The 71545-nt window shown below is 46.9% G+C and overlaps 3 protein-coding genes across 8 annotated transcripts; 2 read left to right on the top strand and 1 right to left on the bottom strand.

The window, feature by feature from the left end:
- Positions 1-12500: 12500 nt before the first annotated feature.
- On the top strand, positions 12501-14388 carry LOC123125897 (uncharacterized). The gene is made up of 4 exons (XM_044546339.1): positions 12501-12938; positions 13049-13177; positions 13377-13481; positions 13591-14388. The coding sequence occupies exons 1-4, from the start codon at positions 12689-12691 to the stop codon at positions 14124-14126; spliced, it is 1020 nt and encodes a 339-aa protein (XP_044402274.1). The 5' UTR covers positions 12501-12688; the 3' UTR covers positions 14127-14388.
- Positions 14389-39552: 25164 nt separating this feature from the next.
- LOC123125896 (uncharacterized) lies at positions 39553-41154 on the top strand. The gene is made up of 4 exons (XM_044546338.1): positions 39553-39990; positions 40101-40229; positions 40429-40533; positions 40643-41154. The coding sequence occupies exons 1-4, from the start codon at positions 39741-39743 to the stop codon at positions 40936-40938; spliced, it is 780 nt and encodes a 259-aa protein (XP_044402273.1). The 5' UTR covers positions 39553-39740; the 3' UTR covers positions 40939-41154.
- Positions 41155-43042: 1888 nt separating this feature from the next.
- LOC123123388 (3-oxoacyl-[acyl-carrier-protein] reductase 4) lies at positions 43043-45663 on the bottom strand. Of its 6 annotated transcripts, none has more exons than XR_006460609.1 (12): positions 45472-45663; positions 45232-45377; positions 45031-45084; positions 44803-44883; positions 44661-44706; positions 44447-44541; positions 44331-44363; positions 44084-44218; positions 43885-43978; positions 43561-43643; positions 43360-43453; positions 43043-43268 (listed from the first exon to the last, which is right to left on the bottom strand). XR_006460609.1 is itself a non-coding variant. In XM_044543892.1 (11 exons), exons 1-11 carry the CDS (start codon positions 45584-45586, stop codon positions 43421-43423), a joined length of 915 nt encoding a protein of 304 aa, XP_044399827.1. In that variant the 5' UTR covers positions 45587-45663; the 3' UTR covers positions 43043-43420. The 6 variants fall into 6 exon arrangements, 3 of the variants coding, with proteins under 3 accessions (XP_044399827.1, XP_044399829.1, XP_044399828.1); XR_006460611.1 differs by having other exon boundaries at positions 43561-43629; XR_006460610.1 differs by having other exon boundaries at positions 43561-43625.
- Positions 45664-71545: the final 25882 nt, after the last annotated feature.

Genomic DNA, 71545 nt, shown 5'->3' with positions numbered 1-71545 from the left:
CCTTTGGTGTTGCCGGCCTTCTTGTCCGCTAAGTATTTGGGGCAGTTCCGCTTCCAGTGACCACTTCCCTTGCAATAAAAGCACTCAGTCTCAGGCTTGGGTCCATTCTTTGACTTCTTCCCGGCAACTGGCTTACCGGGCGCGGCAACTCCCTTGCCATCCTTCTTGAAGTTCTTCTTACCCTTGCCCTTCTTGAACTTAGTGGTTTTATTCACCATCAACACTTGATGTTCTTTTCTGATCTCCACCTCCGCTGATTTCAGCATCGAATATACCTCAGGAATGGTCTTTTCCATCCCCTGCATATTGAAGTTCATCACAAAGCTCTTGTAGCTTGGTGGAAGCGACTGAAGGATTCTGTCAATGACCGCGTCATCCGGGAGATTAACTCCCAGCTGAGACAAGCGGTTGTGTAACCCAGACATTCTGAGTATGTGCTCACTAACAGAACTATTCTCCTCCATTTTACAGCTGAAGAACTTGTCGGAGACTTCATATCTCTCGACCCGGGCATGAGCTTGGAAAACCATTTTCAGCTCTTCGAACATCTCATATGCTCCATGCTTCTCAAAACGCTTTTGGAGCCCCGGTTCTAAGCTGTAAAGCATGCCGCACTGAACGAGGGAGTAATCATCAGCACGTGATTGCCAAGCGTTCATAACGTCTTGGTTCTCTAGGATTGGTGCTTCACCTAGCGGTGCTTCTAGGACATAATCTTTCTTGGCTGCTATGAGGATGATCCTCAGGTTCCGGACCCAGTCCGTATAGTTGCTGCCATCATCTTTCAGCTTGGTTTTCTCTAGGAACGCGTTGAAGTTGAGGACAACGTGGGCCATTTGATCTACAAGACATATTGTAAAGATTTTAGACTAAGTTCATGATAATTAAGTTCATATAATCAAATTATTCAATGAACTCCCACTCAGATAGACATCCCTCTAGTCATCTAAGTGAAACATGATCCGAGTTAACTAGGCCGTGTCCGATCATCACGTGAGACGGACTAGTCAAGATCGGTGAACATCTCCATGTTGATCGTATCTTCTATACGACTCATGCTCGACCTTTCGGTCCTCCGTGTTCCGAGGCCATGTCTGTACATGCTAGGCTCGTCAAGTCAACCTAAGTGTATTGCGTGTGTTCCGAGGCCATGTCTGTACATGCTAGGCTCGTCAACACCCGTTGTATGCGAACGTTAGAATCTATCACACCCGATCATCACGTGGTGCTTCGAAACAACGAACCTTCGCAACGGTGCACAGTTAGGGTGAACACTTTCTTGAAATTATTATAAGGGATCATCTTACTTACTACCGTCGTTCTAGGCAAATAAGATGCAAAACATGATAAACATCACATGCAATCAAATAGTGACATGATATGGCCAATATCATTTTGCTCCTTTGATCTCCATCTTCGGGGCACCATGATCATCTTCGTCACCGGCATGACACCATGATCTCCATCATCATGATCTCCATCATTGTGTCTTCATGAAGTTGTCATGCCAACGATTACTTCTACTTCTACGGCTAACACGTTTAGCAATAAAGTAAAGTAATTTACATGGCGTTATTCAATGACACGCAGGTCATACAAAATAATAAAGACAACTCCTATGGCTCCTGCCGGTTGTCATACTCATCGACATGCACGTCGTGATTCCTATTACAAGAATATGATCAATCTCATACGTCACATATATCATTCATCACATCTTCTCGCCATATCACATCACATAGCACATGCTGCAAAAACAAGTTAGACGTCCTCTAATTGTTGTTGCAAGTTTTTACGTGGCTTGAATAGGTTTCTAGCAAGAACGTTTCTTACCTACATAAAACCACAACGTGATGTGCCAATTTCTATTTACCCTTCATAAGGACCCTTTTCATTGAATCCGTTCCGACTAAAGTGGGAGAGACAGACACCCGCTAGCCACCTTATGCAACTAGTGCATGTCAGTCGGTGGAACCTGTCTCACGTAGGCGTACGTGTAAGGTCGGTCCGGGCCGCTTCATCCCACAATATCGTCGAAACAAGATAAGACTAGTAGCGGCAAGAAGAATTGGCAACATCTACGCCCACAACTGCTTTGTGTTCTACTCATGCATAGTAACTACGCATAGGCCTGGCTCATGATGCCACTGTTGGGGATCGTAGCAGAATTTTAAAATTTTCCTACGCTCACCAAGATCCATCTATGGAGTATACTAGCAATGAGGGGAAAGGAGTGCATCTACATACCCTTGTAGATCGCGAGCGGAAGCGTTCCAATGAACGAGGTTGATGGAGTCGTACTCGCCGTGATCCAAATCACCGATGACCGAGTGCCGAACGGACGGCACCTCCGCGTTCAACACACGTACGGAGCAGCGACGTCTCCTCCTTCTTGATCCAGCAAGGGGGAAGGAGAGGTTGATGGAGATCCAGCAGCACGACGGCGTGGTGGTGGATGTAGCGGGATCTCGGCAGGGCTTCGCCGAGCTTCTGCGAGAGAGAGAGGTGTTGCAGGGGAGGAGGGAGGCGCCAAAGGCTGTACTACTGCTGCCCTCCCTCCCCCCCCTTTTATATAGGCCCCCTGGGAGGGGGGGGGCACCGGCCAAGACCCATCTACATGGGGGGGCGGCGGCCAGGGGGGAGACTTGCCCCCCAAGGCAAGTGGGGCGCCCCCCCACCCTAGGGTTTCCAACCCTAGGCGCAGGGGGAGGCCCATGGGGGGCGCCCCAGCCCACTAAGGGCTGGTTCCCTTCCCACTTCAGCCCATGGGGCCCTCCGGGATAGGTGGCCCCACCTGATGGACCCCCGGGACCCTTCCGGTGGTCCCGGTACAATACCGGTGACCCCCGAAACTTTCCCGGTGGCCGAAACTTGACTTCCTATATATAAGTCTTCACCTCCGGACCATTCCGGAACTCCTCGTGACGTCCGGGATCTCATCCGGGACTCCGAACAACTTTCGGGTTTCCGCATACTCATATCTCTACAACCCTAGCGTCACCGAACCTTAAGTGTGTAGACCCTACGGGTTCGGGAGACATGCAGACATGACCGAGACGCCTCTCCGGTCAATAACCAACAGCGGGCATCTGGATACCCATGTTGGATCCCACATGTTCCATGATGATCTCATCGGATGAACCACGATGTCGAGGATTCAATCAATCCCGTATACAATTCCCTTTGTCAATCGGTATGTTACTTGCCCGAGATTCGATCGTCGGTATCCCAATACCTTGTTCAATCTCGTTACCGGCAAGTCTCTTTACTCGTACCGCAATGCATGATCCCGTGACTAACTCCTTAGTCACATTGAGCTCATTATGATGATGCATTACCGAGTTGGGCCCAGAGATACCTCTCCGTCATACGGAGTGACAAATCCCAGTCTCGATCCGTGCCAACCCAACAGACACTTTCGGAGATACCCGTAGTGTACCTTTATAGTCACCCAGTTACGTTGTGACGTTTGGCACACCCAAAGTACTCCTACGGTATCCGGGAGTTGCACGATCTCATGGTCTAAGGAGAAGATACTTGACATTGGAAAAAGCTCTGCAAACGAACTACACGATCTTTGAGCTATGCTTAGGATTGGGTCTTGTCCATCACATCATTCTCCTAATGATGTGATCCCGTTATCAATGACATCCAATGTCCATAGTCAGGAAACCATGACTATCTGTTGATCAACGAGCTAGTCAACTAGAGGCTTACTAGGGACACGTTGTGATCTATGTATTCACACATGCATTATGATTTCCGGATAACACAATTATAGCATGAACAATAGACAATTACCATGAACAAAGAAATATAATAATAACCATTTATTATTGCCTCTAGGGCATATTTCCAGACTCCTCGTCATGTCCCCGATCTCATCCGGGACTCCGAAACTCCTTCGGTACATCAAAACTCATAAACTCATAATAAAACTGTCATCGTAACGTTAAGCGTGCGGACCCTACGGGTTCGAGAACTATGTAGGCATGACCGAGACACGTCTCCGGTCAATAACCAATAGCGGGACCTGGATGCCCATATTGGCTCCCACATATTCTACGAAGATCTTTATCGGTCAAACCGCATAACAACATACGTTGTTCCCTTTGTCATCGGTATGTTACTTTCCCGAGATTCGATCGTCGGTATCTTAATACCTAGTTCAATCTCGTTACCGGCAAGTCTCTTACTCGTTCCGTAATACATCATCTCGCAACAAACTCATTAGTTGCAATGCTTGCAAGGCTTAAGTGATGTGCATTACCGAGAGGGCCCAGAGATACCTCTCCGACAATCGGCAGTGACAAATCCCAATCTCGAAATACGCCAACCCAACAAGTACCTTCGGAGACACCTGTAGAGCACCTTTATAATCACCCAGTTACGTTGTGACGTTTGGTAGCACACAAAGTGTTCCTCCGGTAAACGGGAGTTGCATAATCTCATAGTCATAGGAACATGTATAAGTCATGAAGAAAGCAATAGCAACATACTAAACGATCGATGCTAAGCTAACGGAATGGGTCAAGTCAATCACATCATTCTCCTAATGATGTGATCCCGTTAATCAAATGACAACTCATGTCTATGGCTAGGAAACATAACCATCTTTGATCAACGAGCTAGTCAAGTAGAGGCATACTAGTGACACTCTGTTTGTCTATGTATTCACACATGTATCATGTTTCCGGTTAATACAATTCTAGCATGAATAATAAACATTATCATGATATAAGGAAATAAATAATAACTTTATTATTGCCTCTAGGCATATTTCCTTCAGAAAGAGCATCTGAATAAGCGGATACCTGCTGATCATAGCATCAACCGCAACATCATCAAGAGCCTTGGCTGCATCCCGATCAGCCTGGGAAGCAGCAGCAGCAGCAAGAACCGGCGGGGTAGGAGCCACTGGAGCAATAGGGCATGGCGGACAGGGGACCTCGACAGAGAGAACGCCCCACAGAAGAAGACCCCGCATATGGATGCGCATGAAACCCACAAACTCAGCATAGTTGGTGCCATCGAAGATCACCAGCACCGAGGAATAGCAATATAGCCCGAAGAATACATGAGGAGTCTCTGTTTTTTTTGGAGTCAACCGGAAGCAGAGACCCGATCTGGACTGGAACGATCCAGATCGAGCACACGCTCGCTCGGGCGCTCAGGAGCTCACGCGCCCGTAGAGGAGCGGCAGCAGGCCCGCACGCTCAGGGAGCCAGCCTGGACGAGGAGCGGCAGAGGTAGGCCGAGCAGGGGGCTGCGTCCCAGGCCGGGGCCGTGTCCAGGCGGGAGCGGCGTCCAGGCGGGGGCGGTCGGGCCGATGCCCAGGCAAGGAGCGGCAGCAGGCTCGCGCGCTCAGGAAGCCGGGCCGGGCGACAGCTAGGCGGGGACGGCAGAGACGGGCCGGACCGAGCTGGGACGGCGGCCACGCGGTGGCAGAGGATCCAGGCGGCGACGGATAGAGGAAGACCGGCAGCAGGCGGATCCGAGCTGAAGGCGGCTAGAGAGAGAGACAGCGGCCTAGGAGGAAGCGGACCTAGCAGCGGCGGCGGTGGCTGGGATGGACGTGCGCACAGAGTTGCATCGTGCGGGAGAGAGGCTAACCTGGCAACTGATACCATGTTGGATAATGAGCAACTAGTATTCACTGAGGGCCAAAGGCCAGTAGATATATATGTGTGGTAAGTGCAGAAAACCCCTTATACACTAGGGATATACATAAAAGGGGCTATACACATCTAACAGATAGACCCTAGAAGGGGACTCCGGTGCCTTGCGAGCAGGCTGACCTGAATCTTTTTGCGGCATGTACTACCATTTCTGTGGGTGATGGTCGAAACACAAGCTTTTAGAACCAAAGATGGTTGAAGAGACATGCCCCTAAGGAGATTCCTCCTGATTTGTTCAAGCTGGCCAGATCTAAGAAGCTGTCTGTTTGTGAAGCTTTGTCCAATGATGCTTGGATGAGAGGGTTGAGGAATATAAACACTCCGATGCTAATGGACTCCTTCATTAAACTTTGGTGGACTTTGCAAGGAACCTCGTTGCAACCTTGCCTGACTCAATTCGCTGGAAGCGTGGAACCTAACAGCAAATGGAGTGTACTCTGCAAAATCGGCCTATCACTTTCAGTTCCTAACTCGCATTCCACATCCTCATCTTCAGCGAGTTTGGAATATCAAAGCGGAGGGGAAGATCAATTCTTTTGCATGGACTCTGCTTCAGAACAGATTATGGACGGTTGACAGACTTCGGGCTCGTAATTGGGATCACAATGATGCTTGCTCGTACTGTGACCAAACCTTAGAATCTGCCATGCACCTGATCCTTGATTGCCCTTTTGCGAAAGAGGTTTGGCTCAAAGTTAGTGGCTCTTACCCTGCCGCTGCTCAAGCAGCCTTGGGTGCAACATCCATCCTGGACTGGTGGAGTAAAGTGAGAAGCCTGAGAAGAAAGGCAATGCTACTGATGAATGCACAGCGGTAGTGTATATTGCATGGCACCTCTGGATTGAGAGAAACAACAGAGTTTTCAAGGCCTCGTCGAGCTCTAATTCTACTTTGCTGCTTCTTGCAAGAGATGCGATCAGCCTCCTTAAGGAGGCAGGGGAGCAGTAGCCTGAGGGTGTCATGGCTGGATGCCTTTGGCTTCAGCCTTTTTTCCCTTTTTCTTCCTTGCTGTAATCATTTCCGGCTTCTGCTCCGGCAGTCTTGTACAGCCTTTCCCTCTAATATAATGAAAAGGCAGAGCTCCTACCGTTCCGGTCAAAGAAAAATAAAGCGCAGCCCTGTTATATTTTCATGCAGAATACCTAAAGTGTTGCGAATAATATCATGTGCTAGTGATTCTATAGTGGCCGCCTGCCTGCAAAGGGGTACCCTCGCTTAGTTGCTCTTGGGTGGAAACATCTTGGACTTTGGGCCTGCGCACACCCGGCCCACGCAGCCCAGGGCCCGCGAGCGGAAGAGAAGAGAAAACTTCGCTAGAAAGTTCCGTTTCCGCCTCTCCAACCACCGCGCCACGTGTTGGGAAATGAGCATGCATTTTCAAAAAAATTCCTACGATCACACGGTTGATGTAGTCGAACGTCTTCACGATCCAACCAATCTAGTACCGAACGTACGACACCTCCGAGTTCAGCACACGTTCAGCTCGATGACGTCCCTCGAACTCTTGATCCAGCAGAGGGTCGAGGGAGAGTTCCGTCAGCATGATGGCGTGGTGACGGTGATGGTGATGTGATCCACGCAGGGCTTCGCCTAAGCACTACGACGCCATGACCGAGGAGTAAACTGTGGAGGGGGCACCGCACACGGCTAAGAGAACAATTGATCTGCTATGGGGTGCCCCTGCCACCGTATATAAAGGAGGGGAGGAGGAGGCGGCCGGCCAGGAGGGGCGCGCCATGGGGGGAGTCCTACTAGGACTCCACTCCTAGTAGGATTCGCCCCCCCTTTTCCTTTCTTACCGGAGGGGAAAAGGAAGGAGAGGGAGAGGGAAAGGGGGGCGCCGCCCCCTCCCCTAGTCTAATTTCGGACCCCATTGGGGGGGCGCGGCCACCCCTTGCGGCCTCCCCTCTCTCTCCACTAAGGCCCATGTAGGCCCAATAATTCCCCGGAGGGTTCCGGTAACCCCTCGGTACTCCGGTAAAATACACCGAACCACTCGAAACCATTCCGATGTCCGAATACTACCTTCCAATATATGAATCTTTACTCTCGACCATTTTGAGACTCCTCGTCATGTTCCCTGATCTCATCCGGGACTCCAAACAAAATTCGGTCACCAAAACACATAACTCATAATACAAATCGTCATCGAATGTTAAGCGTGCGGACCCTACTGGTTCGAGAACTATGTAGACATGAACGAGACACATCTCAGGTCAATAACCAATAGCGGAACCTGGATGCTCATATTGGTTCCTATATATTCTACGAAGATCTTTATCGGTCAAACCGCAATAACAACATACGTTATTCCTTTTGTCATCGGTATGTTACTTGCCCAAGATTCGATCGTCGGTATCATCATACCTAGTTAAATCTCATTACTGGCAAGTCTCTTTACTCGTTTGTAATGCATTATCCCGTAACTAACTCATTAGTCACATTACCTGCAAGGCTTATAGTGATGTGCATTGCCGAGAGGGCCCAGAGATACCTCTCCGATACTCGGAGTGACAAATCCTAATCTTAATCTATGCCAACCGAACAAACACCTTCGGAGACACCTGTAGAGCATCTTTATAATCACTCAGTTACATTGTGACGTTTGATAGCACACAAGGTGTTCCTCCGGTATTCGGGAGTTGAATAATCTCATAGTCAGAGGAATATGTATAAGTCATGAAGAAAGCAACAACAATAAAACTTAACGATCATTATGCTAAGCTAACGGATGGGTCTTATCCATCACATCATTCTCTAATGATGTGATCCCGCTCATCAAATGACAACACATGTCTATGGTCAGGAAACTTAGCCATCTTTGATTAACGAGCTAGTCAAGTAGAGGCATACTAGGGACCCTCTGTTTTGTCTATGTATTCACACATGTACTAAGTTTCCGGTTAATACAATTCTAGCATGAATAATAAACATTTATCATGATATAAGGAAATATAAATAACAACTTTATTATTGCCTCTAGGGCATATTTCCTTCACCGCGCCGCAACGCCACCTCGCCTTCCCTTCCCACTTCTCTTCCTCCTCCTCGCCCGCCACCATTAGCCACCCCCAGTCGCCGCTGCCCCCACGCAACCCTAACACTAGCCCGCCCACCCCCGGTACCCTGGCCGGTGTTCAAACCCGCGCCGATGGAGCCCGAGCAGCCGACGGCCGGCCCCCGCCGTCGTCACCGCCGAGCCAGAGGAGGGGGACGAGGAGGAGGAGGAGACGGAGTCGACCGACATGGAGCAGGAGGCAGCGGAGGACGAGGAGGACGTTGCTCGACCGCGTGGAGGCCCTGATCTCGCGCGTCGTCGATCAGGAGGGCAACCCCAACCCCAGCCTCATCCACACCCTCGCCACCATATGCGAGGACCAGAAGGTCAGCTCTGTCACCCATCCTCCCCCTCCCCCTTTCCTTCCCACTTCTTCCTGCTCACGCGGTGGGAATTTGGGTCCGCCGCCGCCGCCCGCTTTGTTGGATTGATCGATCGATTGGTTCCTAGGGATTCCCCTCCCCGCACCTCTCCCATAGTGCTATATCAATGGCTTGCGCTCATGTATTGCGTCGGGGTTGAAAAAGATGAAGCGCGTTAAAAAGTATGAACCAATTGCTCGGCCTGTCACCGTGGTTGTGCATGATAAATACTTTGTGTTAAGAAGATGGAGCATGACAACGCTATATGATTTTGTAGGGATAGCGTTCTTTAGCATTGATATTTTGAAAGGCATGATTGTTATTGGTATGCCTGAGTTTTGATGTCTTTATGTCAAATTATAGACTATTGCTTTGAATCATTCAGTTCTAAATATTCATGCAATAAAAAAAGATTACATGATGGACATGTTAGGTAGCATTCCAAATAAAAAATTCTATTTTTATCATTTACTTATTCGAGGATGAGCATGAATTAAGCTTGGGGATGCTTGATACGTCTCCAACGTATATATAATTTTTTATTATTCCAGGCTATTATAGTATCAATCTTGGATGTCTTATATGCAATTATATATCATTTTTGGGCTAATCTATTAACCTAGTGCCAAGTGTGAGTTGCTGTTTTTTTTTTTGCCTATTTTTGGTTTTCCAGAAAATCAGTACCAAACGAAGTCCAAATGCCCGGAAATTTTTGACGATTTTTTTTGGACAAGAGAGACCCTAGAAGTTTTGGGAGGAGACCAGAAGGCAACCGAGGAGGCGACAAGGCACTTGGACGCACCCAAGTACCTTGTCGGCCCCTCGTGGCTCTGTCTGACCTAATTCCACCTCTATAAATTCTCTAAAATCGGGAGACCAATAAAGGGCCACCCAAAATACTTTTTCCGTCGCTGGCAAGTTCGGTTCTTTGGAGATCCCATCTGGAGGCCTTTTCTGGTCCTCTGCCGGAGGGGAAGTCGATCACGGAGGGCCTCTACAACCTTGCTGCCCTTTCCGATGATGTGTGAGTATAGTTTACTACAGACCTACGGGTCCATAGCTAGTAGCTAGATGACTTCTTCCCTCTCTTTGATCTTCAATACAATGTTTTCCTCGATGTTCTTAGAGATCTATTCGATGTAATCTTCTTTTGCGGTATGTTTGTTGGGATCTGATGAATTATGGGTTTATGATCAGATTATCCATGAATATTATTTGAGTTTTCTCTGAACTCTTTTATGCATGATTGTTATAGCTTTGTATTTCTCTCTGATCTATCTGTTTGGTTTGGCCAACTAGATCGATTTATCTTGCAATGGGGAGGTGCTTGAGTTTACTTTGTCTTCATCATGTCATCTTGCTTAAGGCGTTACTTCGTTCTTTATGAACTTAATACTCTACATGCATACTGGATAACGGACGATGTGTGGAGTAATAGTAGTAGATGCAGGCATGAGTCGGTCTACTTGTCTCGAACGTGATGCCTATATACATGATCATTGCCTTGGATATCGTCATAACTATGAGTTTTTTTATCAATTGACCAACAGTAATTTGTTTATCCATCACATGCTTTTTGTTCGAGAGAGAAGCCTCTAGTGAAAACTATGCCCCCCGGATCTATCTTTATCATATATTAAAAACTAAAAATACCTTGCTACAATTTATTTATCCTTTTTTTGTGTGTTTTATCTATGTACCATTATCAGACTTGATCCTTGCAATTAACCACCGAGGGGATTGACAACCCCTTGATCGCGTTGGGTGCAAGTATTTATTCTTTTGTGTGTAGGTGTTGTTCACGAGGTCTTGTGTGGTTCTTCTGGATTGATAACCTTAGTTCTTAACTGAGGGAAATACTTATCTCTACTGTACTGCATCATCCTCTCCTCTTCGAGGAAATCACAAGGCAGCTCACAAGTAGCGGGGGGCAAGAGGCCCCCTTCAACAACGGCTGGTTGGTGAAACGGTGAGGTCCCCTCCTTTCAAAGTTGATGATGACGCCTTCGTCTTGAGTCTGCCCTTCGCTCGCAGGGTTTTTTGTTCCCTCTGCCTAGATCAACTTGTGTTTCGGTAGACAAGGGATTCAACAGTATCAAGCGACACTTCTCTTTGTATCTTTGATGTGCTTGTTCGCTCGTAGCCTTTGTTCATTGTTCTCCTTAGTACATTGTATGTTATTCACTAGTCCAGGATTTTGTTCCTCGCTCCTCGTATTGTGTAATTTTATTTCATGTTGAGGATATCGCTTATCGTTCGTGTCTCGGCGAGCTGGCGTTAGAGACTAATCGGAAATCGGCCGATTAATCAATTTTATCGTCGACTATTAATCGGTCATTTTTTTTTGCAAATCCCAGGTTCCCAACACTAAAATATGTTATATTCAACACTAAAACACTATTGGACAGAAGTGTTACCTTGATTCCTAGCCTTTGAATCCTCGTATGATGACAAACAAAATAGGACAACTGTACATATTGCATAACAAGGACCACAAAACGCAAATAAACATAGTTTTTTGCAAACATAGTGCTATAAATAGGCCCGATTTATCGGTAGATTCCCGATAAATATCTTGTCATAGCGATAAATCGGCCCAAACGATAAACGGTGAAGATAAGACATAATCTTACTAATCGGTCACCCCAAGCATAGCGATAAATCGCTGAATCGAAAGAGATATTTTAACAGTGATCTTATCGGTCACCCCAAGAGTAGCGATAAGTCGGACGATAAATCGCTGAATCGGAAGATTTTTCGAACAATTTATTTATGTATAAAGTGGGTGAAAGACTATTTCTAGTCAATTCTTGTGATATACTGATGTGAACTAATGTGGCAATATTCCCTCTAGTCTTTTTTACCTCCCGCATATGAGATTTGTCTAAAGTCTAACTTCATAAAGTTTGACCAACATTATCGATAAAAAATATCAACATTCACAATACGAAATCAATATCATTACATGCATCATGAATTTAATTTTTATATTGTATTATAACTTTATGCAGATGTTGCTATTTTTTCATATAAATATGGTCAAATTTTACGAAGTTTGACTCCAGACGAATCTTATATACGGAGGGAGTACATACATCAGATCGGTAACACACTATACTTGGGGGCAATGTTACTAGGGCAGGACTTCATAATGACAAATAGATAAAAAGTGTAGTGCCATTTTTTTTACATTTTTAACACTGGAACTTGGTAAAAAACTGGAATAGTTTTTTTGAAACTAAAAAAAAACTGGAATAGTTTCTCCGGAAAAAAGAGAGGATAAAACTGGGCCGGTTAATGATTTGGGCCGTTGGTTGGGCCATCCGTGGTGCACGAGGCCCAATTTTTAGGCTCTTCCTGTCTTCCAAATCAACCGAGAGCTCTGAATCTCTTTGCTTCTTGAAATCGGTTGCAGCGGGAGACGAGAGACGCTGTGTCGTCGTCTATATAGCCTCCCTCACCTCGCCTCGCCATCCTCCCCTCTCCCATCCTTTCTTGTAGCCTCCTTCCCTCCACGCGCGCCCGAGTTCTTGCGACCTCTGAATCTCCTTCATCTGGGCGTTCTTGCGAAGCTGTTCGACCGAGGCGAGATGGGGGACAAGCGGAAGGCCACCGACGACGACATCCCCGGGGCGGGGACGGAGACTACAGCCGTCGACGACACATCACAGGCGCCTGCAGAACCGACGGCTACTGCAGCCGGCAGTTTGCAGCCGCTTCCAGGCCCCGCCGGCGCCCCTATCCAGTTCCTTAGAGGCGGCCGCGGCGGCGGGTCGGGGCACGGGGGATTCTCTCAGTCGGCACCGATGACGATGCTCGAGCAGCCACTGCGCAATCAAGGTGCGTTCCCTCCCAAGAAAAGCGCAAAATTCTTTCTCTATGGTCCGTGTGGTTTCTTGGTTCGTCATTGACGTCGGAGTTCGATTTCTTGGTTTCTTTCGATCGTACAGGCAGTCCGCGTGCGGCGCCTACAGCCGGAGCCGGCGACACTGCAGCACGGGTGTCTTCGGCGACTGTCACCGCTGCAGGGCCCCCCGACGCCTGGCACGGGGGATTCGCTCCGCCGCTGGGCAATCCAGGTGGGTTCCCTCTCAAGTTCTTTGTCTCTGGTCCGTGCGGTTTCTTGGTTAGTTAACGTCGGAGTTCGATTTCTTGGTCTCTTTCGAGGTTGATGCCCGCTTCTGGGATTAATTGTAACATCTTTCAGATGCCTTGGTTCCTTGATATTGATTTCTTGGTTTCTAATTCTATTCCCTCCACTGTGTAATTCTTTTGTAGCCTACACCGGGGAGTCTTCCACGAGCCACGCGCCGGCAGCCTATGCGACCCGACCTCCGTCTCTTCCAGCTCTCGGTCACGGGCGCGGGGGCAATCCTGTTACAGGTGTGTTCCTTTCCTTCCCAACCCAAGAAAATCGCAAATTCTTTCTCTCTGGTTCTTGGTTCTTCACTCACGCCGGAGTTGGATTTCTTGTTTTTCTTTGGTTTCTTAGTAACTAGCCTGAGAGACGCCAGCCGGCGCAGATTACTGGCAAGGCGGCAGCCCGGCAACGCCAGTGCGCCTCAGGCTCAGGGCATTCCCATTCCCAGCAACGCCGGTGCGCCTCAGGGCCAGGAGGCAATCCCAGATATGGAGAAGGAGGCAGTCCTGGACATCGAGCAGGGGGTTCTAGATGAGCTGGAGTCCTCGATTCAGCGTCCAGACATAGACTTTTGCCTTCTCTGCCCGAAGCCGTTGGAGACGCAGACGGTTTTGGTGGTCGAGGGCGAGGACCCCAAGTGGATCTGCGAGGATTGCGAAGCCGATCTGCAGCAGGCTCCGGATCCGGTCCTTGAGCCGCAGGGCCAGGGGGCAGTCCCGGTGAATGTCGACGGGGTTTTTTACGATCGGGCTGCGCTGGAGCAGCACCAGGCCATATGGGCGAGGCTGCAGGTGGAGCTGGAGATGGCGGCCATTCGTACGAAGGAACGCCACCGCGGCGGCCCGCCACCGCCACCACCGCCGCCGCCGCCAGGGGGGGTCTGCTAGCTTTTCTCAACTCTGGGAGCAGACAGCTTAACTGCTGAGCCTTTTCTGCTGAGCTCTCGTTTTGACAGGACAGAACAGAATGATTCCTCTGTGATGTGGCCAAATGCGGCAATGCATACTTGTAGGACTTGATACTTGAGTAGATCGACAAAACTATATACTTGTAGGACTTGTTTCCTTATCACTTAGTATTTTAGTAACTGATACTATAATACTTGCTGTAGATCGATTTCACTCAGTGTAGTGCAGTCTGATTCGTTAATCTTTGGCTCTTTTCTGACGCTTTAGTTTTGCCTTGTTTTAACTGATTTTTGGCTCTCTGAGTTTGATTTTGGCTCTTTCAGTTTGACCAAATGAGTACTCAGAATTTAGTTCCTACTGTTCCAGTTTAAGCTTATGAGTGATGATCATTGTAAATTCACTTTCAATTTAATATGCTCTGGCCAATACATATAACAGATTCAGTCCTTTTATATCTTTCAGTCCTTTGTCGTCAGTAAATGATTTGGCGTGGAGAATAGGTTTCCTGACGCTTTAGTTTTGCCTCAAGTGTTTCACTTTCAGTTTAACAGAATGAGTAATCAGTGTTTAGTTGCTACTGTTCTAGTTTAAGCTTACGAGTGATGATCATTGTAAATTCTAGTAATGTGCTATGGCCAATATATATAACAGACTCTAGTAATGTGCTTGTCGCCAGTAAGTTATTCGGCATGGAGAATAAGGCTGTGGACGCTTTGGTTTTGCCTCGTATTTTTGACTGGTTTAGTTTCAGTTAAACTGAATGAGTGCTCGAAGTATCTAGTTTCAGTTGTCAAGACTCTTGGTTCTCTGAACTTCCTGTCTCTGAACACACTTAAAGAAATCAGCATCTTCTATGAAGAATTCAACAGCTACTTGTGAAAGATCAATGCCCCTCTAAGAACAAGGGCTCCCCTGTACAGTGTCCGACAACGGCTACAGTTAACTGAAGTTTTTTTTTTTTTTTGAAAACACACAGGTAACTGAAGTCTACCTGTTGTAAGCTTCAGTTAACACTTTCTTTTTTGCGGGGGACAGTTAACTGAATTTTATTATCATCAAGGCTACAGTTGACTATTTATTATCATCAAGGCTTCAGTTAACTGTTTATTATCATGAAGGCTTCAGTCATATGCTTGTCGTCGGTAAGTGATCCGGCGTGGAGAATAAGGTCGGGGATGCTTTGGTTTTGCATTGTATGTTTGACTGGTCTAATTTCAGTTAAATCGAATGAGCACACATATTTTGTTCGTACTATGCGTCATACATACTTGAGTAGATCCATGAAACTATGTACTTGTTTCCTTGTAAGTGATCTGACATTAGTAGATGAAACTATATACTTGCTTTGGATGTTATTCAGTGTGCAGTTTGATCCGTTAATGCTTCACTTTCAGTTTAACCAAATGCTTGAGGTTGTTTCCTTTTTTATCTTGCACAGTCTGATTCGTTAGTAATCAGTTAAAGCGAACGAGTGCTCAATTTTTTTCGTTTCAGTTGCCAGGACACTAGTTCTCTGAACTTCCTGTCTCTGAACATACCTGAAGAAATCGACATCTTCTCTGAAGAATTCGACAGCAACTGGATCGCTGACCGGATCGCTGCCAGGGAGACGGACGGCTGGGATGCGCTCCAGTTATGGAAGATGAATGGCTCTCGAAGACCAAGGGCTCTACTGTTCAGTGTCCGACAATAGCTACACTTGACGGTAAGTAGCTTTTGGTGGTCGACCGGCAACGTGGCTCCGCACCATCGCCACCGCCATGGTGCTCTGTTTTGAACTTCATCGCCATCGCCAACGTAGCTTTTGGATGTCCTCTCAACCATTTATGCTTTGCTCTATTTTGTTTGCTATATTCAACTGCTCTGACAATAGTAAATGATACTTCATACTTGCTATGGATGTCAGTGTGAACTCGTCAATCTTTGGTTTGGCCTCAAGTGTTTGACTGATTAACTTTCAGTTTAACCAAATGATTACTCAGAGCTTCGTTTTAAGCTTGCAAGTGATGATCGTTGTAATTTAAGCTTGTAAGTGATTTGGCGTGGAGAATAGGCTTTGGTTTCCTGATGCCTCAGTTTTACGTCGTATGGTTGACTGGTTTAGTTTCAGTTAAAACCGAATGAGTGCTCCAATTTTCTTGTTACCATACACTAGTTCTCTGAACTTCTTGCCTCAGAACACACCTGAAGAAATTGACACCTTCTCTGAAGAATTTGACCCACTTGTGAAAGATCAATGCCCCTCAGAGACCAAGGACTCCCCTGTTCAGTGTCCGACAACGGCTACAGTAGACTGAAGTTTTTTTTTTAAACACAGTTAACTGAAGTTTGTTTAAATAACACACAGTTAACTGAAGTTTAACTGCTGCAAGCTTCAGTTAACTCTTTTTTATTTTTTCTTTTTTGCGGGGGTCAGTTAAATCTTTTTTATTTTCTTTTTTTGCGGGGGTCAGTTAACTCTTTTTTCTTTTTTCTTTTTTGCGGGGGTCAGTTAACTCTGTCCACTGCGTGTAATTTCAGTTCCTCCAACTTCAGCCACTCGTGGATCGGATTATCATCTTCTCCAAGTATTATTATCTGTAGCTAGTGCTAGAACTAGAACTAGAGTACTTGGTAGATCAGATCAATCGCCATGAACTACTTGGTAGATCAGATCGATCGCCATGAACAAGACTACTTGGTGGATAGGGTTATCATCTACTTGGTAGAATCAAATAAGCGAGGTTGTTTCCTTTTTTGTCTTGCACAGTCTGACTCTTCAGTTAAAGCGAATGAGTGCTCAAATTTTTTAGTTCTTTGGTTTTGCCTCAAGTGTTTGACTAATTAACTTTCAGTTTAACCAAATGACTACTCAGAGCTTCGTTTTAAGCTTGCAAGTGATGATCTTTGTAATTTCTAGTAGTATGCTATGGACAATACTACATATAACAGATTCAGTGATGCATATGCTTCCTTTGTCTTCAGCAAGTGATTTGGCGTGGAGATAGGCTGTGGATGCTTTGGTTTCACCTCGTATGTTGACTGGTTTAATTTCAGTTAAACCCAATGAGCGCCCAAATTTTCTTGTTTCAGTACACACCTGGTTCTTTGAACTTCCTGCCTCTGAACACACCTGAAGAAATTGAAACCTTCTCTGAAGAATTCGATAGCTACCAGGGAGGCGGACGGCTAGGATGCGCTCCACTTGTAAAAGATCAACGCCCCTCAAAGACCAAGGGCTCCCCTCTTCAGTGTCCGACAACGGCTACAGTTGACTGAAGTTTTTTTTTTAACACACAGTTAACTGAAGTTTAAGTACTGTAAGATTCCGTTAACTCTTTTTTTGTGGGGTCAGTTAACTCTTTCTTCTCCTAGTATTATTCAGTGACTTTTTTTTTGTCTCCGTTTGGCATTTTTGGGTTCTGACGCTATATATCTCGAGTTTGGAGATATAACATAACGCTATATTATAAGTTGGTTGCTGGCCTCATCATCTTTGAGTTCTTCTTAATGGATGCCCTGGGCCTCCATTCGCTCATAGAAACGGACTGCGACAAGGAGATCCGCTATCTCCAATGCTCTTCATTCTTGCCATGGACCCCCTGCTGAGGATGTTCGAGTGCGCCACAAGTCATGGCATTCTAGAGCCCATTCCTAGAAATGCCGCAAGGATGAGAACAAGCTTATATGCTGACGACGCTGCCATCCTTGCTTCTCCGGATTGCTCCCAGCTTGATGCTATCTTCAAGATTCTGGAGGTGTTCGGCCCTATCTCGGGCCTCAAAATTAATCCCGCAAAACGCGTCGTCTATCCCATTCGTTGCCAGCAGGATACTATGCAGAACGGTCTTGCTGGGTTCGGTGGCGCTGTTGGATCGTTCCCTTGCAAATATCTTGGGCTCCCCCTTTCGTTCAAGAAGCTGAGAAGGATTGATTTGTAGCCATTCCTTCAAAAGGGTGCTGGGAGGTTAAGCATCTGGAATGGGAAGCTTCTGAACCGGACCGGCCGCCTTGACTTGATCAACTCTGTCCTCACGGCCACCATCACCTTTTTCCTAACTGTTTTTGCACCAAATGGTTGGTTCACTAAGAAATTCGAGAAGTTAAGGTGCAATTTCCTTTGGAACGCTGATGAGGAGGCACATGGTGGAAAATGTCTTGTTAATTGGAGAAGGATATGCACGCCCAAGAGTGTGGGTGGCCTAGGCATCAAAGATATACATGCCTTCGGACATGCTCTTCGTCTTCGCTGGCCTTGGCATGAATGGGATGATGTGGATAGTGTTGGATAATGAGCAACTAGTATTCATTGAGGGCCAAAGGCCAGTACATATACATGTGTGGTGAAGTGTAGAAAACCCCTTATACGCTGGGGATATACAGAAAAGGGGCTATACACATCTAACACCTCCCTTCAAACTCATGGTGGGTCAACAACACTGAGTTTGGAGAGAAAAAAGCCATGTTGCGCTCGAGTTTGTGCCTTCGTGAAGAAGTCCGCCAACTGTAACTCAGAAGGCACATAGTGAAGAGCAAGAGTCCGATCCTACACAGCAGTACGCACAAGGTGGGCATCCACACCGATGTGCTTGGTGAGCTCATGCTTCACCGGGTCACGAGCAATACTGATAGCACCGGTACTGTCAGACAGTAAGGGAGTCGAGGTAGTAGCAGACACACCAAAATCCTCAAGTACCACCGTAACCAAATCACCTCAGCCGTCAACATAGCCATTGCTCGCAACTCAGCCTCTGTACTCGAGCGAGAAACCGTAGTCTGTTTCTTGGTCTTCCAGGCAATAAGAGAGCCACCAAGAAAGACACAGTAAGCAGACAGCGAGCGTCGATCGGAGGGATCACTAGCCCAGGTAGCATCAGAGTAGGCCTGGAGCAACAGAGGTGGGGGCTGAAACAAACTGACTCAGGATGTGAACGGGATAGGAGATGTCAAGACACGTAACAGCAAGATAGACAAGGCTGCCAACGAGGTGACGATAGCGAGTGGGATTAGGAAGAGGGTCACCGTCAGAGGCACGAAGCTGAACATTGAGCTCCATAGGAGTCTCAACAGTGCGCTCATCACCGAGCGCGGCTCGATCAAGAAGATCTGAATATATTTTTCCTGGGAGATGTAGAAGCCATCAGAGATCGAGGAAACCTCAATCCCAAGAAAATAGCGAAGAGGACGAAGATCAGACATGAGAAACTGGTCGCGAAGGCGAGCCTTAACAAAGGCATTGTAGTCAGAGTCATCACCAGTGATGATCATGTCATCAACATAGAGAAGGAGAAGAGTCCGACCACGAGGAGACGTGTGAATAAACAACGCAGGATCATGATCACTGGGCAAGAAGCCAGCGGCAGTCACCACAGAGGAAAAACGCTCAAACCAGGCGCGAGGGGCCTGTTTAAGACAATAGAGAGAGCGGCGAAGTCGACAGACCATGCCATCAGGAGCATAGTACCCCGGTGGGGGCTGCATATAAACCTCCTCACGTAACTTGCCATTGAGAAAAGCGTTCTAGACATCAAGTTGAGAGATAGACCAATGACGAACAGAAGCCACAGCAAGGAGAGTGCGTACAGTGGTCATGTGGGCCACAGGAGCGAATGTTTCATCATAATCGCGTCCATGCACCTGCTAAAAGCCACGAGCCACAAGCCGAGCTTTGTAGCGCTCAAGAGAACCATCGGAGCGAGTCTTAATCTTCTAGACCCACTTGCAGGTGATGGGACGGACACCGGAAGGCAGGGAAACCAGATCCCATGTGCCAGAGCGCTCAAGGGCAGCAAGCTCTTCGGCCATCGCAAGCTGCCATTCAGGCTGAGTCATGGCAGTCCGATAGGAAGTGGGCTCAGCAATGACGGAGAGACCATACCGATAAGGAGAATAGCGATTAGGCGGGGGCGAGGCCGAGCACGGAGGTTATGCACCGGGGGAGGCGTGAGGAGAGGCGCACCAGAGGTGGAAGGCGCATCAGGGGAAGCATCCTCAGTACGAGGGCGGCGGGTATAGTAGAGAGGAAACGGTGAGAGAGGGTGACAGGCTGGAGATGATGGTGAGGTGGAGGAGGAGGATGGGGAAGAGGGGGTCGATGGTGAAGGAGAATGAATGAGAGGTACCGGAGGAAGAGGTGAAACATGAGGCACATAGCAGGGTGTATCGGGAAGGAGAAGAAAGGAAATATCATCCACAGAGAAGCTCGAGGAAGAAGGACGTGGGTAGTAAGAACGAGACTCGTCAAAAGTCACATCACGCGAGATGCGCAAGCGACGACCAACAGGATCCCAGCAGCGATAGCCCTTGTGCTCATCACTGTAGCCAAGGAAAACACACTCAACCGACTGAGCAGTCAGTTTGGTGCGTTCTCGCGGGGCAAGAAGGACATAGCACACACATCCAAACATACGAAGAGCTGAGTAGTTAGGAGAGCGACCAGAGAGACACTCCATAGGAATACCACCCTGCAGAGCAGTCGATTGCTGAATGTTGATGAGATAGGTGGATGCAGAAACAGCCTCAGCCCAAAAGGGGGTGGAAGGGAAGCGACAATCATCAGCGCACGAGCCGTCTCAAGCAGATGACGATGCTTACGTTCAGCAACGCCATTCTGAGCTTGAGCACCAGGACAAGAGAACTGGGCAAGAGTACCCTGTTCCGCGAGAAAACCACGCAACAGTTGGGAGATATACTCTCCAGCAGAGTCAGCACGAAAAGTATGAATGGGCGTGGAAAACTGGGTGTGAACCATGACAGCAAATCGTTTGTATATAGAGAGAACCTCGCTACGAGATTTCATGAAGTAGAGCCAAGTGTAGCGAGAGAAATCATCAATAAACAAAACATAGTAGCGATGACCACCTTTCGAATCAAAGGGAGCAGGACCCCAGACATTAGAATGAACTAAGTCAAAAGGATGCTGAGATACCGACTCACTGGTAGGATAAGGTAACTGGGTCTGTTTGCCAAGTCTACAACCATTACGATATAAAGAAACATCTCCAGATATAGACCCCAAGAGGCACTGACGCACTAAGGATGACAAGCGAAAGCCACAGATGTGACCAAGGCGATGATGCCACTGCTGGAAGGACGCAGACAAGGAGGCAGCAAGAGCATGAGAGCTGGCAGAAGTGGTGGCAGCGGAAGGAACACAAAGCCAGTCAACCACCCAAAGGCCCTCTGACTCACGGCGCCGGGGCCCAGCACCAACCAAAGCCTTGGTGCGACGATCCTGAATGGAGCAAGAGTCGGAATCAAGAATGACACGACAACCAGAATCAGAGTAAGTTGGGCAGGGGAAAAAAGATTCATGGTAAGGCGAGGAACATGTGAAACACTAGGAACAGAAAAGGATGGAGTGGAAAGAATCCCATGAATGGCAACATAAAGGGATGTGCCATCGGTAGTAAGAACATTAATGAGAGAATCAAGAGGGCGAAGAGAAGACAACGCTGAAGAATCAGAGGACATATGAAAGGAAGCTCCAGAGTCCAGAACCCACGAAGATGTACCTGACAGTGTAGATGTCGACGGTGATGAAGTGGTGAAAGTAGTCACAACAGCAGCAGAGCCCATCGATGAAGAACCGGAGGAAGCTAGAAGGCGCTTGAGCCGCACAATGTCCTGGTCAGTGAGTGACGGAGTCGATGACGACACAGGAGTCCCACTAGAAGAGCAGCGCCTCTGGTTTTGCTGCTTCCGGCGACAATCAGACTCTGGGTGACCTGGCCTGGAGCAGTAGTCACAGAAGGTGTCACTACGCGACCGACCCTTCTCAACATAAGGAGGGCGAAATGCCGCCCCTGAAGGTGTGGGAGGAGCAGTGGAGCAGTGAGACGAGCAGAGGACACAGGAGCTCGGGCAGCCAATACTGACGGAATCGCAAGCAACCCAGCAGAGCGAAGGTGGGTCTCCTCAGCACGAAGCTCGGCAAGCACCTCCGAGATAGGAACACGACCACGAGCAAGCAAGTGAGCACGTCGAGGCTCGAACTCAGAACGGAGACGAGATAAGAACTCATGGACCCTCTGAAATGTTGGGGATCGTAGCAGAATTTTAAAATTTTCCTACGCTCACCAAGATCCATCTATGGAGTATACTAGCAACGAGGGGAAAGGAGTGCATCTACATACCCTTGTAGATCGCGAGCGGAAGCGTTCCAATGAACGAGGTTGATGGAGTCGTACTCGCCGTGATCCAAATCACCGATGACCGAGTGCCGAACGGACGGCACCTCCGCGTTCAACACACGTACGGAGCAGCGACGTCTCCTCCTTCTTGATCCAGCAAGGGGGAAGGAGAGGTTGATGGAGATCCAGCAGCACGACGGCGTGGTGGTGGATGTGATCTCGGCAGGACTTCGCCGAGCTTCTACGAGAGAGAGAGGGGTGTTGCAGGGGAGGAGGGAGGCGCCAAAGGCTGTAGTACTGCTGCCCTCCCTCCCCCCTTTATATAGGCCCCCTGGGAGGGGGGCGCCGGCCAAGACCCATCTACATGGGGGGGGGGCGGCGGCCAGGGGGGAGACTTGCCCCCCAAGGCAAGTGGGGCGCCCCCCCACCCTAGGGTTTCCAACCCTAGGCGCAGGGGGGAGGCCCATGGGGGGCGCCCCAGCCCACTAAGGGCTGGTTCCCTTCCCACTTCAGCCCATGGGGCCCTCCGGGATAGGTGGCCCCACCCGGTGGACCCCCGGGACCCTTCCGGTGGTCCCGGTACAATACCCGTGACCCCCGAAACTTTCCCGGCGGCCGAAACTTGACTTCCTATATATAATTCTTCACCTCCGGACCATTCCAGAACTCCTCGTGATGTCCGGGATCTCATCCGGGACTCCGAACAACTTTCGGGTTTCCGCATACTCATATCTCTACAACCCTAGCGTCACCGAACCTTAAGTGTGTAGACCCTACGGGTTCGGGAGACATGCAGACATGACCGAGACGCCTCTCCGGTCAATAACCAACAGCGGGATCTGGATACCCATGTTGGCTCCCACATGTTCCACGATGATCTCATCGGATGAACCACGATGTCGAGGATTCAATCAATCCCGTATACAATTCCCTTTGTCAATCGGTATGTTACTTGCCCGAGATTCGATCGTCGGTATCCCAATACCTTGTTCAATCTCGTTACCGGCAAGTCTCTTTACTCGTACCGCAATGCATGATCCCGTGACTAACTCCTTAGCCACATTGAGCTCATTATGATGATGCATTACCGAGTGGGCCCAGAGATACCTCTCCGTCATACGGAGTGACAAATCCCAGTCTCGATCCGTGCCAACCCAACAGACACTTTCGGAGATACCCGTAGTGTACCTTTATAGTCACCCAGTTACGTTGTGACGTTTGGCACACCCAAAGTACTCCTACGGTATCCGGGAGTTGCACGATCTCATGGTCTAAGGAGAAGATACTTGACATTGGAAAAGCTCTAGCAAACGAACTACACGATCTTTGAGCTATGCTTAGGATTGGGTCTTGTCCATCACATCATTCTCCTAATGATGTGATCCCGTTATCAATGACATCCAATGTCCATAGTCAGGAAACCATGACTATCTGTTGATCAACGAGCTAGTCAACTAGAGGCTTACTAGGGACACGTTGTGGTCTATGTATTCACACATGCATTACGATTTCCGGATAACACAATTATAGCATGAACAATAGACAATTACCATGAACAAAGAAATATAATAATAACCATTTATTATTGCCTCTAGGGCATATTTCCAACAGTCTCCCACTTGCACTAGAGTCAATAATCTAGTTACATTGTGATGAATCGAACACCCATTGCGTCCTGGTGTTGATCATGTTTTGCTCTAGGGAGAGGTTTAGTCAACGGATCTGCTACATTCAGGTCCGTATGTACTTTACAAATATCTATGTCTCCATTTTGAACACTTTCACGAATGGAGTTGAAGCGACGCTTGATATGCCTGGTCTTCCTGTGAAACCTGGGCTCCTTGGCAAGGGCAATAGCTCCAGTGTTGTCACAGAAGAGAGTCATCGGGCCCGACGCATTGGGAATCACCCCTAGGTCGGTAATGAACTCCTTCATCCAGACTGCTTCCTGTGCTGCCTCCGAGGCTGCCATGTACTCCGCTTCACATGTAGATCCCGCCACGACGCTTTGCTTGCAACTGCACCAGCTTACTGCTCCTCCATTCAAAATATACACGTATCCGGTTTGTGACTTCGAGTCATCCAGATCTGTGTCGAAGCTAGCGTCGACGTAACCCTTTACGACGAGCTCTTCGTCACCTCCATAAACGAGAAACATATCCTTAGTCCTCTTCAGGTACTTCAGGATATTCTTGACCGCTGTCCAGTGTTCCATGCCGGGATTACTTTGGTACCTTCCTACCAAACTTACGGCAAGGTTTACATCAGGTCTGGTACACAGCATGGCATACATAATAGACCCTATGGCCGAGGCATAGGGGATGACACTCATCTTTTCTCTATCTTCTGCCGTGGTCGGGCATTGAGCCGTGCTCAATTGCACACCTTGCAATACAGGCAAGAACCCCTTCTTGGACTGATCCATATTGAACTTCTTCAATATCTTGTCAAGGTACGTACTCTGTGAAAGACCAATGAGGCGTCTTGATCTATCTCTATAGATCTTGATGCCTAATATATAAGCAGCTTCTCCAAGGTCCTTCATTGAAAAACACTTATTCAAATAGGCCTTTATACTTTCCAAGAATTCTATATCATTTCCCATCAATAGTATGTCATCCACATATAATATGAGAAATGCTACAGAGCTCCCACTCACTTTCTTGTAAACACAGGCTTCTCCATAAGTCTGTGTAAACCCAAACGCTTTGATCATCTCATCAAAGCGAATGTTCCAACTCCGAGATGCTTGCACCAGCCCATAGATTGAGCGCTGGAGCTTGCATACTTTGTTAGCATTCTTAGGATCGACAAAACCTTCCGGCTGCATCATATACAATTCTTCCTTAAGGAAGCCATTAAGGAATGCCGTTTTGACGTCCATCTGCCATATCTCATAATCATAGTATGCGGCAATTGCTAACATGATTCGGACGGACTTCAGCTTCGCTACGGGTGAGAAAGTCTCATCGTAGTCAACCCCTTGAACTTGTCGATAACCCTTAGCGACAAGTCGAGCCTTATAGATGGTCACATTACCATCCGCGTCTGTCTTCTTCTTAAAGATCCATTTGTTTTCTATGGCTCGCCGATCATCGGGCAAGTCAGTCAAAGTCCATACTTCGTTTTCATACATGGATCCTATCTCGGATTTCATGGCTTCTAGCCATTTGTCGGAATCCGGGCCCGCCATCGCTTCTTCATAGTTCGAAGGTTCACCGTTGTCTAACAACATGATTTCCAGGACAGGGTTGCCGTACCACTCTGGTGCGGAACGTGTCCTTGTGGACCTACGAAGTTCAGTAGTAACTTGATCCGAAGCTTCATGATCATCATCATTAACTTCCTCCCCAGTCGGTGTAGGCACCACAGGAACATCTTCCCGCGCTGCGCTACTTTCCGGTACGGAAGGGGTGACTATCACCTCATCAAGTTCCACTTTCCTCCCACTTACTTCCTTCGAGAGAAACTCTTTCTCCAGAAAGGACCCGTTCTTGGCAACGAAGATCTTGCCTTCGGATCTGAGGTAGAAGGTATACCCAATAGTTTCCTTAGGGTATCCTATGAAGACGCATTTCTCCGACTTGGGTTCGAGCTTTTCAGGTTGAAGTTTCTTGACATAAGCATCGCATCCCCAAACTTTTAGAAACGACAGCTTAGGTTTCTTCCCAAACCATAATTCATACGGTGTCGTCTCAACGGATTTCGACGGAGCCCTATTTAAAGTGAATGCGGCAGTCTCTAAAGCATAGCCCCAAAATGAGAGCGGTAAATCGGTAAGAGACATCATAGATCGCACCATATCCAATAGAGTGCGATTACGACGTTCGGACACACCGTTTCGCTGAGGTGTTCCAGGCGGCGTGAGTTGTGAAACGATTCCACATTTCCTTAAGTGCGCACCAAATTCGTGACTTAAATATTCTCCACCACGATCTGATCGTAAGAATTTTATTTTTCTGTCACGTTGATTCTCAACCTCACTCTGAAATTCCTTGAACTTTTCAAAGGTTTCAGACTTGTGTTTCATTAGGTAGACATACCCATATCTACTTAAGTCATCAGTGAGAGTGAGAACATAACGATATCCTCCGCGAGCCTCAACACTCATTGGACCGCACACATCGGTATGTATGATTTCCAATAAGTTGGTTGCTCGCTCCATTGTTCCGGAGAACGGAGTCTTGGTCATCTTACCCATGAGGCATGGTTCGCACGTGTCAAATGATTCGTAATCAAGAGACTCCAAAAGTCCATCTGCATGGAGCTTCTTCATGCGCTTGACACCAATGTGACCAAGGCGGCAGTGCCACAAGTATGTGGGACTATCGTTATCAACTTTACATCTTTTGGTATTCACACTATGAATATGTGTAACATCACGTTCGAGATTCATCAAGAATAAACCATTGACCAGCGGGGCATGACCATAAAACATATCTCTCATATAAATAGAACAACCATTATTCTCGGATTTAAATGAGTAGCCATCTCGAATTAAACGAGATCCAGATACAATGTTCATGCTCAAAGCTGGCACTAAATAACAATTATTGAGGTTTAAAACTAATCCCGTAGGTAGATGCAGAGGTAGCGTGCCGACGGCGATCACATCGACCTTGGAACCATTCCCGACGCGCATCGTCACCTCGTCCTTTGCCAGTCTCCGTTTATTCCGCAGTTCCTGTTTTGAGTTACAAATATGAGCAACCGCACCGGTATCAAATACCCAGGAGCTACTACGAGTACTGGTAAGGTACACATCAATTACATGTATATCACATATACCTTTGGTGTTGCCGGCCTTCTTGTCCGCTAAGTATTTGGGGCAGTTCCGCTTCCAGTGACCACTTCCCTTGCAATAAAAGCACTCAGTCTCAGGCTTGGGTCCATTCTTTGACTTCTTCCCGGCAACTGGCTTACCGGGCGCGGCAACTCCCTTGCCGTCCTTCTTGAAGTTCTTCTTACCCTTGCCCTTCTTGAACTTAGTGGTTTTATTCACCATCAACACTTGATGTTCTTTTCTGATCTCCACCTCCGCTGATTTCAGCATCGAATATACCTCAGGAATGGTCTTTTCCATCCCCTGCATATTGAAGTTCATCACAAAGCTCTTGTAGCTTGGTGGAAGCGACTGAAGGATTCTGTCAATGACCGCGTCATCCGGGAGATTAACTCCCAGCTGAGACAAGCGGTTGTGTAACCCAGACATTCTGAGTATGTGCTCACTAACAGAACTATTCTCCTCCATTTTACAGCTGAAGAACTTGTCGGAGACTTCATATCTCTCGACCCGGGCATGAGCTTGGAAAACCATTTTCAGCTCTTCGAACATCTCATATGCTCCATGCTTCTCAAAACGCTTTTGGAGCCCCGGTTCTAAGCTGTAAAGCATGCCGCACTGAACGAGGGAGTAATCATCAGCACGTGATTGCCAAGCGTTCATAACGTCTTGGTTCTCTGGGATTGGTGCTTCACCTAGCGGTGCTTCTAGGACATAATCTTTCTTGGCTGCTATGAGGATGATCCTCAGGTTCCGGACCCAGTCCGTATAGTTGCTGCCATCATCTTTCAGCTTGGTTTTCTCTAGGAACGCGTTGAAGTTGAGGACAACGTGGGCCATTTGATCTACAAGACATATTGTAAAGATTTTAGACTAAGTTCATGATAATTAAGTTCATATAATCAAATTATTCAATGAACTCCCACTCAGATAGACATCCCTCTAGTCATCTAAGTGAAACATGATCCGAGTTAACTAGGCCGTGTCCGATCATCACGTGAGACGGACTAGTCAAGATCGGTGAACATCTCCATGTTGATCGTATCTTCTATACGACTCATGCTCGACCTTTCGGTCCTCCGTGTTCCGAGGCCATGTCTGTACATGCTAGGCTCGTCAAGTCAACCTAAGTGTATTGCGTGTGTTCCGAGGCCATGTCTGTACATGCTAGGCTCGTCAACACCCGTTGTATGCGAACGTTAGAATCTATCACACCCGATCATCACGTGGTGCTTCGAAACAACGAACCTTCGCAACGGTGCACAGTTAGGGTGAACACTTTCTTGAAATTATTATAAGGGATCATCTTACTTACTACCGTCGTTCTAAGCAAATAAGATGCAAAACATGATAAACATCACATGCAATCAAATAGTGACATGATATGGCCAATATCATTTTGCTCCTTTGATCTCCATCTTCGGGGCACCATGATCATCTTCGTCACCGGCATGACACCATGATCTCCATCATCATGATCTCCATCATTGTGTCTTCATGAAGTTGTCACGCCAACGATTACTTCTACTTCTACGGCTAACACGTTTAGCAATAAAGTAAAGTAATTTACATGGCGTTATTCAATGACACGCAGGTCATACAAAATAATAAAGACAACTCCTATGGCTCCTGCCGGTTGTCATACTCATCGACATGCAAGTCGTGATTCCTATTACAAGAATATGATCAATCTCATACATCACATATATCATTCATCACATCTTCTGGCCATATCACATCACATAGCACATGCTGCAAAAACAAGTTAGACGTCCTCTAATTGTTGTTGCAAGTTTTTACGTGGCTTGAATAGGTTTCTAGCAAGAACGTTTCTTACCTACGTAAAACCACAACGTGATGTGCCAATTTCTATTTACCCTTCATAAGGACCCTTTTCATCGAATCCGTTCCGACTAAAGTGGGAGAGACAGACACCCGCTAGCCACCTTATGCAACTAGTGCATGTCAGTCGGTGGAACCTGTCTCACGTAAGCGTACGTGTAAGGTCGGTCCGGGCCGCTTCATCCCACAATACCGCCGAAACAAGATAAGACTAGTAGCGGCAAGAAGAATTGGCAACATCTACGCCCACAACTGCTTTGTGTTCTACTCGTGCATAGTAACTACGCATAGGCCTGGCTCATGATGCCACTGTTGGGGATCGTAGCAGAATTTTAAAATTTTCCTACGCTCACCAAGATCCATCTATGGAGTATACTAGCAACGAGGGGAAAGGAGTGCATCTACATACCCTTGTAGATCGCGAGCGGAAGCGTTCCAATGAACGAGGTTGATGGAGTCGTACTCGCCGTGATCCAAATCACCGATGACCGAGTGCCGAACGGACGGCACCTCCGCGTTCAACACACGTACGGAGCAGCGACGTCTCCTCCTTCTTGATCCAGCAAGGGGGAAGGAGAGGTTGATGGAGATCCAGCAGCACGACGGCGTGGTGGTGGATGTAGCGGGATCTCGGCAGGGCTTCGCCGAGCTTCTGCGAGAGGGAGAGGTGTTGCAGGGGAGGAGGGAGGCGCCAAAGGCTGTAGTACTGCTGCCCTCCCTCCCCCCCTTTATATAGGCCCCCTGGGAGGGGGGGCGCCGGCCAAGACCCATCTACATGGGGGGGCGGCGGCCAGGGGGGAGACTTGCCCCCCAAGGCAAGTGGGGCGCCCCCCCACCCTAGGGTTTCCAACCCTAGGCGCAGGGGGGAGGCCCATGGGGGGCGCCCCAGCCCACTAAGGGCTGGTTCCCTTCCCACTTCAGCCCATGGGGCCCTCCGGGATAGGTGGCCCCACCCGGTGGACCCCCGGGACCCTTCCGGTGGTCCCGGTACAATACCGGTGACCCCCGAAACTTTCCCGGTGGCCGAAACTTGACTTCCTATATATAATTCTTCACCTCCGGACCATTCCGGAACTCCTCGTGACGTCCGGGATCTCATCCGGGACTCCGAACAACTTTCGGGTTTCCGCATACTCATATCTCTACAACCCTAGCGTCACCGAACCTTAAGTGTGTAGACCCTACGGGTTCGGGAGACATGCAGACATGACCGAGACGCCTCTCCGGTCAATAACCAACAGCGGGATCTGGATACCCATGTTGGCTCCCACATGTTCCACGATGATCTCATCGGATGAACCACGATGTCGAGGATTCAATCAATCCCGTATACAATTCCCTTTGTCAATCGGTATGTTACTTGCCCGAGATTCGATCGTCGGTATCCCAATACCTTGTTCAATCTCGTTACCGGCAAGTCTCTTTACTCGTACCGCAATGCATGATCCCGTGACTAACTCCTTAGTCACATTGAGCTCATTATGATGATGCATTACCGAGTGGGCCCAGAGATACCTCTCCGTCATACGGAGTGACAAATCCCAGTCTCGATCCGTGCCAACCCAACAGACACTTTCGGAGATACCCGTAGTGTACCTTTATAGTCACCCAGTTACGTTGTGACGTTTGGCACACCCAAAGTACTCCTACGGTATCCGGGAGTTGCACGATCTCATGGTCTAAGGAGAAGATACTTGACATTGGAAAAGCTCTTGCAAACGAACTACACGATCTTTGAGCTATGCTTAGGATTGGGTCTTGTCCATCACATCATTCTCCTAATGATGTGATCCCGTTATCAATGACATCCGATGTCCATAGTCAGGAAACCATGACTATCTGTTGATCAACGAGCTAGTCAACTAGAGGCTTACTAGGGACACGTTGTGATCTATGTATTCACACATGCATTATGATTTCCGGATAACACAATTATAGCATGAACAATAGACAATTACCATGAACAAAGAAATATAATAATAACCATTTATTATTGCCTCTAGGGCATATTTCCAGACTCCTCGTCATGTCCCCGATCTCATCCGGGACTCCGAACTCCTTCGGTACATCAAAACTCATAAACTCATAATAAAACTGTCATCGTAACGTTAAGCGTGCGGACCCTACGGGTTCGAGAACTATGTAGGCATGACCGAGACACGTCTCCGGTCAATAACCAATAGCGGGACCTGGATGCCCATATTGGCTCCCACATATTCTACGAAGATCTTTATCGGTCAAACCGCATAACAACATACGTTGTTCCCTTTGTCATCGGTATGTTACTTTCCCGAGATTCGATCGTCGGTATCTTAATACCTAGTTCAATCTCGTTACCGGCAAGTCTCTTTACTCGTTCCGTAATACATCATCTCGCAACAAACTCATTAGTTGCAATGCTTGCAAGGCTTAAGTGATGTGCATTACCGAGAGGGCCCAGAGATACCTCTCCGACAATCGGAGTGACAAATCCCAATCTCGAAATACGCCAACCCAACAAGTACCTTCGGAGACACCTGTAGAGCACCTTTATAATCACCCAGTTACGTTGTGACGTTTGGTAGCACACAAAGTGTTCCTCCGGTAAACGGGAGTTGCATAATCTCATAGTCATAGGAACATGTATAAGTCATGAAGAAAGCAATAGCAACATACTAAACGATCGAGTGCTAAGCTAACGGAATGGGTCAAGTCAATCACATCATTCTCCTAATGATGTGATCCCGTTAATCAAATGACAACTCATGTCTATGGCTAGGAAACATAACCATCTTTGATCAACGAGCTAGTCAAGTAGAGGCATACTAGTGACACTCTGTTTGTCTATGTATTCACACATGTATCATGTTTCCGGTTAATACAATTCTAGCATGAATAATAAACATTTATCATGATATAAGGAAATAAATAATAACTTTATTATTGCCTCTAGGGCATATTTCCTTCAGAAAGAGCATCTGAATAAGCGGATACCTGCTGATCATAGGCATCAACCGCAACATCATCAAGAGCCTTGGCTGCATCCCGATCAGCCTGGGAAGCAGCAGCAGCAGCAAGAACCGGCGGGGTAGGAGCCACTGGAGCAATAGGGCATGGCGGACAGGGGACCTCGACAGAGAGAACGCCCCACAGAAGAAGACCCCGCATATGGATGCGCATGAAACCCACAAACTCAGCATAGTTGGTGCCATCGAAGATCACTCAGCACCGAGGAATAGCAATATAGCCCGAAGAATACATGAGGAGTCTCTGTTTTTTTTGGAGTCAACCGAAGCAGAGGACCCGATCTGGACTGGAACGATCCAGATCGAGCACACGCTCGCTCGGGCGCTCAGGAGCTCACGCGCCCGTAGAGGAGCGGCAGCAGGCCCGCACGCTCAGGGAGCCAGCCTGGACGAGGAGCGGCAGAGGTAGGCCGAGCAGGGGGGCTGCGTCCAGGCCGGGGCCGTGTCCAGGCGGGAGCGGCGTCCAGGCGGGGGCGGTCGGGCCGATGCCCAGGCAAGGAGCGGCAGCAGGCTCGCGCGCTCAGGAAGCCGGGCCGGGCGACAGCTAGGCGGGGACGGCAGAGACGGGCCGGACCGAGCTGGGACGGCGGCCACGCGGTGGCAGAGGATCCAGGCGGCGACGGATAGAGGAAGACCGGCAGCAGGCGGATCCGAGCTGAAGGCGGCTAGAGAGAGAGACAGCGGCCTAGGAGGAAGCGGACCTAGCAGCGGCGGCGGTGGCTGGGATGGAGTGCGCACAGAGTTGCATCGTGCGGGAGAGAGGCTAACCTGGCAACTGATACCATGTTGGATAATGAGCAACTAGTATTCACTGAGGGCCAAAAGGCCAGTAGATATATATGTGTGGTAAGTGCAGAAAACCCCTTATACACTAGGGATATACATAAAAGGGGCTATACACATCTAACAGATAGACCCTAGAAGGGGACTCCGGTGCCTTGCGAGCAGGCTGACCTGAATCTTTTTGCGGCATGTACTACCATTTCTGTGGGTGATGGTCGAAACACAAGCTTTTAGAACCAAAGATGGTTGAAGAGACATGCCCCTAAGGAGATTCCTCCTGATTTGTTCAAGCTGGCCAGATCTAAGAAGCTGTCTGTTTGTGAAGCTTTGTCCAATGATGCTTGGATGAGAGGGTTGAGGAATATAAACACTCCGATGCTAATGGACTCCTTCATTAAACTTTGGTGGACTTTGCAAGGAACCTCGTTGCAACCTTGGCCTGACTCAATTCGCTGGAAGCGTGGAACCTAACAGCAAATGGAGTGTACTCTGCAAAATCGGCCTATCACTTTCAGTTCCTAACTCGCATTCCACATCCTCATCTTCAGCGAGTTTGGAATATCAAAGCGGAGGGGAAGATCAATTCTTTTGCATGGACTCTGCTTCAGAACAGATTATGGACGGTTGACAGACTTCGGGCTCGTAATTGGGATCACAATGATGCTTGCTCGTACTGTGACCAAACCTTAGAATCTGCCATGCACCTGATCCTTGATTGCCCTTTTGCGAAAGAGGTTTGGCTCAAAGTTAGTGGCTCTTACCCTGCCGCTGCTCAAGCAGCCTTGGGTGCAACATCCATCCTGGACTGGTGGAGTAAAGTGAGAAGCCTGAAGAAGAAAGGCAATGCTACTGATGAATGCACAGCGGTAGTGTATATTGCATGGCACCTCTGGATTGAGAGAAACAACAGAGTTTTCAAGGCCTCGTCGAGCTCTAATTCTACTTTGCTGCTTCTTGCAAGAGATGCGATCAGCCTCCTTAAGGAGGCAGGGGAGCAGTAGCCTGAGGGTGTCATGGCTGGATGCCTTTGGCTTCAGCCTTTTTTCCCTTTTTCTTCCTTGCTGTAATCATTTCCGGCTTCTGCTCCGGCAGTCTTGTACAGCCTTTCCCTCTAATATAATGAAAAGGCAGAGCTCCTACCGTTCCGGTCAAAGAAAAATAAAGCGCAGCCCTGTTATATTTTCATGCAGAATACCTAAAGTGTTGCGAATAATATCATGTGCTAGTGATTCTATAGTGGCCGCCTGCCTGCAAAGGGGTACCCCTCGCTTAGTTGCTCTTGGGTGGAAACATCTTGGACTTTGGGCCTGCGCACACCCGGCCCACGCAGCCCAGGGCCCGCGAGCGGGAAGAGAAGAGAAAACTTCGCTAGAAAGTTCCGTTTCCGCCTCTCCAACCACCGCGCCACGTGTTGGGAAATGAGCATGCATTTTCAAAAAAATTCCTACGATCACACGGTTGATGTAGTCGAACGTCTTCACGATCCAACCAATCTAGTACCGAACGTACGACACCTCCGAGTTCAGCACACGTTCAGCTCGATGACGTCCCTCGAACTCTTGATCCAGCAGAGGGTCGAGGGAGAGTTCCGTCAGCATGATGGCGTGGTGACGGTGATGGTGATGTGATCCACGCAGGGCTTCGCCTAAGCACTACGACGCCATGACCGGAGGAGTAAACTGTGGAGGGGGGCACCGCACACGGCTAAGAGAACAATTGATCTGCTATGGGGTGCCCCTGCCACCGTATATAAAGGAGGGGAGGAGGAGGCGGCCGGCCAGGAGGGGCGCGCCATGGGGGGAGTCCTACTAGGACTCCACTCCTAGTAGGATTCGCCCCCCCTTTTCCTTTCTTACCGGAGGGGAAAAGGAAGGAGAGGGAGAGGGAAAGGGGGGCGCCGCCCCCTCCCCTAGTCTAATTTCGGACCCCATTGGGGGGCGCGGCCACCCCTTGCGGCCTCCCCTCTCTCTCCACTAAGGCCCATGTAGGCCCAATAATTCCCCGGAGGGTTCCGGTAACCCCTCGGTACTCCGGTAAAATACCCGAACCACTCGAAACCATTCCGATGTCCGAATACTACCTTCCAATATATGAATCTTTACCTCTCGACCATTTTGAGACTCCTCGTCATGTCCCTGATCTCATCCGGGACTCCAAACAAAATTCGGTCACCAAAACACATAACTCATAATACAAATCGTCATCGAATGTTAAGCGTGCGGACCCTACTGGTTCGAGAACTATGTAGACATGAACGAGACACATCTCAGGTCAATAACCAATAGCGGAACCTGGATGCTCATATTGGTTCCTATATATTCTACGAAGATCTTTATCGGTCAAACCGCAATAACAACATACGTTATTCCTTTTGTCATCGGTATGTTACTTTGCCCAAGATTCGATCGTCGGTATCATCATACCTAGTTAAATCTCATTACTGGCAAGTCTCTTTACTCGTTTTGTAATGCATTATCCCGTAACTAACTCATTAGTCACATTACCTGCAAGGCTTATAGTGATGTGCATTGCCGAGAGGGCCCAGAGATACCTCTCCGATACTCGGAGTGACAAATCCTAATCTTAATCTATGCCAACCGAACAAACACCTTCGGAGACACCTGTAGAGCATCTTTATAATCACTCAGTTACATTGTGACGTTTGATAGCACACAAGGTGTTCCTCCGGTATTCGGGAGTTGAATAATCTCATAGTCAGAGGAATATGTATAAGTCATGAAGAAAGCAACAACAATAAAACTTAACGATCATTATGCTAAGCTAACGGATGGGTCTTATCCATCACATCATTCTCTAATGATGTGATCCCGCTCATCAAATGACAACACATGTCTATGGTCAGGAAACTTAGCCATCTTTGATTAACGAGCTAGTCAAGTAGAGGCATACTAGGGACCCTCTGTTTTGTCTATGTATTCACACATGTACTAAGTTTCCGGTTAATACAATTCTAGCATGAATAATAAACATTTATCATGATATAAGGAAATATAAATAACAACTTTATTATTGCCTCTAGGGCATATTTCCTTCACCGCGCCGCAACGCCACCTCGCCTTTCCCTTCCCACTTCTCTTCCTCCTCCTCGCCCGCCACCATTAGCCACCCCCAGTCGCCGCTGCCCCCACGCAACCCTAACACTAGCCCGCCCACCCCCGGTACCCTGGCCGGTGTTCAAACCCGCGCCGATGGAGCCCGAGCAGCCGACGGCCGGCCCCGCCGTCGTCACCGCCGAGCCAGAGGAGGGGGACGAGGAGGAGGAGGAGACGGAGTCGACCGACATGGAGCAGGAGGCAGCGGAGGACGAGGAGGACGTTGCTCGACCGCGTGGAGGCCCTGATCTCGCGCGTCGTCGATCAGGAGGGCAACCCCAACCCCAGCCTCATCCACACCCTCGCCACCATATGCGAGGACCAGAAGGTCAGCTCTGTCACCCATCCTCCCCCTCCCCCTTTCCTTCCCACTTCTTCCTGCTCACGCGGTGGGGAATTTGGGTCCGCCGCCGCCGCCCGCTTTGTTGGATTGATCGATCGATTGGTTCCTAGGGATTCCCCTCCCCGCACCTCTCCCATAGTGCTATATCAATGGCTTGCGCTCATGTATTGCGTCGGGGTTGAAAAAGATGAAGCGCGTTAAAAAGTATGAACCAATTGCTCGGCCTGTCACCGTGGTTGTGCATGATAAATACTTTGTGTTAAGAAGATGGAGCATGACAACGCTATATGATTTTGTAGGGATAGCGTTCTTTAGCATTGATATTTTGAAAGGCATGATTGTTATTGGTATGCCTGAGTTTTGATGTCTTTATGTCAAATTATAGACTATTGCTTTGAATCATTCAGTTCTAAATATTCATGCAATAAAAAAAGATTACATGATGGACATGTTAGGTAGCATTCCAAATAAAAAATTCTATTTTTATCATTTACTTATTCGAGGATGAGCATGAATTAAGCTTGGGGATGCTTGATACGTCTCCAACGTATATATAATTTTTTATTATTCCAGGCTATTATAGTATCAATCTTGGATGTCTTATATGCAATTATATATCATTTTTGGGGCTAACCTATTAACCTAGTGCCAAGTGTGAGTTGCTGTTTTTTTTTTGCCTATTTTTGGTTTTCCAGAAAATCAGTACCAAACGAAGTCCAAATGCCCGGAAATTTTTGACGATTTTTTTTGGACAAGAGAGACCCTAGAAGTTTTGGGAGGAGACCAGAAGGCAACCGAGGAGGCGACAAGGCACTTGGACGCACCCAAGTACCTTGTCGGCCCCTCGTGGCTCTGTCTGACCTAATTCCACCTCTATAAATTCTCTAAAATCGGGAGACCAATAAAGGGCCACCCAAAATACTTTTTCCGTCGCTGCAAGTTTCGGTTCTTTGGAGATCCCATCTGGAGGCCTTTTCTGGTCCTCTGCCGGAGGGGAAGTCGATCACGGAGGGCCTCTACAACCTTGCTGCCCTTTCCGATGATGTGTGAGTATAGTTTACTACAGACCTACGGGTCCATAGCTAGTAGCTAGATGACTTCTTCCCTCTCTTTGATCTTCAATACAATGTTTTCCTCGATGTTCTTAGAGATCTATTCGATGTAATCTTCTTTTGCGGTATGTTTGTTGGGATCTGATGAATTATGGGTTTATGATCAGATTATCCATGAATATTATTTGAGTTTTCTCTGAACTCTTTTATGCATGATTGTTATAGCTTTGTATTTCTCTCTGATCTATCTGTTTGGTTTGGCCAACTAGATCGATTTATCTTGCAATGGGGAGGTGCTTGAGTTTACTTTGTCTTCATCATGTCATCTTGCTTAAGGCGTTACTTCGTTCTTTATGAACTTAATACTCTACATGCATACTGGATAACGGACGATGTGTGGAGTAATAGTAGTAGATGCAGGCATGAGTCGGTCTACTTGTCTCGAACGTGATGCCTATATACATGATCATTGCCTTGGATATCGTCATAACTATGAGTTTTTTTATCAATTGACCAACAGTAATTTGTTTATCCATCACATGCTTTTTGTTCGAGAGAGAAGCCTCTAGTGAAAACTATGCCCCCCGGATCTATCTTTATCATATATTAAAAACTAAAAATACCTTGCTACAATTTATTTATCCTTTTTTTGTGTGTTTTATCTATGTACCATTATCAGACTTGATCCTTGCAATTAACCACCGAGGGGATTGACAACCCCTTGATCGCGTTGGGTGCAAGTATTTATTCTTTTGTGTGTAGGTGTTGTTCACGAGGTCTTGTGTGGTTCTTCTGGATTGATAACCTTAGTTCTTAACTGAGGGAAATACTTATCTCTACTGTACTGCATCATCCTCTCCTCTTCGAGGAAATCACAAGGCAGCTCACAAGTAGCGGGGGGCAAGAGGCCCCCTTCAACAACGGCTGGTTGGTGAAACGGTGAGGTCCCCTCCTTTCAAAGTTGATGATGACGCCTTCGTCTTGAGTCTGCCCTTCGCTCGCAGGGTTTTTTGTTCCCTCTGCCTAGATCAACTTGTGTTTCGGTAGACAAGGGATTCAACAGTATCAAGCGACACTTCTCTTTGTATCTTTGATGTGCTTGTTCGCTCGTAGCCTTTGTTCATTGTTCTCCTTAGTACATTGTATGTTATTCACTAGTCCAGGATTTTGTTCCTCGCTCCTCGTATTGTGTAATTTTATTTCATGTTGAGGATATCGCTTATCGTTCGTGTCTCGGCGAGCTGGCGTTAGAGACTAATCGGAAATCGGCCGATTAATCAATTTTATCGTCGACTATTAATCGGTCATTTTTTTTTTGCAAATCCCAGGTTCCCAACACTAAAATATGTTATATTCAACACTAAAACACTATTGGACAGAAGTGTTACCTTGATTCCTAGCCTTTGAATCCTCGTATGATGACAAACAAAATAGGACAACTGTACATATTGCATAACAAGGACCACAAAACGCAAATAAACATAGTTTTTTGCAAACATAGTGCTATAAATAGGCCCGATTTATCGGTAGATTCCCGATAAATATCTTGTCATAGCGATAAATCGGCCCAAACGATAAACGGTGAAGATAAGACATAATCTTACTAATCGGTCACCCCAAGCATAGCGATAAATCGCTGAATCGAAAGAGATATTTTAACAGTGATCTTATCGGTCACCCCAAGAGTAGCGATAAGTCGGACGATAAATCGCTGAATCGGAAGATTTTTCGAACAATTTATTTATGTATAAAGTGGGTGAAAGACTATTTCTAGTCAATTCTTGTCATATACTGATGTGAACTAATGTGGCAATCCTCCCTCTAGTCTTTTTTACCTCCCGCATATGAGATTTGTCTAAAGTCTAACTTCATAAAGTTTGACCAACATTATCGATAAAAAATATCAACATTCACAATACGAAATCAATATCATTACATGCATCATGAATTTAATTTTTATATTGTATTATAACTTTATGCAGATGTTGCTATTTTTTCATATAAATATGGTCAAATTTTACGAAGTTTGACTCCAGACGAATCTTATATACGGAGGGAGTACATACATCAGATCGGTAACACACTATACTTGGGGGCAATGTTACTAGGGCAGGACTTCATAATGACAAATAGATAAAAAGTGTAGTGCCATTTTTTTTACATTTTTAACACTGGAACTTGGTAAAAAACTGGAATAGTTTTTTGAAACTAAAAAAAAAACTGGAATAGTTTCTCCGGAAAAAAGAGAGGATAAAACTGGGCCGGTTAATGATTTGGGCCGTTGGTTGGGCCATCCGTGGTGCACGAGGCCCAATTTTTAGGCTCTTCCTGTCTTCCAAATCAACCGAGAGCTCTGAATCTCTTTGCTTCTTGAAATCGGTTGCAGCGGGAGACGAGAGACGCTGTGTCGTCGTCTATATAGCCTCCCTCACCTCGCCTCGCCATCCTCCCCTCTCCCATCCTTTCTTGTAGCCTCCTTCCCTCCACGCGCGCCCGAGTTCTTGCGACCTCTGAATCTCCTTCATCTGGGCGTTCTTGCGAAGCTGTTCGACCGAGGCGAGATGGGGGACAAGCGGAAGGCCACCGACGACGACATCCCCGGGGCGGGGACGGAGACTACAGCCGTCGACGACACATCACAGGCGCCTGCAGAACCGACGGCTACTGCAGCCGGCAGTTTGCAGCCGCTTCCAGGCCCCGCCGGCGCCCCTATCCAGTTCCTTAGAGGCGGCCGCGGCGGCGGGTCGGGGCACGGGGGATTCTCTCAGTCGGCACCGATGACGATGCTCGAGCAGCCACTGCGCAATCAAGGTGCGTTCCCTCCCAAGAAAAGCGCAAAATTCTTTCTCTATGGTCCGTGTGGTTTCTTGGTTCGTCATTGACGTCGGAGTTCGATTTCTTGGTTTCTTTCGATCGTACAGGCAGTCCGCGTGCGGCGCCTACAGCCGGAGCCGGCGACACTGCAGCACGGGTGTCTTCGGCGACTGTCACCGCTGCAGGGCCCCCCGACGCCTGGCACGGGGGATTCGCTCCGCCGCTGGGCAATCCAGGTGGGTTCCCTCTCAAGTTCTTTGTCTCTGGTCCGTGCGGTTTCTTGGTTAGTTAACGTCGGAGTTCGATTTCTTGGTCTCTTTCGAGGTTGATGCCCGCTTCTGGGATTAATTGTAACATCTTTCAGATGCCTTGGTTCCTTGATATTGATTTCTTGGTTTCTAATTCTATTCCCTCCACTGTGTAATTCTTTTGTAGCCTACACCGGGGAGTCTTCCACGAGCCACGCGCCGGCAGCCTATGCGACCCGACCTCCGTCTCTTCCAGCTCTCGGTCACGGGCGCGGGGGCAATCCTGTTACAGGTGTGTTCCTTTCCTTCCCAACCCAAGAAAATCGCAAATTCTTTCTCTCTGGTTCTTGGTTCTTCACTCACGCCGGAGTTGGATTTCTTGTTTTTCTTTGGTTTCTTAGTAACTAGCCTGAGAGACGCCAGCCGGCGCAGATTACTGGCAAGGCGGCAGCCCGGCAACGCCAGTGCGCCTCAGGCTCAGGGCATTCCCATTCCCAGCAACGCCGGTGCGCCTCAGGGTCAGCAGCAGTTCCGGGATCCGGTGGTGGAACTGCTGGCGGCGACCGAACCTTCTCCTCCGGCGGGTTCACAGCGTGCCGCCTATTCGAGGTGCGAGGCTTGCCGCTTGTCCGGCGACAAGGCGTGCATGTTCTGCCACAACCCCGGCCCACCACCGCCGCCGGCAGGGCAGAGCTAGCTCATCTCACCTCACCGCTGTGAGTGGAGAATGTCTTCTGAACTATGGGAGCAGACAGCTTAATTCCTGAGCCTGTTCTGCTTTGCTCTGTTTTGACAGAACACAACAGAATGATTCCTGTGATGTGGCCAAATTAAATGTGGCAATGCATGCATACATACTTGAGTAGGAGTAGATCCTTGAAACTATGTAGGAGTACTTGTTTCCTTGTCTGTGATTCAGTGTGCAGTTTGATCCGTTAATCTTTGGTTCTTTTCCGACTCTTCAGTTTTGCCTCAAGTTTTTGACTGCTCCACTTTCAGTTTAACCAAATGCTTGAGGTTGTTTCCTTTTTTATCTTGCACACTATGACTCTTCAGTTAAAGCGAATGAGTGCTCAAATTTTTTAGTTATCTGAACTTCCTGTCTCTGAACATACATACCTGAAGAATTCGATAGCTACTGTCAAGACGCGAACCGCAACGTTGCCAGGGAGACGGACGGCTGAGATGCGCTCCAGTTATGAAAGATGAACGGCTCTCGAAGACCAAGGGCTCTACTGTTCAGTGCCCGACAATAGCTACAGTTGACTGTAAGTAGCTTTTGGTAGTCCGACCCTGGACGGCTCCGACCGGCAACGTGGCTCCTCGGCCATCGCCACCGCCACCGCCAGGGCTCGGCGGCTCCTGGTCTGATTCTGGTTACGCTGAATGTCCAAGTGCTGAGCCTTTTATGCTTTGCTCTGTTTTGTTTGCTACTTCATACTTGCTGTTGATGTCAGTGTTAATCGTTAACTTTTGGTTTTGCCTCAATTGTTTGACTGATTAACTTTCAGTTTAATCAAATGACTAGTCAGAGCTTCGTTTTATGCTTGCAAGTGATGATCGTTGTAATTTCTAGTACTAACATGCTATGGCCAGTACTACATATAACAGATTCAGTGCTGCATATGCTTGCGGCTGTTTCCTTTGTTGTCAGTAAGTGATTTGGCGTGGAGATAGGCTCTGGTTTCCTGATGCTTCAGTTTTACCCGTATGTTTGACTGGTTTAGTTTCAGTTAAATCGAATGAGTGCTCAAATTTTCTTGTTTCTGTAAACTAGTTCTCTGAACTTCCTGCCTCTGAACACACCTGAAGAATTTGACACCTTCTCTGAAGAATTCGACAGCTACCAGTTCAAAGATCAACGCCCCTCAAAGACTAAGGGCTCCCCTGTTCAGTGTCCAACAACGGCTACAGTTGACTGTTATTTTTTTGAAAACACACAGTTAACTGAAGTTTAACTGATGTAAGCTTCGGTTAACTCTTTTTTTTTTGCGGGGATCAGTTAACTCTGTCCCCTGTGTGTAATTTCAGTTCCTCCTACTTCCGCCATAGACTACTTGGTAGATCAGATCGATCGCCACGAACTGCTTGGTAGCTCAGATCAGATCGATCGCCATGAAGTAGACTACTTGGTGGATTGGGTTATCATCTTCTTCTCCAAGTATTATTCAGTGACTTTAATCTGATTTCTGCAATACATTTCCCCTCCTTCGATACCAATAGTATTTAGTTCGTGGGTTCCGACGCTATATATCTCAAGTTTGGAGATATAACACCACCTGAATACCTGATATCCATAAAGTGCAGCCCTGCTATATTTTTACGCAGAATACCTGAGGTGTTGCAAATAATATCATGTGCTAGTAATCCTACAGGCTAGTAATAGGCTGATTCACTAGTAAGTTTATTTACATCTATCTACCTGAATGTAAAATTTTCTTGTTTCCTGGCGCTGTAGTGTTACCTCATATGTCTGACTGATTCAGTTTCAGTTAAACCAAATGAGTGCTCAAAATTTTGCAAAATCTTCTCGAGTTCTAAACATGGCCGGGAGTTCGGCGAGAGGGGAGCACGGAGGGGTGTTTGATCTCTATTAGCTGTGACTTTTATATAAGGTACTTTCTGCGTCATGTTCAAAGATAGATATTGCCTGTTGGCACTTTTCAGCTCTGAATTTTGAATGCAATTTTGAATCACTCGTACGATCTGTTCCCATAATCAGGCCATTGAAATGGATACTTTTGACGCCTCGATTCTCAAGTTCACTTCTTCAGTAGAGGCACTCTACGGACAGCATAAAATGCCTAACATGCTAATTCAAATACTCTTTGATGCAAAATAAAAACGTCAAAGACAAAGGACAGCCAAAACATAACATTTGGCGGACTTGTACAATATATCTTGGATATGCATTCGTTAACTTTGGTTCTTTTGTGGCACTTTCGGTTGAACCAAATGATCGAGTATATGCTATGGCCAATACATACTACTGAATGTCCATACAGGCTACAACTTTCTCCAACCTCCCTGTAAAGAACACAAGAGTAGCCACTCCGTACGTTACAAGCCTGACGCAAAGGAATGGAGCTATGTTGAGCTTAATTGTGTGTGACACAACCTTGTTTCTCATAGGAAAATTTACGTTTCCACAGCTCGCTTCGGTTCGGTTGCAGTAGCACTCAAATGGACAGGCCACCATCAACTGGGAGCACCTGCACTTGCAGAATTAAACAAGTCAAGTCTTCAAGTACACTAACAAATAACTATGTAATACATCTGGTCCATATGAAGGACATATCTGAAAACCATTTCTACTTGCCTGCCCGGTCATGTAGCTTGCAGCCGGATGAACAGCCAAGAACTCCACCAGTCCAGCGATCTCCTCTGGCTTGCCGAATCGTCCTGAAGTTTCCATCAGCAAGAAAAGGCAATAAAACCAAAGCGAAAACTCCATGTTTCATCTTTGGTGCCATTGCAAGATTTTCTTTTCTTTTTTGGAGATAGCGAGCCCGCTCATGCCAAGCGGTGTGTCATTGCAAGAGTTATGGGCGGATGCTTATAACCGGAAACTCTATATTCCATCTTCTGTTATGATTCATATGGAATTTAGCCAATGCAGATGATTACTACAACTACTACTTACCTAATGGTATTGTCTCGAGCGCCTTCCGCTCGATGTCGTCGCCTAGTTTTGCAGTCATGTCAGACGCGACCCAGCCCGGGGAAACTGCATTCACCTGCAAAACCAACCAGGCAAAATGTCAGACAAGCTTAATGTTCAAACAAGGAGCAGCACTTTAATGAAGATGTGCTTATTCTAGGCTGCATTGGCTGCTACTTGCATTTATGTTTCTGCCACCGTATTCCCGGGCCATGGCCTTGGTCAATCCAATCACCCCGGCCTTTGCGGCGCAGTAGTTGGCCTGGCCAATGTTGCCGATCATCCCGGCAACTGAGGCGATGTTGATGATTCTTCCCTGTGGGCAATTAACCAGTGAAAAAACTGTACCCAAAAATTATTGTCTCTCATCATATAACAGAGACGCTTCTAAGAATAGAAACGGCACATAGTTAACTAATACTCCGTACCTTCTTCCTCTTCATCATCACTGCCGCCGCAGCCTGAAACAAGATTTTTAAATAATAGGCAAGCACAAAGCATATTTGATACCGATTACGGAGGCCAAGTGAACAGCACGTCTCACCTGGGCACAGAGGTAAACACCGGTAAGGTTTACGTCCACTACTTCCTGCCACTGCGCCTTCTTCATCCGCATTAGCAGAGCATCTCGCGTGATCCCTGCCCACCAAGAATGGCCCCCAAGACATCAAAACCCACTGTCAAGGCGATACAAATGCCAACTTACGTAGTCAGCTGTGCAGGGGGAGGCAGGAAGAGAGATGAAAACAAGGGAGAACCTGCATTGTTCACCAGGACGTCCAGCGTTCCCCAAGTATCAATTGCCTGAGCCAACATCCAACATCATGTATAAAGTATGCACTCACTCGGAGAATTATTTGTTATTGTTTTGCCTAGAATAATGAACTGATGTCAACTCACCGCTCTCATCATGGTTTCAACCTCGGCTTCAATGGAGACATCGGCTGAAAAGGAGATGGCAGTGCCACCGGACTCCATGATCTGAATGGATCATGATATGTGTTTGTGTGGCACAAGGAAGACAAGCATGGCATGAAGAGTATTCTGTGAGGTAAAATGCACTTGTATGCGAGCAACTGTATCATACATTGGGTAGGCTAGAAGGCTAGGAGGAGCGATTTTACTCACCTCTCTGCACACTTCTTCAGCTTCCATGCCTGACTTGGCATAGTTCACAACTACCTTAAACAAACAAAAGATGATGTTCAGTACAGTTCCAGTGAAACCACAGCTCAACTAGCCTTACAATTATACAATTTCCATGCTTCTTTGAAGGAATAGTACTTCACTCTTTTTTTCATTTGATTGCTGATACTTATAAGTATTTACCTTGCACCCTGCTTTGCCAAGAGCCACAGCTATCGCTCGCCCAATCCCCCTCGATGCTCCGGTGACCACTGCAACCGGGGCTTGAGGCCGTGCCAAGCCATCCATGCTCACTCCAGCCATAGCTTTAACCTGACCATGTCTTATAGCTACAGTAAGACAATTCCTTCCATCAGAAAGGCCACCTAATTAAGGAGGAGACCGATACAGAGTCTACCACTCAGATATGATTTGATCAATTGCCTGATGAAATGAGAGTGCACGGTCGTTGATATCGCTGGAGCCTGCAGCTGTGGTGCTGCGGCGGCGGAAACCCAAGGGAAACAAGGCCAGCGGAGAACGGCATGGTTGATGCCATGGAAGAGGAGTTGTGAAGCTCTGTTAACTGCTGGTCATGCAAAAATAAAATGGTGCTGTCTACGGAAATCAGAAGTAATTAGGAGCACAGAGTGGCAACAGAAAGAGGGATGGCTCCATGTTCAGCGGAGGTTATCTTTGCATGATCGCTGAAAATGTATCTACCTTGGGATCAATTGGTTATTGGGCAGTCAAACTTGTGGCAAAAGCAAAATACAGGCAAGGTTGGTGTGATGGCCATGCACATAGCACCGGATAGCCCATACCGCATGGGAAGTTGAGTCCGTGTACTGTGCAAAAACATGAACTGCATGTTTACACGGTATAGATATTCCGGATAGTGAAAAAAAGAAAGAACTGCATCTTGCTCTGATGCTAACATGGTAGATGATTTTTGCAGAAGAATAGAAGATAAGAACTCAAAGCATGGGCATGCACATTTGGAAGGTTAACTTACATTTGCTTACAGCTATAAGAAATGTTAGATACTTCCGAAATGGAGAATACCAGGCTATGAAGCAGGGCCAAAATCTTATTTGTTCGATAAACTGGACAACTTTACAACATGTATTGCTGCATATGTAACTTTATTTCCCAACTAGCAAAGCTGAATTCAGTTTATGCGATTCAGAAATCCAGGTTCCACATTCAGGCACGTGAAAAACACAGGGTTACACTATGATTTACTGTACAGTTAGAGAGAATAAATAACAATACCTTGTGCAGATAAAGAAATTGCAGCTATCTTGTTATTTTTCTGCCTAGACCTGCTTACGGCCAGTTTGGTTTGGGGGTATTTCTCAGAGAAGTTTTGTTAGAAAAAGAACATGATAGATGATTATTGCAGAAGAATATAATACCTCAAAGCATGGGATGCACCTTTGGAAGGTTAGCTTACATTTCTTTACAGCTAAAAGAAATGTAAGATACTTCCGAAACGGAGAATACCGGGCCATGAAGCAGGACCGAAATCATATTTGCTCGATAAACCGAACAATCTTTACAACATGTTTTGCTTCATTATATGCAACTTTATCTCCCAACTAGCAATGAGGAATTCAGTTTATGCAGTTGAGAAATTCAGGTTCCACATCCAGGCACATGAAAAACACACAATCAGACTATGATTTAATGATTTACTGTACAATTAGAGAGAATAAATAATAATACCTTGTGCAGATAAAGAAATGGTAACTATCTTGTTATTATCCTGTCTAAACCTGCTTAGGGCCAGTTTGGTTTCGGGATATTTCTCAAAGGAGTTTTCTCTAAAAAAAAAGATAATATAAGGTAAGTTTTATTTGATCAAAATAGTTAAATGACCAATCAAAGGTTGCACCATGAAATTTTCAAACTAGCTTTACTTTTATGTATATCCACACAGTTCCACACAGACCAATGCCGATACTGTTTGCAGAAATTTTCCTGGGTTCGCTCTTGCTAGTTGCTACCTTTTCACAAGGTAGAATTATGTACTATGTAGTAGCTATATGCATTTGGTTGCTACTGCAGTCAGTCAATTAGACAGTTTTTTCACAACAGTTAGGCCTTGTACAATGGGAGGTGCTTAGAGAGATGCTTAGAAAAATAAACCGAGTTTTTCTGAAGCACCGGTGCCTATTTCTACTGAAGAGACGCTTAGTTAAGCGTCTACCCTGTACAAATAAGCACCGGTGCTTAAGAAAAGCCTGGTTTATTTCTCTAAGCACCTCCTCTAAGCACCTCCCATTGTACAAGGCCTTAGAGTAGCCTCCAGCACACATTAAGGCCCAAAGAGGGTAAAATAAAGCGGTATCTTTGAAGAACTAATTAAGAATCTGGCCTACATAAAACCAAGGATAGATAGGTTGCAGCTACTACTGGAAGACCAATGCTGATACTGTTTAACGTCAGAGCTTGGCATCCATCAAGCAGCCGCAACCAGGGACTGGAAGAGAGGCAGGTACTGTCCATTGGCGTCGTCGGAGTGTGAGTGATGCCAAACCCTGACGATCTCGACGGGGACGACGCTGGTGGGGCCATCATCGTCACTGTAGTCAATCCGGAGCTCGTGGGGGATCTCTCGAGGGTGCTCCAGCTCAAGGACGACGCGGACAGTGGCTAGGTCGGGCGCCACGAAGCAGGCCGGGTCGATCTCGCGCACGTACCCGAATCTGCAGCAGTTCCACCTGATCCCCTTCTCTGTGCGCTGCTCAATGGGGTAATCTCGCAGGGCGGCATGGACAAGGTAGTCAGTCGACACTCGAGTACTCGACACCCAGATGGTGTCGGGGGTCTCCCCGTCGCGCAGGAGCTTCACGGTGACGCCGTCGAGCACGAACGGCTGCCGCAGCAGGGCCGCCTCCCGGAAGTCGGGTGTGCGGAAGAGCACAGCCATGTCGGCGCCGTGTTCGGGAGGGAGGAGCTCGAAGTTCTGCGGCAGGTCGAGGGCGAGGGTGCGGAAGACGCGGCGGATGAAGGGCCCCGGGTCGGCGCGGCACGGGGCCTCCAGTGGGGTGATGTAGGCGTACGCAAGGCGCCGCCAGTAGTGCTCCAGCTCGGGGTCGAGGACGAAATTGAAGTACACACTGATTGTGGCCGGGGATCCCGTGACCGTGAGCGTCTCCCGGGGGAGGAAGACCGCCGTAGCGGCCGGAGGGCCCCCGCCGTAGGACAGGCTGGTTAAGAACGCCGGGCGGTCGGAGGGGATCTCCAATGCCGTCGCCCCCTCCGGCATGGTGTCGGCGCCGGCCGCCAGCATCTTGGAGAAGGCAGTGGTGTGGTGTGGAGTGGAAGGGCGCTGCGGTATGTCGCAGTTGGGCCACAGGACTCAGGAGTGGGCCGGGCTCGCGTGCAGCTCGTTCGCCTCTTTCATGCTTCACTTCTTATTTGGATTCACTTCCTATTGGTTTTCTCAAGAACAAAAACTTCCACCTCTTTGTCATCTGCGCGGAAGGGCTGTCAGCCCTGCTTCATGATGCTGAAGCCAATGGGCGGATAGGTGGAGTCAAGATCTGCCTAGCTGCACCGGTGGTCTCGCACCTCTTGTTCGTAGACAACTCAGTTCTTTTGCTTAAGGCGAAAAGGGAGGAGGCGGAGGCATTAAGGGAAATCTTGGATCTCTATGAAAGCTGCTTGGGACAATGCATTAACTTGGAGAAGTCCGCGGTTATGTTCAGTCCTAATACTAGTGTTGAAGCAAGATACGGTGTGAAGAGCGCTTTGCAGATCCATAGTGAAAGCTGGAATGAAAAATACCTTGGGCTGCCTGTTCATGTAGGGAAATCGAGGAAGAAGGCGTTCGCGTTTGTCAAGAACGCGATCTCGGGGAAGGTCTATGGTTGGAAGGAGAGGCTCATTGCGAAAACTGGGAAGGAAACGCTGGTCACGTCGATGGCCCAGGCTATACCCACTTTTGCTATGTCGTGTTTCTACTTGACCAAGACCTTCTGTGAGGAGCTAAGTTCATTGATCGAAAATTATTGGTGGAGTCAGCAAGACAAGGAGCACACGACCCACTGGATAGGATGGAACAAGCTTACCTTGCCAAAGGCACAGGGAGGACTCGGGTTCCGGGACATGCACGCGTTTAATGTTGCCATGCTGTCCCGTCAGGCCTGGAGGTTAATACAACAACCAGACTCGTTGTGTGCACAGATCTTGAAGGCCCGGTACTACCCGGATGGCCGGCTCCTTGAGGCCCAACCCTCTGCGGGTATTTCTTATGCTTGGCGCAGTTTGCTTCATGGCGTCCAACTAGTCCGAGAGGGTTACATATGGAGGATCGGGGATGGCACAAATGTCAACATATGGACCGACCCTTGGATCCCCCGGCCCTGGTCTAGAACTGTGATCATGCCTCGTGGGCAGTGCCTCTTACAGCGAGTAAGCGAACTCATTGATCCATATACAGCCTCCTGGGATGAGCAGCTGGTGAGAGACACTTTTTGGCATGATGATGTGGTACACATTCTCCGGATCCCACTTACAGATGGTGCCCAAGATTTCATGGCGTGGCAGTATGACAACAAAGGGGCCCATTCTGTCAAGAGTGCCTATAAGTTATATGTACAACTGGAGAAGACATGGAGGGACGGAGGTGTTGGTGCGAGCTCCATGGTTCCTGGGAATTTGAGTAGCATAAGGGATGAATCCTGGAAGAGAATTTGGAAGTTACCTTGTCCCAGAAATATCCAAATGTTCACTTGGAGGCTTAAACACGAGTCCCTTGCGCTACGTACCACGGTTGCACGGAGGGGTATACCCATTGAAGACACTAAGTGCCTCTTCTGCAGCAGAGGAGAGGAGGATGGGGCGCATCTCTTCGTCAAATGCAAGCTTGCGAAGGAAGTGTGGTGGGACCTAGCTCTGGAAAAGGAAAGAAGCGATCTGGAGAAGCTGGAGGGCGTGCATGCAATGATAGATTATATCTGGGGGCTACATGAAAAAAAGAGGTTGCGCATCCTCACTTTTTAGTGGCTGTGGTGGGCCAATAGAAACAAGGCGAGGGAGGGTGAGCTGCCGTTCCCACATGCGAAAGTGGCACGGCGAACGAGAACACTAGTAGAAAACAGGGCATTGGTTCGGCCCTCGTAATACCATTAATCCCGGTTCACTCATAAACTGGGACCAAAGGAGGCAATTGTCCCGGTTCGTGAGCCCAGGGGGCCGGCCGGGCCACGTGGGCCATTGGTCCCGGTTCCACGCACGAACCGAGACCAATGCGCCTCGCCCCTGGCCCATGACCATTAGTCCCGGTTTGTACCACAAACCGGGACTAAAGGGTTGGTCCTCATTGCGGTCAGAGTTCAGTCCCACCTCGTCAACCGAAGGGCGCTCACACCGGTTTATAAGCCCGTCCCTCTCTGCCTTGTTGAGCTCCTCTCAAAGTGAAAATAGATGCCCTTATACAGGGAATTGACCTAAATTCAGAGTAAATTTCTTCGAAATTCATAGAAATTTATTATGAATTTAGGTTGAATTCTCTCTATAGGCGCATCTATGCTCATTTTTTATGTTGGGGTTGGCGATCTTTACAGACTTTTTGTGTGTTGAATATGCACCATTCAGAATCAGTCTCTGCTTTGAATGGTTCATTTTGAACACACAAAAAGTCTGGAGTTCAAATAAGTTCAAGAAAATGAAATCCCTTTGTAACAGATGAGTTTTCGTCCGAAACCATGATACTTCGAAAGAGATTGTCCATTTTGTTCACGAAGTGCATCCAGCTTTTGCCGTAACCCTCTCAACTTTTTAGCACATGCTATGTGGGTGAAATGATGATACCATGCCAACTTTCAACCTTTTCAGAGCTCATTTGTAGGGCTTTTCAATTTCAGGGTCATTTAGCTCAAAACAATCCGTCACTGCATGAAAAATAACAAATGAAGTCAGAAAGGGTTGAAAATTGATGATGTGGCTTTGAATGGTGCATTTTGAACACACAAAAAGTCTGGAGTTCAAATAAGTTCAAGAAAATGAAATCCCTTTGTAACAGATGAGTTTTCCTCCGAAACCCTGATACTTCGAAAGAGATTGTCCATTTTGTTCACGAAGTGCATCCAGCTTTTGCCGGGACCCTCTCAACTTTTTAGCACATGTTATGTGGGGTGAAATGATGATACCATGCCAACTTTCAACCTTTTCATAGTTCATTTGTAGGGTTTTTCAATTTCAGGTTCATTTGAAATGCTTTTCAATTTTAGGGTCTTATAGCTCAAAATAATTAGTAAATGCATGAAAAATAACAAATGAAGTCAGAAAGGATTGAAAAATGATGATGTGGCTTTGAATGGTGCATTTTGAACACACAAAAAGTCAGGAGTTCAAATAAGTTTTAAAAAATGAAATCCCTTTGTAACAGACGAGTTTCCGTATGAAATCCTGATACTTTGAAAGAGATTGTCCGTTTTGTACACGAAGTGCATCCAGTTTTTGCCGTAACCCTCTCAACTTTCTTGCACATGCTATGTAGATGAAATGATGATACCATGCCAACTTTCAACCTTTTCAGAGTTCATTTGAAATGCTTTTCAATTTTAGGGTCCTATAGCTCAAAATAATCAGTAAATGCATGAAAAATGGTGCATGAAAAATAACAAATAAAATAAATAAGTAATTAGAAACAAAATAATATAAACTTTATTAAAATATATAAGTAGAAACAAAATAAAATAAACTTTAATAAAATTTATGAAACTAAAATTAACAAAGTATTTTCTGTTCAAAACATTATAAGAAACCTCTAGTATTATTGAAACTAAAATTATATAAAATTGATGCAACTAAAATTATCGAAGTATTTTTTGTTCAAAATCATTAAAAGCAAAAGAATTTTCATAAAGAACTTTTTTGTTAAAAACTTTAATAGCAAAAAGAATTATCATAAAGTAAAATAAATAAAGAAACAAAATAAAATAAAATAAATAAGTTTTTTGTTGTAAGTAGAAACAAAACAAAATAAATAAAGCAAAAAAGAAAACAAAAAGACAGGCAAAAAATAAAAAATATGCCACCTACTAGGCCACCATGGCGTGAATACGACTAGAAACCCATCGATGGGCGAGGATTCAGGCCCGCAGAAGGCCCAATAAGACCATCAGGCATAGCAGTGACAATTAGGCCCGTAAGCCAGCAACGGAGAGGAGCTCGAGAGGGGTGCGGCAGTGGGGCTTATAAACCACTGCGCGCCCCTCTCAACTAGCGAGGTGGGACTAAACTTTCGACGCGGGCGCAACAGCACAATGTAACGCCCACGATGCGGCTATATCTCTCACGTGTCGAGGCACGACTTAGAGGCATAACCGCATTGTAGGTTTTGTCGCAAGAAGGGTCATCTTGCCTGAGATCCCGCAAGGAAGAAGAACGAGTCCATGAAGAAGACAAATGGACGTAGTCGAACGAATCCTCACAACTCCGAAACGAAACCGAAGCTAACGAGAGAAGCAAACCGGAAAGAAGCAAACAACATGGTAAACAACCATCACATAAATATGGCATGATGCACAATCAAGTATGATGCATGTCCGGTTTAATGAGCATGGCATGGCAAAATGCAACAAACAATACTACAAATTAAGTGGAGCTCAATATGCAACGAGTTGCATATTGACAAAACACCACATCAAATATTTAGTTCTCTTTCGGTTATGTACCCAACAATATTAAATGTTGATTAACATGGAAAGAGGTGAAGCATAAGAAAACTACCTAGCTAGGCAAGTTTAAATGAGGCCGGAACAACAAATAACAATTCCGGAAAATCCCCGTTTGCATATTTTAGATTTGGTACTGTTCTGACATAAACACAATTTTAATGTTGTTAAACAGCAAAATAAAGTGCACCATGTTAAACTAGGCATTTTTCTACCCCATTTACATATAAAGTTTATTAAATTCCGAGTTACGGTTAATTAGTTATAAAATAAATCATTTTAGCATGGCATTTGAGCAAATTTAATCAAACAGCAATTTAAACATTTTAAACATGGATGAGAGTTGCATAATGTGAAACTCGACAGAATTCTAAGCATTTTTCATATATAATGTTTTAACATATGATGCACTGTTAAAGAGTTATTATATGCATGATGTTTGAGGGTTTTTCTGTAAAACTGTAAATCCTGGGATAAATAGACAAATTCGCAGCGCAGGAAAAAAATACATGGGCCGAAACAGAACTGAACTGGGCTGGGGAAGCTGCTCACATCGGGCCAAAACTGGCCGAAGGGGAAGCAGAGCGGTGGGCCGGCGGATCTGGGCCGACGAGGAAGCAGGGCGGCTCGCTCTCGAGTAGCGCGGGGGAAGAAGACGCGGCGGCATCAGCGGCTGAGGGACTTGGCGCTGGAGGCAGGCCAGGTGCACGACAGGGAGGGCGTGGTCAACGCGCTCGAAGCAGGGCGTCTCCTCCTTGGCTCGAAACAGCCATGGCGCGGGAGGAGATTGCTGCCAGTGGGGCGGCGACGCAGCTACGGGAGGCCGGGGAACGGGTGGATCCAGTAGCGAGGCTGCGTGGGAGCCGGAGCCAGCGGCGAGGAGGACTTGGACGGCATCAGAGACGTTTGGCGGCGGCGGTCGCAGCTCCATGGGGATGGCGCCATGGGTTCCTGCAGGGGAAGAGATGGGGAGGTGAGGCAGAGAAAAGGCAGGGCACGGGAGAAGAAGGGAGAGGGAGAAGAGCAGCGGGGAAACGGCCTGAGTGGCGGGATGCTCCGACGACGATGACCTGCAGAAGGTCCGGCCTAGTTGGGAACTCCGGCGAGGTTGTTGCAGGGCCGGAGGAGCTGAGGAGGCCGGTGTCTCGCGGCTGCGCGGGACGAGCCGTCGGGGTCCTCTCCCGCTCGGGATCGAGCGAGGAGGAGGGTTGCGGGCACTTGTGATGGGTGGATCGAGGAGGGGATTGATTTGGTTGGCTGGTGACTAAAATCGAGGAGGAGGGGATCAGGAGCTTCGCGCGTTGGCTCGGGTTCGATCCCGAGGAAGGAGGAGGCTGGTCGGTGGATGGATTGGGCAGGAGATGAAAACGAGGAGGTGGCGGCGGATGGGATGGATGGAATGGATCCCTAGAAAATAGGGTTTGGACTGTTTAAATAGCTAGGTGGACTAGCTTAAGGCAAAACGGACCCTCCAATCAAAATTGAACGGTCGAGAAAAATAGGCTGTGGAGTCCAATAAAGAAAACGGAGATGTTTTATAGATGTTTGGGGATGATCCGGACCCAACGGTGATGACTGAGCGGGTCGGGTTCGGGACAGGTTTCGGACACGCGCGAGAAGGGGTTTTGTGCATTGTGCAGAGAGGGTCAAACGGTCGGGCAACAAAAGAATGGTGGGTCTGAGAAAAGGTCAACGGAGGCGAGGAGGGACGCGGCAACTACGAACGGATGCAAACTTTAAGAAAAACATGCAGATGCAATGCTCATGATGACATGATGAAATGCAACAAACAAAAATAAAACACACGGCGACAACGAGAAACATGGAAGGCGTCTGAAGCGTCGGTCTCGGGGCGTTACAACACTCCACCACTACAAGAGGATCTTGTCCCGAGATCTAGGATGACACCGGAGAGAAACGGAAGAGGAAGAGGTAAAACAACGTTGCTTATTGACAAACGAGTGAAACCAAAAAAAACTTGAGAGGTCGCAAAACTTGAGGAAATGACACAACGGAGGTGAACAAAATTTAAAACACTCCGTTCAGCAAGAGGAACAAGGGACATTGCGAGAACCTTGTAGGTTGAAAGACAAACAAAAATGGTTACGATGGACAAGAAGTACATGCAAGCACTCCGGTTGAAACGAGATGTATAAGGAGCGATAAAGATCAATTACGACAACACTCCGGTTGGAAATGGAAGGCATAGAATATGAACTTGGCAAAAAGAAAGCACATGGATGAGACTCCGGTTAGAAGAGGAATGATAGACACAATACTCCGGTTAAAACAAGATAAAGAAGGAATAAGAATGATATAATTTGGACAGCACTCCGACTGTAAATGGAAGAAATTGAACATGAACTTTACAAGATGAGAGGATACTTAATGAAATCAACAGCACACTGCCTCCAGAACTATTGAAAGAATGGCACAAGGGGTAAGAAAGATTTCAGACAGCACTCCGGTTGAGAAGGGAGGCAAAACTTGACAGAATGGGAAGAACTTGAAAAGAGGGCATGACACTCCGGTTGGAAATGGATAAGCACGAAAAGAACACGGTCCTCACAAACCGAGAAGATGAGTGAAGAGAGCAACATCACAATGCCTCCGGAAACAATGCATGATAGTTAGATAGTTGGAGTGAATAGAACGAAGAATGAAACCAACATCTCCTACCATAAATGAATTTTAAAGAGCATCCTTACGAAGTAGGATTGAACGGAGTTGTTGGAAAACCAACAACGAAAAGAATAAGCTTGTAGTGGGCTTATGGAAAAAACATCTCAAGACTATGAGGTGACAGCCGGCCACTAATGGAAACCATTGGTTTGAGTGAGAGCACCAAGGCGATGAAAAACTTCTTTCACCAAGAGGATAGGAGAAAACATGGATCATTGATAAGCACCATTATAGCAACATTCCTTAGGGCAGGCTTTAGGTGAAATATAACCCAATACAACTCCAACAAAAATATTGATTGGATGAAAAGATCTCTTGAACAAAGAGAAAATGATGGATTTAAATATGTCACTCTTGAAAACTTGTGAATCATGAAACCGAAGGGAAATTATCCAAAATGACATAGCACCACCTCAAAAGATAAGGTAGAAAGAATTGCACTTCAGAATGTGCGATGAAGAATGCTTGAACTCCTCAAAACAAAACATGTGTTGAACACCATGTTTATTTTAGAGTATAGCTTGGCGGATCTTAACTTCGAGAGAAATCTTGAAGAACAATTGAAGAATGAAAAGGGGTCCTTGATGAACCACCATGTAGAGCCTTCATGAGGAACTCCGGTAATAAAAGAATGATCGAACGAAAGGGAAAGTTGAAAAGAACTCCGGGAGAAGCCTTGCAATGATTTGATGAAGCTTTGAAATGATATAATTGAAATAACTTGGAGCTCCGGAAAGAAAAATGAACAAATGAGATCAAGAATTTTGATGAATCTCCGGAATAAGGAATTGAATCACTTGGATGAAACAAGAATAAGAATTACATTATGCTCATCCTTCACCAATTAAATTGATGACAAGCAATGGATTTGGCATACTACTTATTCTCGTATAAAGGATTAAGAGAGATATAGCACAAACTTGAGAAAAGTCTTCAACGATCCGCCGGTAGGATTTGGAAAGAACGAATGAATTGATATGATAACCAAGGAAGAGAACTCTTGAACGAACCACCGTAAGAATTGGAAATGAAAGTAGCAAAGGCGCAATTCACCGGGAAGAATTAGAAAATGAATAAAGATACTTGACAGAATTTAGACACATGAGAACGAAAAGATCATGAACTGATTAGAGGATATTTGAATGATGCATCGGTAAGATTTTTGGAGAATGAGAGCTGAAAGCTGGAATGAATAATTCTGAGATGACGGGCTCCGAAGAATCAAACTGAAAAATACTCCTGAAAAGCTTCAGATGGGTATGAAAAGAATTCTCACAATCGAGAACAATTATGAGGATGACAAGAAGTTAGATCCATGAATCTTTAAGATAACGGATATGATTTAGAGGAATGATTTAGAGGAAAACTCTTCTTCGGTCTTCAAATGTTGAGAATGACGATGAGAAACACCACCATGAATTGTTGGCACTCCGGAATGAAGAATAGAAGGTTGAACCAACGATGAAAGAATTTGAAAGATCTTGGAGAAAGACATTTGACTGATGATAATTCATTCTTACGTCAAACTTTGCAATGAATTTGAGAATAACTCCGGAAAAATTATAAGAGTCAGGTAAGATCCTGGGAAAAAACCTGTGGGTTAGGGCCCACTCAAAAGATACACCGTTGAATGATTAAAAGAAAGATTGCGCCGGTTGAATTAAATGGCTCAAAAGAGATAACAACCTCGAGATAGCTTGAACGGACTGGGAATGAAATGCGAATCTTCTGAGATATCTTCAGCACTCCAGATAACATGAATAGCAAGAGGTGGATGATTAAGAGATGCACCAACATGAGAAAGCATTTGAAACGAGGAAAAGAATACGATCAACACTGAAAGCTTGAATTGAGTCCACCGGAGAAGAAAAGAGAATGATGAACTTGAAGCTCCATTAGTATCTTCATGAGAATCACCGGATAAGAACATTGAAGCAAAATAATGAAGAGACTTCACAGCAATAAAAAGGATACTTGATTAAGAAATCTGAGTCCTTGAAGAAAAAGGGTGGGAGGGTGGGAAAACAAAGGCAACTTGGGTCGGATGAAACGAACACCGGCATGAGAAAACTTAGAATTGATCTCGCAAATGTTGAAATGATCGGATCCACTTGAAGAGAATCACGCCGGTTGGAAAAAAATTAACATGACGACCTCAATGATCAAGAAGGATTAGTATTCACATAGCAATATGAGAACACCGCTTGAAAAAGGTATGGAATCAACACTTGACACCGAAGCAACTCGAATACCACAAATTAAAACAAAACAAAGGATTGGCTCACAGAATAAGCCGGAACAAACATATGATAGAGATTTCGTCCGAAGTTTTCGTGGTGGGGCCCACACGGGCTCGATCGTACAGCACCATCATGTACAAGGCAGTGCACAAGACATACGAAGCGTCCCCGAGTCGGCATAGCCAAGGACTCTTTAAGACACTACGAGACCACTGTAAAACCAACCGTGGAAAGGCGGACCACTAGATGTCGAACCCCAATCTCATATCATGCATCTGTCGGAAAGATATCCTAGGAGCTACTTGAATTCCCACTTATAAACTCCCAAAACTTTCTGGTTATGCAATCAGGTATTGGGGATACAGGGGACACAATATATATCACCCAAACTAACAATACCTAGATCCAGCTGTATCCATCCTTCAACACATAACCAAGAAACCTTCGGAAATCATTTACCTCAACCTTCGAAAAGCATCCGTTATACGAGTTATGGCAATACTCCCGAACTCCCGCCCCAGTACTGGGTGGCGTCGAGGTGATCTCACCAACAACTGCATAAAAGAGATTTTCGATGTCGGCGAAACTCAGGTATTCCAGAACTGCAACGATAAAATTGTGACGACAACACCTCGGAGCTCAACTCCCCGGGACACTGCCACAACCCCTAAATGTCAGGAGGCACCAAGAACAATGTTCTCGTCACAAAATCGTCGGAACGATTCCAAGATACCCGCGTGATCCTAAAAAAATTTAGTGAAATTTGAGGAGAGAAGAGTCAAAACTTCTACGTCAGGAGGCCTCACCAGAGCGACGAAGGGACTGAGGAGTAAAAAGAATCCTACTCTCCGATATATATAATCCTAAGACTCAAAACATTTTTGTTCTAGACTCAACAACGTCAGCGATTCGATCAAGCAGGGGGCTCCTAAGTCGGGGATGGCTCTGATTACCAACTTGTAACGCCCACGATGAGGCTATATCTCTCACGTGTCGAGGCACGACTTAGAGGCATAACCGCATTGTAGGTTTTGTCGCAAGAAGGGTCATCTTGCCTGAGATCCCGCAAGGAAGAAGAATGAGTCCATGAAGAAGACAAACGGACGTAGTCGAACGAATCCTCACAACTCCGGAACGAAACCGAAGCTAACGAGAGAAGCAAACCGGAAAGAAGCAAACAACATGGTAAACAACCATCACATAAATATGGCATGATGCACAATCAAGTATGATGCATGTCCGGTTTAATGAGCATGGCATGGCAAAATGCAACAAACAATACTACAAATTAAGTGGAGCTCAATATGCAACGAGTTGCATATTGACAAAACACCACATCAAATATTTAGTTCTCTTTCGGTTATGTACCCAACAATATTAAATGTTGATTAACATTGAAAGAGGTGAAGCATAAGAAAACTACCTAGCTAGGCAAGTTTAAATGAGGCCGGAACAACAAATAACAATTCCGGAAAATCCCCATTTGCATATTTAGATTTGGTACTGTTCTGACATAAACACAATTTTAATGTTGTTAAACAGCAAAATAAAGTGCACCATGTTAAACTAGGCATTTTTCTACCCCATTTACATATAAAGTTTATTAAATTCCGAGTTACGGTTAATTAGTTATGAAATAAATCATTTTAGCATGGCATTTGGGCAAATTTAATCAAACAGAAATTTAAACATTTTAAACATGGATGAGAGCTGCATAATGTGAAACTAGACAGAATTCTAAGCATTTTTCATACATAATGTTTTAACATATGATGCACTGTTAAAGAGTTATTATATGCATGATGTTCGAGGGTTTTTCTGTAAAACTGTAAATCCCGGGATAAATAGACAAATTCGCAGCGCAGGAAAAAATACATGGGCCGAAACAGAACTGAACTGGGCTGGGGAAGCTGCTCACATCGGGCCAAAACTGGCCGAAGGGGAAGCAGAGCGGTGGGCCGGCGGATCTGGGCCGACGAGGAAGCAGGGCGGCTCGCTCTCGAGCAGCGCAGGGGAAGAAGACGCGGCGGCGTCAGCGGCTGAGGGACTTGGCGCTGGAGGCAGGCCAGGTGCACGACAGGGAGGGCGTGGTCAACGCGCTCGAAGCAGGGGAAGCAGGGCGTCTCCTCCTTGGCTCGAAACAGCCATGGCGCGGGAGGAGATTGCTGCCAGTGGGGCGGCGACGCAGCTACGGGAGGCCGGGGAACGGGTGGATCCAGTAGCGAGGCTGCGTGGGAGCCGGAGCCAGCGGCGAGGAGGACTTGGACGGCATCAGAGACGTTTGGCGGCGGCGGTCGCAGCTCCATGGGGATGGCGCCATGGGTTCCTGCAGGGGAAGAGATGGGGAGGTGAGGCAGAGAAAAGGCAGGGCACGGGAGAAGAAGGGAGAGGGAGAAGAGCAGCGGGGAAACGGCCTGAGTGGCAGGATGCTCCGACGACGATGACCTGCAGAAGGTCCTGCTTGGTTGGGAACTCCGGTGAGGTTGTTGCAGGGCTGCAGGAGCTGAGGAGGCCGGTGTCTCGCGGCTGCGCGGGGACAAGCCGTCGGGGTCCTCTCCCACTCGGGATCGAGCGAGGAGGAGGGTTGCGGGCACTTGTGATGGGTGGATCGAGGAGGGGATGGATTTGGTTGGCTGGTGACTAAAATCGAGGAGGAGGGGATCAGGAGCTTCGCGCGTTGGCTCGGGTTCGATCCCGAGGAAGGAGGAGGCTGGTCGGTGGATGGATTGGGCAGGAGATGAAAACGAGGAGGTGGCGGCGGATGGGATGGATGGAATGGATCCCTAGAAAATAGGGTTTGGACTGTTTAAATAGCTAGGTGGACTAGCTTAAGGCAAAACGGACCCTCCGATCAAAATTGAACGGTCGAGAAAAATAGGCTGTGGAGTCCAATAAAGAAAACGGAGATGTTTTATAGATGTTTGGGGATGATCCGGACCCAACGGTGATGACTGGGCGGGTCGGGTTCGGGACAGGTTTCGGACGCGCGCGAGAAGGGGTTTTGTGCATTGTGCAGAGAGGGTCAAACGGTCGGGCAACAAAAGAATGGTGGGTCTGAGAAAAGGTCAACGGAGGCGAGGAGGGACGCGGCAACTACGAACGGATGCAAACTTTAAGAAAAACATGCAGATGCAATGCTCATGATGACATGATGAAATACTACAAACAAAAATAAAACACACGGCGACAACGAAAAACATGGAAGGCATCTAAAGCGTCGGTCTCGGGGCGTTACACACAAGGCCTTTGGTCCCGGTTGGTGGCACCAACCGAGACTAAAGGTGTGCATTGGTACCGGTCTGTGGCACTAACCGGTACCAATGCCCCCTCTTTAGTCCCGGTTGGTGACACCAACCGGGACCAAAGGCCGCCGCTTCCCGCCCTTTGGGCTGCTGAAAAGAGGCCTTTGGTCCCGGTTGGTGGGCCTTTGGTCCCGGTTGGTGTCACCAACCGGGACTAAAGGTCGCATTCGTCCCGGTTGCTGTCACGAACCGGGACCAATGCTTCGTCTATATAACTAGCACTTGTGAAATTTTTCATTCAGTTCGTCTTCCCCGCCCCGACGACGCTGCCAGGCTGCCCCTCTGCGCCTCGCCGTCGCCGCCGTCGCCCCTGCCTCAGACGCCGTCCCGCGCCGCCCAGACGCCGTCGCCGCCCCGCGCCCCACTGCCTCCTCGTTGCCCGTCGCCGCGCCCCTCACCTCCGCCTCCTGCCTCCTCGTCGCCCGTCGCCGCGCCCCTCACCGTCGCCGTCGCCGCCCCCTGCCTCCTCGTCGCCCGTGGTCGCGCCCCTCACCATCGCCCCCGTGCCCTGCCTCCTCGTCGATCGCCGCCCCCTTAGTGAGCTCATATGAATTTTCCTAATTTAGATGTGTAGTTAATTTAGATGTGTAGTTTAGATGTGTAGTTAATTGAGTTGTTGTAATTTGTTCATAAATGAATATGCAAAAGTTAGAATTTTTTCTGTTCATAGATTTTTTTGTGATATTATTGTTGAATATGCAAATGTTTGTGTGTTCATATATATATATGCAAAGAATATGTCAATTTTGTTCATAGAATTTTTATAATTTTTTTCTGTTGTAATTTTGTTCATAGAATTTTTATCTTGTTCATAGAATTTTTATGATCTTTTTCTGTTGTAATTTTGTTCATAGAATAAGAAGAGAAAGTGTTTAATAGAATTAGTTAGAAAAATAATAGAACTAGTTAAACTAGTTTATTTTTAGTAAGTACTACTTTATTCTATTTATAGTAAGTGCTTAGTAGTTGAACTAGTTGATTTAATAAAATTAGTTTATTTTACTATAGAAGTAGTTTATTTTTAGCAAGAAAATTAATAGAACTAGTTTATTTTTTTAGTTAAAGCAATTATTCCCGCATCGACGTCGACGATGCCAATCCCGCATCCTCGTCGTCGACTCGGCGGAGGAGGCCGGCTTGATCAGAGGGGCCATGTCCGGGACTGGGCTCCGCCGGGCTGGTTTTGGGAGGTGCTACCTTCGGGGGGCGTAGGTTGGTGAGGAGCCAGCCCGTCATTGACCCGATCTTTGTTTGGTGGCGGTCGCGTGGGCCAGTGATGGTGCCGAGGCTTCCGGACACCGCGGAGGTGGTACGTCACCGTGTCAGCGAGGAGGACGAGCACGCCCGTCGCTACATGGTTGCGTTGGAGTGCAGGTTCGACAATACCTGGCAGGTTCTTCAGGGATCTCACTGGAGCTATGATCCTGTGATGGTTCCTTCTCTTTGGGTATCCACCGCCCGCGCCGATACCCGTCGGGCGCTACGGTTCTAGCTGTACTAGAGATGCTATATGTATGATAGTATTCGAGGTGTATTAGTGATAATATTTGATGATGTACGGACGCATGGAGATGATGTAGTTTTGCTTATAATTGAATGCATCCTAATTTGAATACTACTTTATTTTGTGATTTGATTTTGCTTATTGAATGCTCAAATTGGAAAACTACTCCTACTTTGAATGCTAAAATTGGAGAGCACTATGCAAGGCGTATGCATACGAATAGTTGATAGCTTATAGGGTTTTTATTTTCTCAGAAATCTAGGAGCCCCCCTCCATCATCCCCGCCGTCGTCCCCGTCACCGACCCCCTCCGACCTCGAGGTGAGACCAGCCACGAACCGGTGAAAGATAATTAAACGATATTTTGGGTTGACTTTAAGTCTACTGAGTCTCCACCATATATGAGAGGACGAAGAATCCCGACTGTTGTCGTGGGGGTAGCTTCTCCTTCGTTCCCGTGTGCTAGATAATTTGGTGTAATGCACTCGGGAACGAAAGGAAGGAGCTACCATCACCGACGGTCACAAATGTCTCAGCGGAATCAGTGAGGGAGAGTTCCACCATATATATATGAGAGGACGAACAATCCCGACTGTTGTCGTGGGGGTCGCTTCTCCTTCATTCCCGTGCGCTAGACATTTTGGTGTAATGCACTCGGGGATGAAAGGAGGAGCGACCATCACCAATGGTCGAATGTAGACACCACGTGAGCTGAGAGTTTTCAAGAAAAGACTCGAAAAACCGATAGTCAACCCGTGATGAATAATAATGATCTAACTTAGGTTTTTAGTACATATATTTAATTGTAGACGTTTAATATTTGAATTATGAACATAGAAAATGTCGTACTCGGACGACGAAAGTCTCCCGGGGGAGTGCGACTGGTGCCACGACGACCGAGGTCTGTGCGACAGGCCTCACCTGGACGAAGATCGGCGCTTCAGTATTAAGCTGGAGGAGACCTTCGATGTTGAAATGGTACGCAACAACGACAAGTGTTATTTTTTTCGTAATTAAGCACGACTTCAACTATTTCAACGTGTATTTTTCATCTTTTACAATTCGACTAGCTTATCCCATGCCATGCAAGACGCTACGTCTTGGAGAGGATGGGTTTTGAAGACCATGAAAGTATGGAAACAAAGAAAATTCACCTAAGGACCCATCATGATGTAGATTTTGAAGTAAATCTGTATAATTCTGAGAGCGTAACCCATTTTGGTTACAAAAAGTGGGAAGCATTTTGTAAGATGTATGGTTTTGATGAGGGTATGCTTGTCACCATGGATCTTGGTGATCCTGACATCGAGCAAGACAATATGGACATTTGGGTCCTTGTTGATACGCCTCCAATTCTACCGCTATGTGAGTTTCTCAAACATAGTTATTAGCTAATTTATATTGTTCATTTCAAAATAGTTGACAGCTTATTTTGATTGTTCAAACAATGTGCGGAACATGGTAGACAGAACCTACTACACCGATGGCTCTGAGTTAACTTATAAGGAGAAAACTCATCTGGTCGGATTTTGTACTGATATTGAGAATTACAATATCTATTGTAAAACTCCTCCACATTATGGTCAATACATGCCACTAGTGCACGTGTTGAACTACGGTAACTACTATGGAGATACCCTGGTAAGATTTCTTACTATTACAACATCCGTGCATCTTTTGCATCTTCTAAAACTAGTACATCATTGCTAACTATGAAGTTATTACTATGTTTTTCAACAGATAATCCCAGAGGATTGTGTGCCTCATTTGATGTATCAGAATGGTAGCCTTGATGTTTTGAACATACAACTAGGTCATCCTACGAATCTCAACTGTCCATACCGGATTTCTAAAAGAAGTGGAGACATGAAAATCAAAGAATGGAAAAAATGTATGGACAGTCGCAAGGAGGTTCTTGGAAGCAAAAGGAAGCGAAGCGCAAAAATTGGAGACAGGATGATCTCCATTCTCCATAATGGAGAGTCGGGGTCTATATTGTTTTATGCTATTTTACCTTAAAGAGGGTATTTAGGTCCTACCTAATACTGATGATCATGTGCTAAGAACAATTAAGTAGGGTTGGTTCGATGACTATGAGGATGATGATCGTATGACTTGTTATTAATAACGAGTAGAAGTTGTATGATGATGATTAGTAGGACTTGTTATTATGATGATGCATGATGCGGGCATGAAGAGTTATTATATATCAGTAGGTGAAATGAACATGGATTGGAATGAAGTGAAGGCAACAAGCATGTGATGCATGTCGAAAGTAGTACTAATCCAAACTTGATCAAGTTAGGATTAATATTACTTTCGACATGGACCACATGTTGCCTTCACTTTAATCTAAGCCATGTTTAGGCATAGCAGTAGCGTTGGTAAATCAAGCACGGAAATAAGAGAGGACAGTTCTCTCTGTTAGCTAGCTTACACACCCTAAATTACCCCCTAAACCCTCCCCCCTTTCAAAAAAAACAAAAACCCCAGCCACTGAAATGCTGACGCGTGGATGCCTTTTGGTCCCGGTTGGTGTCACCAACCGGGACCAAAGGCCCTCCTGCCTGGGCTGGCCGCAGCGGCCACGTGGAGGCCCATCTGTCCCGGTTCGTGTAAGAACCGGGACTAAAGGGCTAGGGCATTAGTAACGACCCTTTAGTCCTGGTTCAACAACCGGGACAAAAGGCCCTTACCAACCGGGACAAATGACCCTTTTTCTACTAGTGGAAGCAACGTCCTTGAATATGTGCAGATCTCTTACGAAGGTCCACGAGCCGAAGCCGGACAAGTGGCGCCCACCCATTGCTGACGTTTATAAAATCAATGTTGATGGCTCGTTTGTGCCGGGACAGCAGCATGCAGGCTGGGGCATAGCAGCGAGGTTGGCCGATAGCTCCCTGGTGCATGCGCGGGCGGGACGACAAGAGCACACGTCGGATGCGTTTGCGGCTGAAGTGTTCGCCATGTCCCATGCAATTACCACTGCGGCTGATCTTGGAATGATCAGGGTGGAGTTCGAGACGGATTCTCAACTCCTGGCCGAAGCCCTGGATGTGCGCAAGGTGGACTCATCGGCGTATGCGGTCGCTATAGAGGACATGAAATATCAACTAAAGTTGTGGTTCTCTCATTTTTCCATCCCTGTTTGTAGACGTAGTGCGAATTCTGTGGCACATGAGCTTACCAATATTGGCCGCCAATGTGAACCCGGCCACTGCTTGGTTTGGGAGTCCGATGTACCCGCCCGAGTGGGCGAATGTGTTGTGGGTGATATGCCTCACCATAGTTAAGTAATGAAGCTATGCTTTCTTCAAAAAAGAACAAAAACTTCCTATTTGGATTTGTCTAAAAAAACTTCCTATTTGGATATTTCTAAAAAAACTTGTGGGTGAAGAGCCTATTTGGATTTGGATTTGTATTTTTACAGAAAACTTCCTATTTGGATTTGTAGTGCGAATTCTGTTTCCTGTTTCAACAAATAAACAGTGAAATATGGATCTCTGATTCTGAAGCCGGCTCATTGTTTACGCAGTTAACTCGCGCACATATGCAAATTTACCAGATTTTCTGTAAAAATGAGGGCACTTAATTGGTAACGTGCTCTATAAAATCAATGTTGATGGCTCGTTTGTGCCGGGACAGCAGCATGCAGGCTGGGGCATAGCAGCGAGGTTGGCCGATAGCTCCCTGGTGCATGCGCGGGCGGGACGACAAGAGCACACGTCGGATGCGTTTGCGGCTGAAGTGTTCGCCATGTCCCATGCAATTACCACTGCGGCTGATCTTGGAATGATCAGGGTGGAGTTCGAGACGGATTCTCAACTCCTGGCCGAAGCCCTGGATGTGCGCAAGGTGGACTCATCGGCGTATGCGGTCGCTATAGAGGACATGAAATATCAACTAAAGTTGTGGTTCTCTCATTTTTCCATCCCTGTTTGTAGACGTAGTGCGAATTCTGTGGCACATGAGCTTACCAATATTGGCCGCCAATGTGAACCCGGCCACTGCTTGGTTTGGGAGTCCGATGTACCCGCCCGAGTGGGCGAATGTGTTGTGGGTGATATGCCTCACCATAGTTAAGTAATGAAGCTATGCTTTCTTCAAAAAAGAACAAAAACTTCCTATTTGGATTTGTCTAAAAAAACTTCCTATTTGGATATTTCTAAAAAAACTTGTGGGTGAAGAGCCTATTTGGATTTGGATTTGTATTTTTACAGAAAACTTCCTATTTGGATTTGTAGTGCGAATTCTGTTTCCTGTTTCAACAAATAAACAGTGAAATATGGATCTCTGATTCTGAAGCCGGCTCATTGTTTACGCAGTTAACTCGCGCACATATGCAAATTTACCAGATTTTCTGTAAAAATGAGGGCACTTAATTGGTAACGTGCTCTATGTAAATAAAAAAAAACACTGCGAAAGTGTTTTGTCAATATCCACGGCGTGTGCTTAGATTTGATTTCATGTGGCCTCTAAGGTTTGCAATCAATCCTGGGTTGCAAACCTGCATGAGTCTCCGTAATAGCCTCCTTTTTGTTCCTCGTCCTCATTATTTGGTCATGCAGGACCTCCTTTTCCTTGCTTGGTCTCTCTTTCCTTATCCCAGAAAAGTCAAAGACCTATATAAATTGGATGTATTGCATGTATAGGGGCGATGTGGGACTATTTAATAATAAGATTGACCGTAACTACAACATGCAACATCACCTAGCTCAGTTGGTGGGGGCACAGCTCTTCTAAAATGGAATTTGCGGGTTCGATTTCGCAAAATCACATATTTTTGCTTCGGCCTGCTTCTTCGGGATTGTTGGGCCCGATTTGTTGGGCCACCGGCCTCAGCACACAGGCGGGTTTGGAGTGCCAGAAAAAGTAGCGTGGCTTGCGTTTAGTTTTTTTTTCTCTTCATAGGACTCTCAGTTCGGTTTTGAGACGGAGAAGGAAACCAAACGTGCGAACTTTTGAGCGGACGTACCAAAGAACGGACGAAAATTTTGGTAGTAAGAAGCAATAGCTCTTTTATTAGTAGGTATAGATATAGATATATATATAGATATAGATAGATATAGATATAGATATAGACTTCAAAGGTTCTGTCAAATCGTTTGAAGCACATTCTCTTGGATATAATATCATATGCAACGATCTCATTCCAGCCCAAGTGGCTTGTAACGGTCTACTACTTAAACGCGCGTGTGAGGCAACAGATGACAATTGTAAACACAATTCTTCTCCCATTCTTTCCTCCTCTTGCCTCTATCTTCTTCTTCATCACGCCATTTTTTTTTACGATATGAAAAGAGTTTCATTCCGTCATAATAGGGTTACAATCGAGAGGCAAAAGATCCTTTATAGATGGTGGTGCGCTACGTAGCCATACAACAGTACTACTTTCTACTTGACTATATGATCTGTCACCCTATTTTGCTCACGCTTGATTTTCATGGGAATAAACTCCCTTGCATAAGAAACTTTATCTCTGCCACCAAATGACCATATACCGATCTCGAGAGACCTTCCCCAGACAAAGCTAACAATGCTTCCGAGGAGTCCGATTGGACAATAACAGGAGCTTCAGTATGTTGCAACGCCAATGCCATGCCTTGCATGATAGCATGCAACCCCGCCTCAAGAGCGTCTTTGCAATTAAAAAATATCAATGTGCGTTGAAGATAACCCCACCATCGTGTTGTCTCAAGATCATGCCGGCCGCCGTGCCGTCCACTCCTAAGAAATATCCGTCCACAGACAGGGCAACACGATTCGCTAAGGCGCAGGCCACGGCAAAGTTTTTGCTACTTCCTTTCTTTCTATTTTCGGCCTCACTTCCACCACCGACATCTTCCCTTTCATAAGCTCCTCTATACTGTACCTCCTAGACAGTTCTTTGAAGATAATCAGCGTATACTTGAGCTGATGAGACATCTTTCCCATGTGTACTGTCTGTTCAAAGACCAAATCCTCCAGACTAGCATAATGGTGCAGTCCCGCTCATACTGTCCACATCTAGCGAGTAGGTCTATTAGACATTCATTCCCTGTATCAATAAGCGTGGAATCATTAGGTAATGGCCACCATTCTCTCATACGTTCCCACAATTCTCTTGCATGTTCACATGCGATCAAGGCATGGTAGGTTGATTCTTTCTCTTTGCCACAAAGTGGGTACGCAGATCCTTTTGAACTATGCATGTACTTCTTGCAAACATTGGTAGCTAATGCTCGAGAGGCAGCTTTCCATGCTAGAATCTTGATCTTTCGAGGTACATGTGACCCCCATATGCACTGCCAAACTGGTCGTCTCCCAGTCGGATTACTGCTCGAAGCCCCTCCTGCGCCCGCCATGTTCGTGTTGCTGGTAGCCAATCGGTAGGCACTCCTCACTGTAAACACAGCCCGACTTTTCGGGAACAAAGCTAAGAAGTCTTGTCTATTTTTCTAGGATGTTCTAATTTTAATGATCTGCCTGACATCCATCTCCCAAAAATGAGCACATAGCCGTTGTAAGTTTCCATGCACCATGTTCATCCAAGAAATCAGCCACCCATTTAAACCTACAATTGCGCTTTGGTGTAATGGGCTGGAAGTCATGGCCTCGCGGTATCCAAGGGTCCCGCCAAGTTTTAATTAAAGACCCATCACCACCCTCCAAATAATGCCTTGCTTCAACAGTTCCAAACCATGCACAATGCCCTTCCATACCGTAGAAGTATTGGATGGAAATACAGTGTCCAACAAGTTGCCATTGAGAAAATATTTTGTCCTTAGCAACCGCCCACATAAGCTCTCAGGGGTATCCAATAAACACAAGCCTTGTTTCGTCAACAAAGCCTGGTTAAATGCTCGCATATCCCTGAACCACATGCCACCCATAGACTTGGGGAGCATCATCTTCTGCCAGCTAAGCCAAGCCATCTTCCACTTACCTTTTTCCACCCCCGCCAGTATACGGTCTCATCATAAATGTCAGATCATGACGATGGTAATTTGAAGACACTCATAATATACGTGGGAATGGCTTAAGCAATGGACTTAATCAGAATTTCCTTATTACTAGAGGAAAGATATTGCTCACTCCAATCTACCAGCCTCTTCGCCAGGCTGGCCTGTAAGGTCTCGAATTGTCCCTTCTGAATTCTACCTTCCGGTACTGATAACCTCAAGTATTTTGGTTAAAAAATCTTGTTGCGAAATCTCAAGCGTGTCTTTCACCTCAATAGCCACCGATCTCAAGCAATTATCAGAGAACAGGATGGAACACTTTAATGGATTAATTAGTTGACACGTTGCCGACATATAAGTGTTCAACAAACCTTTGACAATACTTGCTTGTTGGCCCGAAGCTTCAAAAAACAACATCGTATCATCCGCAAACAAAATATGAGAGATAACAGGAGCCCCTCGGCATATAGTAAGACCATGTAACTCTTCCTCCGCAAAAATCATATGTTGCCATGTCCTTCATATGGACGTGTTTAGACATGATGGATTAAGTTCTAACTTGTTTAATTCTGCAAGTGCAGGTGCTACCGGTTGATGGTTGCCCATCCATTTGAGTATAACTTCATATGGACGCGTTTACATCACTAGAATAAATACTCTTTGCGTTGGACACTGCAACAGGGCTCCATGTCTTCGCTACTTTTGTGTTAGGTTGGAAAAATGGTTGTGTGCATTTGATGCAAAGGCCGGGGGTAATCCGCATTTTTCAGAAAAAAAAAGGTTGGAAAAAGTTGTAGTCTGGATGGAGGTTCAATAGTATGTATTGGCCATCAGCTTAAAGTGGACAGTCAGTATAGCAAGGAAGCTCTGAATACTCGTTTGGTTGAACTGAAAGCGAGTCAGTCAAACACGTCGGAGTACAAGTAGTATATAGTTTCATGGATCTACTCAAGCATGTATGTATGCATTGCCACATTTGGCCACATCACAGAGGAATCATTCTGTTCTATTGTGTCAAAACAGAGCAAAGCAGAAAAAGGCTCAGCAGTTACGCTGCCTGCTCCCAGAGTTCAGAAGAATTCTCCCAGAGCTCAGCGATGTGAGACGAGGAAGGAGAGAACGGAGGCTTGAGCTAGCTGAGACCTGGCGGCGGTGGCGGCGGGCCGCCCTGGCTCTGGCGGCAAACACCGCACGCATTGTTGCTGCCGGAGAGGCGGCCGCAAGCCTTCCAGATCGGGCCCGACCCGACCTTGAGATTCTTCAGAGTCCTGGTCACCTCCAGCAGCTCGGCATCAAGATCTGCCAGGTCAGCCTGGAACTCCTGCTCACTGGCAGGGAGTGCCACTGGCCCCTGACGCGCACCGCCGTAGCGGGGGGCTGGACTCGGAGGCGCGCTGCCGATCTGCGCGTGCTGCGGAGGCGGGCCGCCCAAGAAATGATGGCAGAAGCAAGTAAGGCAGAATGGCACCTTGCCTAAAACCAGCGTGGTGAGCTCTCCGCAAAAATTGCATCGTGGAGCCCGTGGCGAGATGGAAATAGGTCTGTTGAGAATCCTCTCCGCCGCCAGCAGCCTCGCATCCAGCGCTTCCAGCCCAGCCCGGTACTGCTGCTCCCCTCGAGGCGCACCGGCGTAGCTGGAGACTGGGCTTGGTGCCCGTGAAGAAGACTGCTGAACATTGCAAAGAGCCAAGAAGAAACCAGTGAGTTCATGGCGGCAGGACAAGAAGCCCAAACAACCAATGAATCTTGCTTGACTAGTGCATCTCAAATTAGATTACCCCGTAGGAGTCGCCGTGCGGCTGCCCTGTTCCCGTCTGCCAGGGTCTGGCGGTCTGGTTCTGGCCGCCGGAGACCGAACAATAGCCGCTCGCACTCCCACCGGCTGCAACAGAATTACACAAGAAACCAAGAAATCCAACTCCGGCGTCAATGAAGAACCAAGAAACCGCACGGACCACAGAGAAGGAAATTGGCACACCCACCTCTACGGAACTGGATAGGGGCGCCTCTGCGGCCTGGAAGCGCCTCCAAACCGCCGGCTGCAGTCGCCGTCGACCCTCCAGGCTGCTCCGAAGTCTCGGCAATGCCATCGACGACTGTAGTCGCCTCACTCTCGTCTTGGGATGCAACAGAATTACACAAGGGAAACCAAGAAATCG

This window comes from Triticum aestivum, chromosome 5D (assembly GCF_018294505.1).
Source record: "Triticum aestivum cultivar Chinese Spring chromosome 5D, IWGSC CS RefSeq v2.1, whole genome shotgun sequence".
Lineage (NCBI taxonomy): Eukaryota > Viridiplantae > Streptophyta > Magnoliopsida > Poales > Poaceae > Triticum > Triticum aestivum.
This window is presented reverse-complemented; position numbering and strand designations above follow the sequence as displayed.

What these genes read in the sequence shown, in the direction of transcription:
- LOC123125897 (XM_044546339.1), top strand. Translation starts at nt 12,689, where the DNA reads ATGGGGGACAAGCGGAAGGCCACCGACGACGACATCCCCGGGGCGGGG. An exon ending in GCAGCCACTGCGCAATCAAG is followed by an intron (nt 12,939 to 13,048) that starts GTGCGTTCCCTC and finishes TCGATCGTACAG; the next exon opens with GCAGTCCGCGTGCGGCGCCT. An exon ending in CGGGGGCAATCCTGTTACAG is followed by an intron (nt 13,482 to 13,590) that starts GTGTGTTCCTTT and finishes TTGGTTTCTTAG; the next exon opens with TAACTAGCCTGAGAGACGCC.
- LOC123125896 (XM_044546338.1), top strand. Translation starts at nt 39,741, where the DNA reads ATGGGGGACAAGCGGAAGGCCACCGACGACGACATCCCCGGGGCGGGG. An exon ending in GCAGCCACTGCGCAATCAAG is followed by an intron (nt 39,991 to 40,100) that starts GTGCGTTCCCTC and finishes TCGATCGTACAG; the next exon opens with GCAGTCCGCGTGCGGCGCCT. An exon ending in CGGGGGCAATCCTGTTACAG is followed by an intron (nt 40,534 to 40,642) that starts GTGTGTTCCTTT and finishes TTGGTTTCTTAG; the next exon opens with TAACTAGCCTGAGAGACGCC.
- LOC123123388 (XM_044543892.1), bottom strand. Translation starts at nt 45,586, where the DNA reads ATGGCATCAACCATGCCGTTCTCCGCTGGCCTTGTTTCCCTTGGGTTT. An exon ending in CGTCCTGGTGAACAATGCAG is followed by an intron (nt 44,542 to 44,660) that starts GTTCTCCCTTGT and finishes CTTGGTGGGCAG; the next exon opens with GGATCACGCGAGATGCTCTG. An exon ending in CAAGCTACATGACCGGGCAG is followed by an intron (nt 43,454 to 43,560) that starts GCAAGTAGAAAT and finishes CTGCAAGTGCAG; the next exon opens with GTGCTCCCAGTTGATGGTGG.